Source organism: Panicum virgatum, chromosome 9N (assembly GCF_016808335.1).
Source record: "Panicum virgatum strain AP13 chromosome 9N, P.virgatum_v5, whole genome shotgun sequence".
In the NCBI taxonomy this organism is placed as follows: Eukaryota; Viridiplantae; Streptophyta; class Magnoliopsida; order Poales; family Poaceae; genus Panicum; species Panicum virgatum.
In genome coordinates, this window is record NC_053153.1 from 81254571 (window position 1) to 81324528 (window position 69958).

General features: G+C 48.6%; 4 protein-coding genes and 1 long non-coding RNA gene across 11 annotated transcripts in view; 3 read left to right on the forward strand and 2 right to left on the reverse strand.

Moving 5' to 3' along the window:
• Positions 1-3493: 3493 nt before the first annotated feature.
• Positions 3494-45059, reverse strand: LOC120688494 (callose synthase 9-like). 3 transcript variants are annotated; one of them, XM_039970835.1, is made up of 51 exons: positions 44580-45059; positions 43695-43792; positions 43022-43185; positions 42754-42877; positions 42328-42441; positions 42113-42238; positions 38587-38676; positions 37345-37442; positions 37137-37251; positions 30884-31009; positions 30726-30802; positions 30566-30644; positions 30061-30177; positions 29206-29308; positions 28979-29102; positions 28207-28384; positions 28055-28107; positions 27910-27970; positions 27755-27836; positions 27484-27533; positions 26755-26841; positions 25688-25773; positions 25588-25612; positions 25140-25234; positions 24990-25071; positions 24721-24881; positions 24434-24554; positions 24157-24257; positions 23967-24057; positions 23711-23871; positions 23474-23583; positions 21551-21685; positions 15379-15447; positions 15119-15293; positions 14781-14904; positions 14040-14159; positions 13473-13588; positions 13302-13385; positions 13093-13205; positions 12842-12894; positions 11826-12002; positions 11457-11504; positions 7742-7900; positions 6775-6888; positions 6601-6689; positions 6351-6509; positions 6158-6260; positions 5653-5772; positions 4815-4865; positions 4534-4716; positions 3494-4087 (listed from the first exon to the last, which is right to left on the reverse strand). In XM_039970835.1, exons 1-51 carry the CDS (start codon positions 44776-44778, stop codon positions 3851-3853), a joined length of 5727 nt encoding a protein of 1908 aa, XP_039826769.1. In that variant the 5' UTR covers positions 44779-45059; the 3' UTR covers positions 3494-3850. The 3 variants fall into 3 exon arrangements, with proteins under 3 accessions (XP_039826769.1, XP_039826768.1, XP_039826770.1); XM_039970834.1 differs by having other exon boundaries at positions 37137-37254; positions 44580-45054; XM_039970836.1 differs by having other exon boundaries at positions 30061-30179; positions 30571-30644; positions 37137-37254; positions 44580-45016.
• Positions 45060-58186: 13127 nt separating this feature from the next.
• On the forward strand, positions 58187-60888 carry LOC120691041 (subtilisin-like protease 4). The gene has a single exon (XM_039974000.1). It carries the CDS (start codon positions 58392-58394, stop codon positions 60642-60644), a length of 2253 nt encoding a protein of 750 aa, XP_039829934.1. The 5' UTR covers positions 58187-58391; the 3' UTR covers positions 60645-60888.
• Positions 60889-64633: 3745 nt separating this feature from the next.
• Positions 64634-68782, forward strand: LOC120690819 (phospholipase D beta 1-like). 3 transcript variants are annotated; one of them, XM_039973651.1, is made up of 10 exons: positions 64634-65625; positions 65917-66033; positions 66137-66331; positions 66446-66694; positions 66785-66853; positions 66951-67098; positions 67297-67445; positions 67571-67741; positions 67903-68157; positions 68300-68782. In XM_039973651.1, exons 1-10 carry the CDS (start codon positions 64735-64737, stop codon positions 68591-68593), a joined length of 2538 nt encoding a protein of 845 aa, XP_039829585.1. In that variant the 5' UTR covers positions 64634-64734; the 3' UTR covers positions 68594-68782. The 3 variants fall into 3 exon arrangements, with proteins under 3 accessions (XP_039829585.1, XP_039829584.1, XP_039829583.1); XM_039973650.1 differs by having other exon boundaries at positions 64635-65625; positions 67571-67764; positions 67860-68100; XM_039973649.1 differs by having other exon boundaries at positions 64636-65625; positions 67903-68100.
• On the reverse strand, positions 65819-69840 carry LOC120690822. 2 transcript variants are annotated; one of them, XR_005681960.1, is made up of 5 exons: positions 69707-69840; positions 67658-69579; positions 66932-67212; positions 66627-66857; positions 65819-66531 (listed from the first exon to the last, which is right to left on the reverse strand). It is a non-coding gene; the product is annotated as an uncharacterized LOC120690822 (long non-coding RNA). The 2 variants fall into 2 exon arrangements; XR_005681961.1 differs by having other exon boundaries at positions 67658-68550; positions 69410-69825.
• A 75-nt stretch (positions 69841-69915) lies between these two features.
• LOC120690821 overlaps positions 69916-69958 on the forward strand; it is a 1973-nt gene continuing 1930 nt past the window's right edge. The window contains exon 1 of one of the 2 annotated variants that reach the window (XM_039973654.1): positions 69916-69958. This exon is cut by the window's right edge and continues 176 nt beyond it. In XM_039973654.1, coding sequence (XP_039829588.1) covers positions 69949-69958 — 10 coding nt within the window. In that variant the 5' untranslated portion in view covers positions 69916-69948. The other variant, XM_039973655.1, reaches the window with a different exon arrangement.

The window sequence follows — 69958 nt, forward strand, 5'->3', positions numbered from 1 at the left end:
AAGCAGCGGGCGCTACCATCACCCTGGCCCCCCTCAGCGCGCGGACACGTCTTGTCCTTCAAACAAACAAACAAACAAAGAGGCGCGTGCCTCGAAGTACTCCCCCCCCCACGGGCGTACTGTCCCGACCGGCGTGTTGTCACATCCGCCGGGCTGGTGCTCAGGCGCGTCTGGCGAGTGCGCGACATTGACTGATCACGTCAAAAGGGAAATCCCCGAATTACCCTTTGGCCGAACCCACTGATTCAACCAAAGCCTCGGGGCTACTGTCGGGTATCACAATTAGGGACACCCTAATCGGGGTACTAAGACCGCTTTTAAAAACACAAACACCTGTTAAGGCAACTAAGCCCACGGCCTCCTTCCAATCTGGAAGAAAGGAAAGGACTCAATAAAGCCCAGCACGCGGCCCATTCACATCCCCCTCGAACCCGCGGAACGATCTCCGCCTCGCTCGAGGGTCCCTCTCGAGCCCGCTGGACAATCTCCGCCTCGCTCGAGGGTAGCGGATCTACCCTCGAGCGGTGACTCATTCTCCGCCTCGCTCGAGGGCTCCCTTCGGGACCCTCGATCACGCAACGCACCTCCGCCTCGCTCGGGGGTAGCGGATCTACCCTCGAGCGGTGACTCATTCTCCGCCTCGCTCGAGGCCGTCTCTCAGCACAAGGGACAAACGGCCCCGCCGCCCAACCGCTCGCCGTACGAAGGCATTGAAAGCCGGCCACTCTGCCACGGCTCAAAGGACATGCGGCGTCAGGCCACCACTCCCACAGTGGATGTGACCGGGGTCCCATCCGCTGACTTCGGTCACCGCTCCGCCATCCCAGAGGCGGTGGCAGCACTGTGGGACATGCGACGCGGGACAAGACGGGTCCGGCACTGCTCCCGTTACTATTCTGCCGACACCGACCATCCGGACTCACCTCCCACTGGGGAAGGGGTACGGCGATGTCACGTGTCCTTCCAAGAGGGGCACTCAGCACGCACGAGCGGAGTCCCGGACTCCCCTCTTGTGGAGTCCGGGACCGCTGCGCGTCCCCCGGACCTCCTAGTGTGCACGCCCGCACTCCGACCGGGGGGCCCGGGGCCGCCACGCACCCCGCTGCCGCTGGTGCATGCGGGACTCTAGTCCGCAGGGCCCACCGAACGCCACCGCGCCCTATATGGAAGACCACACATCGGCGACGCGCGCCGCCTACAGGGACACTGCAGGACGACCGGCGCGATCCTCGCAGAACCAAGGACGAAATCTAGGACGACAGCGCCGCGCGCCGCCTTCCCACAGTGTACTTCCTACAGTGTCCAACCACTGTACCCCCGCGATTCAGGGGAAAACGACGACTTCCATGCCCCCACTCATGTGCACCGCCCCTCCTTGTGACTATAAAAGGAGGAGGTGGGCTCCCTTTAGCCGGGGGTTTTTTGGTAGCAGGCTCGGCTCTGGTTTTCTGGCTTCTCTCTCCAAGAGGACGTTCAGGGACTACCGAGCACTCATCTCAACCGACTCCACTCCTAGCAGAGATTTGGGAGCTTCCCTCCCTCTCTCGCCTCGCTTGTATCCCCTACTACAAGCACTCCGGGTGCAAGATAATACAGTGCCCTCGCACACCCCCTTTGCTGGACGTACGGCCCCACGGCCGGAACCAGGATAAACCGTGCGTTACTGTGATTGCCTCTTGCATCATCATCTGGGACGAGGAAACACGCAGCATTTATTAGTTGGGATCCAGGCCCCCAGGTCGGGACACCGACAGCCGCCGCCGTCGACGCTAATCCATCGACGTCGCTGCCACCGTCCTCGACTCCGGCGCTACGCTCACGACTCCTCTGCACCGCTCATCGCCGCCCTTGAGCGGATCTCCATCAACGAACCATTGATGGCCGCTTTAAGCTCCACCGGTGGTGATGGTCTCTACTTCTCCCTTCCTGTGTACTCTTGTTCTAGATCTATGACTCCTTTTGTACTCAGATCAAGAAAAGAGAAAGAAATCCTACTCGATCCGTGACTGTGTGATCCTAGAAAGCTAACACAGTGTATACAATCTAGCCCTTAGAATCAAGCGAGGAAACGATGTGCAATCCTCCAGCACTGCTCCGGAAGGAGAAAGGAAACTTTGGTCGCATATCTGGAGCGGCCGAGTCCCCCCAAAAGTAAACCTCTTTGCTTGGAAGCTTGCCAAGAATTCCTTGCCTACTAGGAAAGCAAAATTCCACAGGCGACTGGAAACTAGTGATACGTGCCCTCTATGTGATCGTGAACCGGAGACAAGCTATCATGCCACAGTCAGCTGCCCACGGGCACAGAGGCTCCGTGCAGCCATGAGAGAACATTGGAAGTTGCCAGAGGAAGAGAAGTTCCGTTACACCGGTCCTGATTGGTTGCTGCTGCTTCTTGACCAATGTTCTGCAACTGAAAGAGATTTAACAAAGCTGCTGCTGTGGGTCCATACACAATAATATCATGCACCAATCGGGCCCTATGAGCATCACAGAAGCTGTTTTTGCCCTGTGCTCCATGCAGTCCACGCTGGATGGTATTTTCATGGAGGAGAACCTGGTGACTAGCAAAGGGAAACAACCCTGCTCCCCCTCCAATCCCAGGAAACAGGACGGTTCAGGATCTAAACAACTTGGCAAAACAGCCTGGGAACCCCCACCGGCGGGCTGGACGAAAATCGATGTGGATGGTTCTTATGTGGCACAAACCGGAGAAGCGAGTGTCGGTGTTGTAGCTCGTGACAGTGAAGGCCAAGTCGTTTTCACAGCATGGCGTGTGTTGTTCAGATGCTAGGATGCTGCAGAGGCGGAAGCTCAGGCTTGTCTAGAAGGTTTTCGACTTGCGGCTCAATGGTCCCAGGGACCGGTTGTCATCGAACAGATTGCTCCCGTGTCTGTCAAGCTATGATGACCAAGGAGGATCGCTCCACGCTTAGTTTCTGCCTTGCAGAGGCAAAAGCACAAGCACAGTTGCTGGTAGATTGTCGTATTGCCAAGGTAATAAGAGAGTGTAATCTAGTTGTACATGATTTAGCTCAGTTAGCTCGAAGGAACACCCATATAGCAGTTTTGGCGAGGCCGTGCGCCTGCGTGCGTACTCGACCTCGTCAAGAATGATGTAATCCTTTGAACTAATCAATAAAGCTCTCTTTTACCCGCAAAAAAAAAAAATCGGTACATTTAAATTGTGAGGTAATGTTGCTTAATGGTTGTTGCTGTGCCTTGAATCTGCATCGGATGCTGTAAACCGCGGCTCCGTTAGCTTGGCAATTAATAATGAGACAACTCTATGATATATAAGAAAAGTAATCTAAATATAATTGCTTACAGCATGAGTCGTTTCTTTGTCACTGGAAATTGCGCTTTTAATTCCCAAAGAAGAGTTAAGAAAGCTGCAATGAATCTTGCTAACTCCACCTGCGCTCCACAGAATCCATTGCCTAGCAGCAGGATTTTTTATTCATTTTGGACAGAGTGTACAATCTGGCGTTTTCCATTGGTCAAGTGAAATTTGGCCCATTTTCAAGCAACTGAAGAAAATCATCACCCCTAAGTTTCTTAATTTCCATCTGGTGCACCCACTTACAAGTTACAATCCCATAATAGACAGCAGTGCAGAGGGCTGGATCTGTGGAACGCCGCGCTATTTCATCACATGTAAGAGACTTATAGCTAACCTCCATGGATACTTACACATCACATTAGCTGGATAAGCAATCAGCCCACACATCATTATGTCAAAATTAAGGAATGCCACAACTAGTAACTACAGCTAAACGTTGAGATATACACCCAACAACATAGGTCAACACGGAGACATATACATCGCTACAAACTAATAAAGCTGCCACAATCACATCCCTGCATTTGGATTGTTGCCAGCAAGGATAAGTGAAATCTCCAAACCTCTGCTGAAGGCCTGGTTGAACAAAAGGCGTGTCTGGAAAGTAGATATGAATGGAAACCACGAGCAGATCGCTATGGGAACAAAAATGATCATCCCCATTCCAGCATCGTAGAGGCGGGCTAGGGAGCGTATTGTCTTCCACAAACCTAATTTCTTCACGATCGGTTTCCATGCCACGGCAATCTGTAAAAAACAAAAAAAAAATGTGAATGCCAGGTTTATAGTGTACTCCCTCCGTCCCAATTATTAGTTGTTTTGGTTTTCTAGATTCATAGGCTTTACTATTATATTTATATATATATAATACTAAAGCCTTTGAATTTAGAAAAGCCAAAAAGTCTAGTAATTTGGGACAGAGGGAGTACCTAGGACTGCAAACGAATCAATCTGAATGCAAAGAGTTGACTGGTCGGGTGGAAAGCAAATGGAGTGAACAGCAAATGAATGCTACGTACAAAAAAAAACTTTTGCATATAGGTTTACAGTGTACACTCTAGCATGTGTTATGCAATAATTCAGAGCTTCAGGCACAAGTTTGAATGTCAAGTTTTTTCAGTAAACCTATAAAGAAAAAACAAACTGAACATAAGGACTTTCATGGATATAAAAGTTGGCAACAGAAAACTCACCGAAAGAATTCCCCACCCAGTTGGCGCAAATGCTAGAATGGAAGCAAATACATCTATGACACTGAGGTTCGTAAACACAATAGCCACAATCAAACCAGCCAAAACCATCAAGAGTGCTATGCTCTTGACCAGACGCAGGAACAATTGAAAATGTACCATGGCCTTGGGGTTTAAACCAAAGACCTGCACAATGATACAATACAACATAATAAACAACTTAATCAACAGAAGCCAAGTATACTTTAGTTACTGACAAATAAGAAATTCTACATAGTACATACCAAGAGGAGGACAAGAAGGCCACCAAGCACAGCCCAAGAAATCCAATACACCTGCAGTGTCAATTAATTGACTACTATTATTCTGATCATCTAAGCGAAAAATGTCACTGGAGGCATTTAGTCACAAAACATTCAGAGAACTATATTTTTTCAGTGTTACCATACTCTAACCAAGAAAAGGGAGAAATGGTATTAGGGAAAAAAAAACTGTCCCTTATGGCCTTTCCATCAGTTGCTTATCATAGGTCCAGTTTTTTCCAATAGGTCTGATGGATGTGACGCCAAATTCAAATATTGCCTTTTTACATGCAATGTCACAACTATTAAATGGTCAAACTCTACAGTACAAGAATTCGAGATCATGAAGTGGCATGCTTTGACCTTTCATGTAACTAGTTCTCTCAGCCCTCCTAATATAATTACTCAAGGCCTCAGTCAAGGTTTGCAGGAAGTGAAAAACTGAAATGACATGCACGCAAGCTGTTCTTTGCTTGGTTCAAACTGAATGTTCGAATTTGAATCACTTTCTGGAAGTCAGATTCCAATTCGTAGGAGAAAAACTAGACTTACCACCTATTTTCTCTGCATTAGAAATATACTTTTTTTAAGCAACATGAAGAGACAAGAGAGAAGTAAAAATTATCGCCAAGGATGTATCTAATGACTAACAATTAGTAGGTCCATATACGATATGGTAGTCATGGGGCCTTGCGGACAAAACCTAGACCAGGTCAAATGGTCAAATCAAGTTATAATTTTTGTATACATGAAACCCATGCATTCGATCGTGTCACGATTTAATGTCACCCAGCAAATAGGAGCAGAAACATTAACATACCAATAACGCTGTACTGTCATTGCTTGCATCCATGTGGTAAACAACTCCATATTGGAAGATGAAAAACCTTAGGCTTAGTATAGTTTCCAGTATCCTCCCTCTGATGGTGTAAATATGTTGCTGAAAAGTATTTCAATTGAATAGTTTTAGATACATTGGCTTTAGTAAAAAGAAATCTACTATATTCCATTGGTAAATATTTGAAACTTTTAAAAACTGCATATATTTAATAGAATAGTTCTTCATGGATTATTTTCTTTTTTCAGCTATATTACTGATGGAGAATGGAAACCCAACGAAGCAGTAAACTTCAATGTTATCAGGTGCAACAGTGTTTAGCTATAGAGTTACTTTTTCCCTTCAGGCCTGTCATGCACATAATGTTCTACTCACAAAAATGATTTCAGGAATTGATAGAATGACGATGGAGAGTTCGAGACAGATATGACATACATAGATCTACTGAGCTTGAATGCTAAAGTGAATACAGGGCAAATTCAATTACCAGTTCTTCTTCCCACCAAGCTTCCCAGCTTTCTTCTCCTTTGACACCAATACCACCTCGATAAAACAGCCAATTTGTCCAGTCTCTGAAATCCTCGACGATCCTGAGAGGAGGGCGAATGGTTTGTAATCTTCATACTGACAACAGAAGTAACATAACAGTACATCGATACAGATAATGCTTAGCTGCTTACTTCTGCCATTCAAAACCAGATGGGTTAAATAAGTAGGGAGCAAAAAGCCAAGACAGCACCATAAACCAACTGCTTATAGAGAGTAAAATATAGCCAACTGCTCCAGCATTGTTGAAACCATATGCTAGAAAGATCACCAACAAAAGCGCAACCTCCATCCTACAAAAACAAAGAACAATCAACACAAATGATCTTGTACTATCAAATTTGCACAAAGTAATTTCGAAAGTAAGTTCTGGTGATAACAAACCCTTTCACAAAGTGGCTTCGTGAATAAAGGCGATAGTTCTCAGCAAACTTGATGTGACGTACCACAAAACCCCTGCCAGTTGCTCTATACTGGTAATAAATTAAAAAAGAAATCAAATCATCATTGAGAAACACAGAAACTAATGAGTTCCACCTTTTGTTAGAAGAAGCTTACCATTGCACCTCCATGTAATATTGCGCGGCCAAAGTAATGAGTCCTCGTTCCAAGTGAGAAAGTGAAAAATACAGAACATAGTTGGAACTGCATTGTGATAAATTGGACAAAAGCCTGCATCCCATGCATTGACAATAAATTCCTTATCACTCTTTGGCTAAATTTTAGAAAGTGTAATTGTGATTTGTGAAAAAACCAGACAAAGTGAAACATTCCTTATCACTGCCTTGCCAGGAAAACTACTAATTCATATAGCCAGACAACATTAATGATGCCACAAAATAGATTGGAATTCTAAGAAATATACTCCTCTGGAAACAAAAGGTATTTTGAATTATTTTACTTATCAAAGTCTATGTGTTACTTTGACCACTCCTTTCAGCTAGACTATACAACAACAACAACATAGCCTTTTTTCCCAAGCAAGTTGGGGTAGGCTAGAGATGAAACCCGAAAGAAATAAGTTCAAGGTTCAGGCACATTGATAGCTAGTCTCCAAGCGCTCCTATCCAAAGCTATCTCTTTAGAGATGTTCCAATCCTTAAGGTCTCTCTTAACCGACTCATCCCACGTCAGTTTAGGTCTACCTCTACCCCTCTTTACATTATCGACTAGCTCGAGGATCCCATTACACACCGGCGCCTCAGGAGGCCTTCGTTGGACATGTCCAAACCATCTCAGCCGATGCTGAGTAAGTTTCAACTAGACTATATTAATAAAAAATACTTTGAAATAAACTGTATGATGTTTGGCTACATCTACTAGTTATGGAAGTGTGTTTTTAAGGCAAATCTATTTACATGATTTTATGCTTCCAAAGTAATTGGTGGTCACATACTCAAATTTCAAAAGTTTGGCTGGTTAAAGCCAAAAATAAAGTATTTGTAACCTAAGGGCACACCAGAAACAGAAGTAACCAACCATAATTCACAGGCTAATCCAGAAGCCTGCAGGGAAAAGGGTATACCGTTAAGACACCTGATTCAAGGATGAAACCAAGAATCATGGGAACTGCAGTAAACACACCAATCTGGAAAAGAAATTGAGTGTTCAGAGCAGCATTCAAAGCTGTGTTCTGCAATATATCAGCTCTGTTTTGAATCGATTCTCCAACACCAGATAAGGCCTAATCAAACAAATGGCAAACAGAATATGTCAAGATCACGATGGAGGAAGTTTGGAAATATACAGAAAAAACTGTCAGAAACCAAGGCCAATAAATCAAAAGAAAAGGAGTAGAGATCTATAGGTGCAAAGTATATAACTCACATATGCTAGATTTAAAATTAATGCAATGCCTGATAGTTGAGGAAGTCCTCAATAACAGCTCTGATATGCTAATTCATGTACAAAAAAACACAGTATGGCTACAATACATGAACCAATGATGCAGTGCATATGCTGGGAAAGCTGTCAATATATTTCAAAGAAAATACTACTAATGTTCTTTTGGCGATGATGTAAGAGAGGGAGAATAGGAGAGAATAATGGCTTGTATTCCTCCAAACCCTAGAAGGGTGGGATATATAGTTCCTACACATGGACCTCTATACATGGGCTCAATATACACCAACACCCCCCCCCCCCCCCGCGGTCTGAACTACCGGCGCAGCGGTGTTCAAGACTGGACAAGAAAGTACAAAGGGCAAATACCCCCCCCAGCCACAACTAGCCACCTGCTACGTTGAGGCTTGAGCGAAACTCCGAGAAGGTCGAGGAGGGTAGTCCCTTGGTGAAGATGTCAGCAAACTGGAGAGGTGGTCGGGACATGGAGTACCCGAACATCGCCGATTGCGACCCTGTCGCGCACGAAGTGCAAGTCAATCTCCACGTGTTTCGTCCGCTGATGCTGGACGGGGTTGGTGGAGAGATACACGGCGCTAACGTTGTCGCAGTAGACGAGCGTGCTCTTGGCGAGCGGGCTGTGGAGCTCCACCAAGAGCTGTCGTAGCCAGGATGCCTCCGCCACACCGTTAGTGACAGCACGGTACTCCGCCTCGGCACTGGAGCGGGAGAGGTATACGGACAAGACATACGTAGCTGAACACCCCGAGAGAAGAAGAAAGAACGGGAGGTGGAGTTGTCGAACTCCCGCCCGTTGTCACACTGGACGGCCTTAACGGTGAAGCCGAACTAAGTGGACACCCAGGCAAAGAAGTGGAGGAGGGTAGGGAAGGTCACAGACTTGGCACGCAAAGGAAACGTCCAAGAGTAGTGCGAGAAATCATCGATCACCACCAGATAGTACTTATAACCAGAAAGGCTAAGTACAGGAGAGGTCCACAGGTCTCAGTGAACAAGATCAAATGCATGCTTCGCATGCGAAGAAGAAGAAAAAAGGAGCCGAACATGACGACCGAGCTGACAGGCATGGCAAAGGGGCTCAGCAGGAGCCCTAGTACCACGAACATCGGTACTACGACTGAGCTGAGCCAGAACGTCGCGACCAGGGTGAACAAGACGGCGGTGCCAGGTGGTGGAAGACGGCGTCGCGGCAAAAGCGGCAGACCAAGACGGCCAGGGCGAAGAAGAAGGCGAGAGTGGTGCAGCGGAAGAAGGAAGGCGAAGAGTGTAAAGGGGCCCCGTGCTGTCACACCGGAGTAGCGGACGCCGGGAGGCCGAATCCTTTACAGTGAGGCCAGAAGAATCAAACTCGATGGAACAAGAATTGTCAGCTGTAAACTGACGAATGGAACAAAGGTTATGAACCATCTGAGGAGCAACAAGGACATTGGGAAGACGAAAGGAGCCAGGAGCAGAACCCACGGCGGTGACAGGAAGGCAAGACCCGTCACCAACCAGGATGAAAGAAGGACAAGAGGGGTGTGGGGGTCGGACAGAAGAGAGGATACCGGCATGTGGGGTGGTGTGGAAGGAGGCACCCGAGTCGGCGATCCACTCGGTGCTGACCGGCGGCGTCCGCCCCATGGCGCTGAAGGACTGCGCGAACAGGGGAGCAGCAGCGGCGAGCATGGCCGCCGGTTGGGGCTGAGGACGAGGCCCCCCCCCAATGACCCTGAAACGGCCACATCAGGATGCGCCCTGGCCATGGGGCACTGAAGGATGGCCAGGACGTACCTCCAAGGCCAAGAGCAGGAGTGGGAGCCGGAGTCGGGGTCAGAGTGCCCCGACGGCCTCCACCAGTACCACCAGAGGTAGCGCCGCCAGCACCACCACCACATCCGCCCCGACAACGACGCCCGCGGCCTCCCCCTCCCGGTCTGGCCGGTGAGAGGAGCACCAAGGAGGGGGTCGGTCCGGGATCCAGATCAAGAGGGCGGAGCCTGGTGGGTCTTTGCAGCGAGGAGGGCCGCGGCGAGAGCAGCTTTGGCCGTAGCAGCGCCGGCGGCGATCGGCTGCCCGCTGAAGGCGGCGGCGGCGAACGGCACGTCTGTGGGGGGCATCCCGAACGCAGGCCACGCGGCGGCGAGAGAGGCAGCAGCCCGCGCGGGGTCCCTAGGCGCGACGGCGTGCGCGGCGGGCGCGACGGCCTGCGCGGCATGAGCGGCGGCGAGGGAGGCGGTAGCGGCGACGGCCAGGGGCGGCTGGCACGCCAGCGCCCGCAGCCCCAGCGCCGTAGGCGGCGGCGCTGGGCGCGCCCACGGCCGCGGCGCCCGCGCCCAGGGCGGCGGCAGTGGCTGCAGCCGAGTCAGCGGCGATGGCAGCGGCGCCCGCGGCGGTAGCAAGGGCGGCGGCGGCGGCGACCCAAGGGGCGGAGGCCCACGGGGCGGCGGCCCTGGCGGCAGCGGCGCGCCCCCGGCGCCCAGGACGGCAGCAGTAGGGGATCCGCCCGCGGCGGCGGCAGGTCGGGCCGGGCGAGGGGGAAGCGGCCCTGGCGGCGGCGGCCCCGCCCCCCCCCCCCTGCGGTGGATGTCGCGGCGCCCAGGGCGGCAGCAGCAGGGGATCCGCCCGTGGCCAGAGCAGAGGAGTGCACGGGGGCCGCCGGCGCTGCCGCGGCCGGCCACTGGCTCAAGAATGGCCAGGGCAGCGGCCGGGCCGCGCCAGACCGGCGCAACGCCAGGGGCTGAAGCAAGGGGGGAAGGAGGGGAGGGGAGGGAAGGAGAGGGCCGGCGCGGCGGCGGCCATGGAGCTAGTCCGATACCATGTAAGAGAGGGAGAATAGAAGAGAATAATGACTTGTATTCCTCCAAACCCTAGAAGGGTGGGATATATAGATCCTACACATAGGCTTCTAGATGGGCCTCTATACATGGGCTTAATATACAGCAACAGATGATGTAATACATCAAGTTATAAGTGTGTTCATTTGCATTGAACATTTGGCTTTTTGTTATATTGTTATGATGATAACATTATCTTCAGGCTAGAAAGTAGAAACAGACACCTGTGATGAATGTCAATGCTTAAATCCTCACTTCCTCAGTTCCAGCAAGTGGTCCACAGTATTCCCAATTTTAATTCACCAAATTTATTTGGAATTTTCGATGATTTTTAACACGTATCTGGCCAAGTACATATCAAATCATGCAAAAATTAAAGGTGGAAAAGGACATGGGCGCATGGCTCATTATTTGGACTACAGAACAGGAACAGGTGGAAACTTCCATGAACAAAATATACATGCAAAAATTAGCAAATGTCTGACTCAAATGGAGATCCTACAGTAGAAAGGTTTTCTTTTTAGAAAAATGAGTAGACACTATGCAAATATTCCATCTTACCAGATATGTTTTCCCATAGAGAAATATGTACACAGTCAGCACGGTAAGCTGCAAAAGAACAGCCAATTTAAGATCAGAAGCATTGAGGATGGAAGCAACAAATATAATAGCATGAGCTTCAGCATAATGATAAAATTTATGATAGGAAAGATCATACAGAAGAGATCAGCAAAGATTGCTGTAATCTGGCGATGTCATACTGATGATTCAGAACCGTCAACAGTAAACATAAAATACTGTTTTATGACTTTATCATCCTTGATGCAGAGATAAGATGTAACCAGTGCATTCCACAACAGTAGCAGAAGATTGACAGAAATAAAACAATTTGACTGGATAAATCTTAACATGCAAGGAAAATTGAATTACCATAGTACAGAAGTAGAATCCAACAGTTGTCACGTAGAAGGATAACATCCTGAAGAAGTCAAAAAGCTGTCCGAGTCTATATATGTCTCGGCTAAGAACTTGTTCACCGTTTCCTCCAGCAACTTTTCCTTCAAATACTGCAATCTGATTAAGTCCAACATCCCTACCTTTGCCCACCTACAAGAATAATTTTAACGTCAACAAAGTGTTTGCAGGACAGCAATGTTGCCCCTGTTTAATTAGTACAGCGGAAAGCAATGGAAGTCCATAAGTGGCAAAATAGCAAAGAGATTCACCATCAGTAAGAATGTTCACTAAATTAAAGAATTCCTGGTCAAGATAAGTTCAGTTAGAGGCAGAGTGTCATATACGCTGCATGTGTACATGTAGAATCAACAGGGCAAGTAACATATCTTATTTGGTAAGATGGACAAGATTTTCAGATAAGCCTTTTCCATCAAGTGGCAGCAGTGACTAGCCTCTAAAAGACACCATAGAGGTGCCAAACAAATGATCCAATCACAGACTAACCAGCTACAACCATAAAGCTCTGTGAGTGACAACAGCCATGCTTAAGTTTAGTAACAGGTCCAACGCTGAATAATTAGTCTTAAAAAGGTTTGAGTCATCATTTATTTGGACCAGACAAATATAAATCCATGGGCATGCAAACTGTATGATTAATGAGAATCTTAACTAACAACCATAACTGCAAGCTAGATACAAGAGTCAGTTACATTTGTCATTAGGAACCAACTTTATCTATCTTCGACAAAATGGTAAATAATCTTCCTCACACAACCGTATGGCACAACAAGAGTACAAAAGAAACTGTGATGATGTATGGGTTCGATTTTGTTATCTAACCAAGTCTCCATATAGAACCTTAATAGCTTGTCTTTATAGTCTACCAGCCAAACTAGGCTTGAGGTTTTCTTGAATGATATAGCTAGTGGAAAGCAAGGGTGTAATACCAATGAAAAAAATTCAAACAGCAATGGCAGGGGAATTTAAACCTGAATATACTCATGATGAGTTATGCTGCCTTGACGCAGAGTTGAGTTGAATCCTGCAGTTCATAGAAGCATCAGTAAGCTCTGCTCCAAAATCTTAATATTAATAGGGTTAAAACAACTACTTAAGTATCTAACAGGGACAATCCTAAGAATCACACAAATAATAGTACATCATAGTGGTGAGTACTTAATGAGACTGAACAAATAGCTCTCAGAATGAGGAAAAGCGGAAAAAAGGCTAGAAGTTTAACCTGCATATATATCCTCACTGATATTAATGCTTCGTGAGGCCTTACTGATTCCACCCCTTGTTATATGAAAAATTCTATCAAAAACATCTGGATGGCCATAATGCATTCTCACTCTGCAAAAACCCAAAAAAAAGTTTCTAGTGTTAACCGCACATAATTTTAGCTGATACTCGTGTGAAATAGAAAATATATTATGTAAAAGCACTTACTTCAGTGGGTTAGCAAGAACACGCTGTCCTAAAGTCACGAAACTAGTTTCCTGATTAGACATAAATGAGGCCAGGGAGGAAACACTATAGAAGCATAATGTTGTTAGAACTCAATTTTACTGTTTGAACTCAATTGACATAACTTATTCACTAAAAGTTAGTGAATAATACCTTCCCGTGAAGACATGCTCTCGAACACCAAGAATAGAAGGGTAATGCTTGCCACGCTTCAGAGAGAACTCCTCGAGCAGGTTTCTCATTTTAAGTGCCTCCTCGAAGTAATTGTCCTACAAAACAAAACAACTAGGCGCTGGATAAACAAACATAACATTTTCCAACTGACACACTAGTCAAACAAACAATAAAAATATCGATAACATACTTGTCTGCATTCAATCCTTTTGTCAAACTGAAAAAGATTTGGCCTTAATAGCAGAAATTCATGGACAAAATATAAATGACAAATACAAGGCAATTTTCACTTATATTTGATCTGATATTCAGTGAGAGGGTGACATTCGAGAAGGAATTCGTATGGAAGTGGGCAATCACTTGAGCAGTTTTACAAAAAATGGAAGTCAGTATATCACATGCATCACATAAAACTGGTGGCAGGTTACAAGTCAACTTATCATCAAGTGAACAAGTATTTACCTTAAAAGGTTCAAACTTCAAAGAAAAATTACAATAGGAAATTAAATCAAAATAAAAAAGGCATAATAGAGCACATTTGTATACCTGATTCATATCAATAGTTTGTACTGCATTTCCACGAGTGAATATTATGGCATGATTTTGGTTTTCGGGTTTCCCCTCCCCAAGCTTTGGGTTGCCAGGCAATTTAATGGAATAAATTTCCTGCAAGATAAAGTTTAATCTATTGAATATGAGAATGAATGTAATGTTCAAATAAATTTCCTTGCTGCACTGCACTGCACTGCAAAGTCTAGTCCGCTACAAAATCTAGAATGGCAACCAATGCACTCAAGGATTCAAAACCCTGTCACATGTAATCAACCAGGGTGTACAAACTACTTATTGAGTTGCATGCACCGACCAGTTCAACCCAAAAGCATAAGCTGATGGGGAGAGGTGGGCAATTCACATATATTCCAACACTCACCCTCACGTGGAGGCTCCCTCAGGCCTCAGACGTGGAACAGGAGCGAGCAGCAATTATTTTATTTAACTGCGCTAACCAGGATTCGAACTCGAGACCTTTGGCTTTGATATCATATTGAGTTGCATGCACCGACCAGTTCAACCCAAAAGCTTAAGCTGATGGGGAGAGGTGGGCAATTCACTTATATTCCAACACTACTGACATTCAAGAATTTAATTCATGCAATGGGAATTTAAAGCCAAGAAGGTAGTTCTAACAAGACATGGTAAGGGTGAGAAACGACTAGATAAAGGACAGAAAGTTTGCTCTTTACAAAAAAAAAGGAGATACGAAATAGAGTGTTATTAATGACTGACCTTATCCTTCCCATGAACATCAGCTTTAACAAGCTTTGAGTAATACTTAGTGCTGGGCTTTCCGTTCTTAATGCTCTCAATGCTCTCAACTTCGTCGATGTAAGCAACTCTAAGAGCTTCATTCCTAAGAAAGATGATACAAAATATTATAGGCTGTGTAACACAACAAATAACAGAACAAAAGGGCCCTCAGAGTTTGTGTGCATGCGCTTGTGTGCTTGTGGTGCTTGTGTGCTTGTGGTGAAAGAGAGACAGAACTAACTAGGCCCCATAAGTTTTTTACAAAGAGAGACAAAAGAACAAGCAAAGACATTTCTAGAACATAAAACCAAAAGCACCTTTGCATTAGTAGGGCTATATCTGCAGCTTCGGGCTTGCCTTCTCCCTTCTGTTTTCCATAAATTTGGCAGGTGACCACATAGGTAAACTTCAAATCAGCCTGCGCACGCGCCTCAGGAGACAACTCAAAATGTGTATCAGCTGAACCGGCCAAAGCAAATGTAGATTCACGATCTAGCAAACAAAAACAACAAGAAAAGGGGATATTCATTCAGACAAATAGCATTTATGCATCTTGCAAGCTAATCAGTACAGATACCTTCAGATTGTATCCTCTCCAAATAACTCTGCAGCATAAGGGCTTTTCTATAGTACATCATACCACGAACTGCAGAGCAACATAGTACAAAAGGTGTTGATGTGATTATATTCAAACTTTCGAAGAGAATGGAAAACAAGTTACAATAAGAAAATACTCATACGGTCACGGGTTAGTCTTTGTTCACTGCATAAGAAATCACCAATAAGCACACATGACTTGAAACACAGGAGTCACCAACAGATCAGTCTTTTCTCATGTCATCAGAAATCAATAACAAGCAAACATGACTTCAAACAATAGAGTAAAAGATGAGAAATACAAAGTACTGATATACTATTCAAGATTCAAACATCATTGAACCACCATAAAAAAATTTAGCTACTTGTGTAATCAGGGGCATCAACCCAAAATAAGTGTATGGTTTCTATTAGAGTATATTTGGGATATCTCTGTAATAGGTAGGTTAGGATTGTATCCGGACTCTACCATACCGTAGGAGAGGCTTGCCCTCCAAGTCATGTACCCCAATATATAACGGCCTAGCCCTCAATGCAATAAAATCATCCACGCATTATACAAAATCCTGTTCCTCTACAGTTTCTCAAACCAGAACGAAATAAAAAGCTAGCAATAAATTCTGTTGTTCATAAATTCAGATAAAAGGAAAAGGTCCTAGTTATTGGTGTATATTGAGCCCATGTGTATAGAGGCTCATCTAGAGGCCCATGTATAGGTATTATATATACCCACCCTTCTAGGGTTGGAGGAATACCAGCAATTATTCCTTCCATGGTATCATTAGCCTAGGGTTAGCCTCTCTCCACACTCCAGCCCGCCGCCGCTGTTGCCCGGCGTGCACCTGCCGCCGCCACCGCCGCCGCCACTGCTAGCGCGGGCGCAGGGGGCGCGGGCGCAGGTGGCGCGGGGGGTGCTACCGGCCCCCTGCAGCCCCTGCTGCTGCCGCCTGCCGGTGATGCGGCCACCGCTGCCGCTGCAGCCCACCGCGCCGCATCGCTGCGGACAAGCAGGCCGCCGCCGTCGCCCCGCCCGATCCCGCGTGGTCGGGCCTCGGGATGGCCCCCGCGGATGCGCCGCTCGCCGCCGCCGCCTTCCGTGGGCAGCAGGCCGACACCGCTCTCGCCGCGGCGCTCCTCGCCGCCAAGTCGGAGGCTTCGGCGGCCCAGGAGCGGGTCCGCGTGGCTGCCCTGGCCTGGCAGCGCGAGCGTGCCACGGCCGACGCCCTCACTCTCTGAGTCGCCGAGGCGGAGCGCTTCCTCCGCGTCTCCTCCAGCCAACCTGTCGACCCCGAGCACAGCGACTCTTCCTCCCACCAACCCCCCCCCGCCCCCGTGGATCTGGAGGCCGGTACGACCCGACCGACCCCATGGTCGCCCAGCTCCACCTCCAGGCCTCCGGCGTCCAGAACATCAAGGCCCTAGTCTCCGTCCTCCTCGACCCCGCGTCCTCCTCCTACGGCCGCTGGCGGGACCAGGTCCTCCTCACCCTCCGCCGCTACGCCCTCGATGACCACGTCCTCGTCGACTCGCCGATCGAGGCGTGAGACGTGGCGTGGCTGCGTCTCGACACGTCGCCATGTCCTGGATCTTCGGAACCATCTCCCTAGATCTTCAGGACCTCGCCAGGACCCACGGCGGCACCGCGCGGCAGGCCTGGGTGGCGCTCGAGGGGCAGTTCCTCGGCAACGCCGAGTACTGCGCCGTCCAGCTCGACGCCACCTTCCGCACCTTCGTGCAGGGGGGCCTCTCCGTCGGTGAGTACTGCCGGCGGATGAAGAGCATGGCCGATGCTCTTCACGACCTCGGGGATCCGGTGTACGATCGGGTCTTGGTGCTCAATGTCCTGCGGGGCCTGAGCAGCACCTACGACCACCTGAAGAGCTGGATCGCCCGACAGAGGCCCTTCCCCACCTACTTGCAGGTCCGGGACGACCTCGCCCTCGAGGAGATCGCCAGGGGCCTCGCGCCCGGATCGTCCTCGCCCACCCCCGCCGCGCTCGTTGCTGCTCCACCGGCCTCCTCCGCTGCTCCTGCCACCTCCCTCCTTGGTGCTGCTCCCGCCGGGCAGACCGGAGGAGGGGGGCGTGGACGTCGCCGGGGGGGGGTGGTGGCACTGGTGGCCCTGCGTCTGGGGGTACCGGTGGGGACCAGGCCCTGCGTCTGGGGCCTGCCGACTCCGGCTCCGGCTCCCGCCCCTGGAGGTACGCCCTGACCATCCTTCAGCAACCCATGGTCAGGGCGCATCTCGATGTGGCCATTCCAGGGTCCGGGAGGGGGGCCTCGTCCTTAGCTCCAGCCGGCGGCCATGTTCACTGGCGCTGCTCCACTCTTCGCGCCGTCCTGGACCCCGCCCGCTCAGCCCAGCCAGGCTGGGGGGTGCGACCAGGCCGCTTTGGCACAGTCCTTCAGCACCATGGGACTGACGCCGCCGGCCCGCACCGAGTGGATTGCCGACTCGGGTGCCTCGTTCCACACCACTCCTGATGCCGGTATCCTCTCTTCTGTCCGACCCCCACACCCCTCTTATCCTTCTTCTATCATGGTTGGTGATGGGTCTTGCCTTCCTGTCACCGCCGTGGGTTCTTCTCCTCGTCTTCCTAATGTTCTTGTTGCTCCTCAAATGGTTCACAACCTTCTTTCTATTCGCCAGTTTACTGCTGACAACTCTTGTTCTATCGAATTTGACTCCTCCGATCTTACTGTGAAGGATTCGGTTTCCCGGCGTCCGCTCCTCCGATGTGACAGCCCGGGACCCCTTTACACTCTTCGGCTTCCTGCTTCTGCTGCCTCGCCTTCGGTTTCTTCGTCTGCTGCTTTTGCCGTGACGCCTTCTTCCCTCACCTGGCACCGCCGGCTTGGTCACCCCGGCCGCGACGTTTTGGCTCAGCTCAGCCGCAGTACTGATGTTCCATATAATAGGGCTCATGTTGCGCACCTCTGTCATGCGTGCCAGTTAGGTCGTCATGTTAGACTTCCGTTTTCTTCTTCTTCGCATGCTGCGCATGCTTTTGATCCGATTCCCTGTGACCTGTGGACATCTCCTATACTCAGCATGTCTGGCTATAAATATTATCTGGTCATTATTGATGATTTTTCTCGTTACTCTTGGACTTTTCCTTTGCGCGCCAAGTCTGAGACATTCACCACCCTCCTCCACTTCTTTGCCTGGGTGTCCACTCAGTTCGGCCTCACCGTTAAGGCCGTCCAGTGTGACAACGGGCGGGAGTTCGATAACTCCACCTCCCGGTCCTTTTTCTGTCTCGGAGTGTTCAGCTGCGTATGTCTTGTCCGTATACCTCTCCTAAGAACGGCAAGGGTGAGCGGATGATTCGCACGACGAACGACGTCGTGCGCACCCTTCTGATACAGGCTTCTCTGCCCCCGCGCTTCTACGCTGAGAGCCTCCACACCGCCACTTACCTGCTCAACCGCCTTCCGTCCACTGCTTCTCCTGCTCCCACTCCACACCACTCTCTTCGGTACCCCTACTCGCTACGACCACCTTCGGGTCTTCGGGTGTGCGTGTTACCCTAACACCTCCGCCACCACTTCTCACAAGCTGGCGCCCCGCTCGACTCGTTGTGTGTTCCTCGGGTACTCCCCTGACCACAAGGGGTACCGATGTTTTGACCTCACCTCTCGCCGCGTTCTGATCTCCCGACACGTCGTCTTTGACGAGTCGGATTTCCCCTACTCCACCTCCTCTACACCTTCTCCTGACCCCGAGCTGGAGTCTCTGTTTCCGACTGACCCGGTGGTTCAGCCATCGTTGCCTGTCTGTCCATTTCCTGCAGGTTTTCCTAGCACGCCGGCACCGCTTCCGGTGATCCCTGCTGCGCCGAGCGCGTCCCCGGTGCCTGCGGGACCTCCGGTCATGGCGCGCGCGGACCCGGTGTCTCCCACTACGCCACGCGCGGCCCCAGTGCCTTCCCCTGCACCTGAACGATACGCTCAGCCGGTGCAGGTGTACCGGCGTCGCTCGGCGCCGACTACGGCACCGCAGCGGTACGCTGAGCCGGTGCAGGTGTACCGGCGTCGCTCGGCGTCGACACTGGCGCCGCCTCCTGCTCCGGAGGCTCCTGCGACGCTGACGCCGGAGCTGTCGCCGCCGCCGCCTCCTCCGGCTCCTTCTCGAGCCGAGCCGGAGGTGTACCACCCGCCAGTCATCCATCGGGATCCTCGGCATATCCATCTCATGGTGACTCGGCGGATGGCGTCTCAGGCCGCGACTCTCTCCGCCACCGAGGGAGAGCGGCGGGTCTCTCCAGTACCCTCCTCTGTCCGCGACGCCTTGGCGTATCCTCACTGGCGTCGCGCGATGGAAGAGGAGTACGCGGCTCTTCTTGCCAACCAGACGTGGGACCTCGTGCCGCGTCCGTCTGGTTGCAATGTGGTGACTGGCAAGTGGATCTGGACGCATAAGCGTCGGGCGGATGGCACACTGGAGCGCTACAAGGCTCGCTGGGTTCTTCGGGGGTTCACTCAGCGGCCTGGTGTGGACTATGATGAGACCTTCAGTCCAGTCGTGAAGCCCGCTACGGTGCGCACGATCCTCTCGCTTGCGCTCTCGCGCTCTTGGGCTGTGCACCAACTGGACGTGAAGAATGCGTTTCTTCACGGCACTGTCGGAGACTGTCTACTGCTCTCAGCCAGCGGGGTTTGTGGACTCGAGTCGTCCGGATATGGTCTGCCGGCTCAACAAGTCTCTCTATGGACTGAAGCAGGCTCCTCGGGCTTGGTACTCTCGGTTCGCCATGTTCTTGCTGACATTGGGGTTCACCGAGGCCAAGTCTGACATGTCTCTCTTCGTCTACCACCGTGGGGATGAGGCTGCATAACTGCTCCTCTATGTTGATGACATTGTGCTCACAGCCTCCAGTCAGCAGTTGCTTCAGAGTGCCATCTCCTCTTTGCGGCAGGAGTTCGCTATGAAGGATCTTGGTCAGCTCCACCACTTCTTGGGCGTCACTGTTGAGCCTCGTCAGTCTGGTCTTCTCCTTCACCAGCGGCAGTACGCACTGGATATCTTAGAGCGGGCTGGGATGACTGATTGCAAGCCCTGCTCCATTCCTGTCGACAATCAGGCGAAGCTGTCTGCTGATCTGGGTGATCCGGTGGCTGATCCTACGGCCTACCGGAGTCTGGCCGGCACATTGCAGTACCTCACCTTCACCAGGCCGGACCTCACATACGCTGTCCAGCAGGTCTGTCTCCATATGCATGATCCATGGGAGTCACACCTTGCTGCGCTGAAGCGTCTCCTCAGCTACATCCGTGGCACTGTGGACCTCGGTCTGGTGCTTCACCGCTCGTCCTCTGCTGAGCCGGTGGTCTACACCGACGCTGACTAGGCTGGCTGCCCGGACACTCGTCGCTCCACTTCCGGCTACGCCGTCTTCCTGGGCGGCAACCTGGTCTCCTGGTCGTCCAAGCGGCACCCGGTTGTCTCCCGCTCCAGTGCTGAGGCGGAGTACCGGGTTGTTGCTAACGACGTGGCGGAGGCGTCCTGGCTACGACAGCTTTTGGCGGAGCTCCACAGCCCGCTCGCCAAGAGCACGCTCGTCTATTGCGACAACGTTAGCGCCGTGTATCACTCCACCAACCCCGTCCAGCATCAGCGGACGAAGCATGTGGAGATCGACCTACACTTCGTGCGCGACAGAGTCGTCATCGGCGATGTTCGGGTACTCCATGTCCCGACTACCTCCCAGTTTGCTGACATCTTCACCAAGGAACTGCCCTCCTCGACCTTCTCGGAGTTTCGCTCCAGCCTCAACGTAGCCGGTGGCTAGTTGTGGCTGCGGGGGGGGGGGGGGGGGGTATTAGCCCTTTGTACTCTCTTCTTGTCCAGTCTTGAACACCGCTGCGCCGGTTGTTCAGACTGCGGGGGGTGTTGGCTTTATTGTTGTCCAGTCTTGAACACCGCTGTGCCGGTAGTTCAGACTGCGGGGGGTGTTGGTGTATATTGAGCCCATGTGTATAGAGGCCCATGTATAGGTATTATATATACCCACCCTTCTAGGGTTGGAGGAATACCAGCAAATATTCCTTCCTACACTAGTATAGAAAACAGGATCAAGTGAAAGCAAACATGAGCCTATCAAATTAATATACCATATGTGGAATATACAAAGGCTTAGAGGATAACAAACCAGTTCGTGCCAAGGTCTGCCCACGATAAGAAGCCCACAGACGTAGTTCAAGTATGTCATTTGGGTTGCCAAAAAGTTCAGAATCTGCTGCATTTTCATCCCTGTTGATACGAGTAAGGAAATTCTTCCATTCATCTGTTTATATAAGTCCATCACAATAGAAATGTTAAACCGAGGAAACGTGATTTCATACAGTAAGTGAAAGTTCCATCATTACACCAGAAAGGTTATTACACATAATACTATTCCCTCCATCCGTTTATGATGTACATATTGCGTCGGGAAAATTAGTCATTTATGATCTACGTATTACAGGCTGGCGCCGATTTTTCTCAGAAACATCGCGTGTCGCTTTGGGTTGCTGGCATGAAGAGCCCGCGTGCACAGATAGAGGGCGGCGATGGCCGATGAATCGAAGCGATGCGAGTAAATATGATTTGGCAATGGACAAGAGTACTAATGCTGGATCGCTGCCTTCCTTAGTCTCTGTGTTCGATTGAAATACGTATATCATAACCGGATGGAGGGAGTAGCTTGCAAGAGACATCAGATAGCCGGCACCAATACTGGCTTCAAGAATAAGCCAAATAGAGTAGAAAGTACCCTCTGTTCTTTTCATTTTGGGGGCAAACAGGGAGAGGGATCCATAATACTATATTAAACATTAATTACCAATTTTTTTATTAACAAGGAAAAAATCCAATGGCGTTTTAAATATTAACTTCATGTGATAATTCTATAATCATAGCATCGGAATTAATATACGAACTACTGCTGTATTCAATTATAGTGGCATTTGTTGAGTACCTAGGCAATAGATCCCAAAAATATAGATAGATCCTAAGATACAATGGGCTTATGAGCCTTATGAGTGCATTTATACATGGGCAGAATATGTCAATTAAGGGCCGTGTGGACAGGTTCATCCTTCTATTTCGAGCAAATATGGGCTACATTTTGGATAGGAAAATATACACCCTATGAGCACTTCTACCGAATAAACTTTGATCCATGGAAAGCCAGGCAATGAGATGTACATTCGTTGACATTGTTCTGGAGCAAATTGAGTGCAGGAGATTTATATAAGTCTGTTGGGAGGCTCCTAGGATGTGCCATCCTTATTCGTTTGATCACTTCAACTTCTTAGGACAGCATTAGAGTTGAGTAAAAGGGTTCCATGTTTATCACCAATTGTTGCCACTGCCTATGAAATTTGAGTGTCAGTGTTTCTTGGAGAGGCCCCAACCCCAAGTGTTGTTAAGGCAGGTGCTTGAAGGAAGGTATGGCTGAGAAATTAGTAGATTGATTATGGAGGTGCAAAGCACTCATACATATATAGGCAAGGGTCTCCTGGGGTTTGGTTTATAAAAACACCAATCAAGGAGAACCTTGCCTAAACTACCAAGGCCAGGGGCTCACCTATTTTATTTTACAGAAGAAAAGAATAACCACTAGTTGAATTGAAACAAGGCCCTTACAAGAACGCTCCAATGAGGGGTGAGCGTCAATTTTCCATCACCTTAAGATAAATTCATCTCAAAATTTGGGCTCTCTCTTTCTTAATCTTGTAGCATTTTCAGTTCCAGACAGCAAGCACCCTAAAAACTGAAAGTGTTTGTCACCGTAGCACAGCAGAACCCTAATTAGCAAGGTTAAAATACCGAACCACCTAGAAACCATAAAGCTCTATGCTTAAGGATCTCGCATGGTGGAGACATGCATGAGCAAATGGTGGACACTTGACCCGTTTTGAAAAAAATTGCATACACCTCGCAAGAGAACAGATATACTCAAAGGTGCACAGCTTGAGAAAGAAAACAAGGGGATGTCTCAAATGGTTACACCTAGACTGATACTTTTTTACATTTTCAAGGTTCATACTCCAGGACTGTTTGAACTGTTCATGTAAAGGAAAGAACAAACCTGGGTATATCTTCTGCAGATAAAACAGTGTAGTTATACCATCTTCGTTTTTCTTCTGAAGTTCATTCATGCTGTAGAGAACAATCTCGGAGTAATATGGAGTAAACACACTGCATAACAAAGTAAAAAACACCATTGGTATAACTATAACTGAAAGACAGACAAAATCGCACGTAACAAGATAATCTCCTGTTAACTAAAGTGAAAGGGGCAACAGAGGAACTGAAGGAGTCCCACCTAAAGGAAAACATTTCTGAAGCAGGCCTTGCAACAGGCATTTGCATAAACAGAGAGTTCGTAAAGAACTGAAGTCTCCGCCTGGCTTCCAAATTTTTAGGAACACTTGCAGCTGATTCTTTGATTGTCAGAAGTGAATACAATCGCTTGATCAAGTCCTTCTGGATAAATAACACCAGCATAGTTCAAACTAATGACTACTTAATAGAAAAATAAACATTCAACAAAGAAGAAGATCCAATGCTCGAGACAATACCAATACAGGATCATTTGGCCACTTAAGATTATTGAAGAGGCGGCCTTCAGCTCTTGCTCTATTTATCTGAGTCCACTCATCAAGGTGATCCCTAATATTTGTAAACGAAGGGCATTAGAAAGCAATTCTGAACATATAGATCTGAAAATAATAAGGTTGGAATAGAAGAAATTACAAACAGATTGCAGACCTCATATCAATGGAAAACACTTCATGGTGAACAACTTCATATAGGTCCTGAATAGCATTAACTGCTCCCTTTTTCATATCACTTGACTCTGTGGTACCCCTCTACAAAACAGTGTATTGACAGTTATAAATACATGAGACTTGACACATGAATAAGGTGATCCCATATCTAAATTTGAGATTTAGCCCATCATTAAGGTTATAAAGAGTTAATAAATAAGGCCCGGAAATACAAAGAGTTAATGAACCTATAAACTAATGCCAACCTTAGTACATACCAGTATTCCAAGGACAGCAACAAGCTTGGCAATAACAATATGCAATTTGGAGAAATGAAGATCACTTTGGATGTTCTTCTTTGAAATGCTTTCATGGATACCACCATAAATTCTCTCCACCCTAAATTTTCCAAAGAACAATGTACCATAAAAAAATCTGTTGAATTTACAAGGCGGAATGGAACAGCGGTAACAAAGCCTTTCAGTCCCAAGCAAGTTGGGGAAGGATACAGATGATATAAAAGTTTTAAATAATTAATAAAAACATTACAGAAAAAATTATTTACCAGAGACGTCCTTCTTTCTCTAGTATCGAAGTCAGAATATGATAAACGCTATGGAAGCACTCTACAACAGCATATTGCATGTATTCATCCTTTGATATTTTCAGCCAAAGTTCTTCTTGTGAGTCTTTACAGTCAGCTGCGATATCTTTAGCTAAGAAAACCTACATTGGAAAGGGAAGGTGCTCATTGAGATGAAACAGAAAAAGAAAAAGAACTGAAAATCATGCAGGGGGACTTTTTAGCAGTTAAAAATTCTTTAAACTTTTGACCTTGCTAGCAAGCAAGAAAAGTGGCCACTGCACATTTGGAAGAACTCCATCATTCTTGGGCATCAAAAGCAATTCTAATTCACTGCAAATAGGACAAGGGTCAACCAAAATTTACATATAGTAATCAACAATTATTGAAGCATTACTTACGCATTGCTAATATAATCTTCTTCCCTTAAATTCCTCACAATTTCATTCCAGAAGGGGGCGAATCTAGATGCATCAAACTTGTTCAACTCTGTAAGCTGGTAAATTTGGTGTTTTTAGTGTCAACTCTTTGTAAGTAACAACAAGGAATGGCACAGTTTAAAAAAAAACTAAAGGGATATACTCCCTCTGTCCCCAAATAAAAGTGCAGTCTGACTTGGCACGGTTTCCAAAACTAGCCTTTTGAATATTAATTCCTCCTATACTATCATGTTTGTAGCAACAAAATCATAACCATTGGAAAAGTACTTATAAATATCGGTCTACTGATATTATTTTTTGTTAGACAAAATTTACATTACATGGCATTAGTTACTGGTCAAAGGACAAATTTTGAAGATAGCAGAACTAGTAGAACTAGCCTTAAATAGTAATATTAACTGACTCATACCTGACTGGAAGATAGCAGTTGTTTCCTGTACAGAGGATTAAAATCAGGGCTTAGAGTATAACAACGAAGCAGATAAGCAAGAATTTATGACACCACAAACCTTTTTGGAACAGCAACATGAAGTTTGTCCATGAATGCTCCAGGGAACTTCTCAAAGAATCTGTGAACTGCTTCAACAGAACTAATCTGAAAACACAAACAAAAATAAAAGACAGCATGAATTAGCAAACAAACAAAACTGATCATCAATATATTTGATACAAACTGACGGATAACAGCAAGAAAAGAAGACTACAGCAAAGCATGTAAAAAACTAGGCCGGTGGAGGACTGCCCCCACGTTTTTTTTTATCTGAGAAGGAACATCAGTCAACACGACCCAGAAATCTCCAAACCCCAAACTTCACCCTATAGGGTCGCACCGTAACCTAGGCCAACCACGACTCCTTTGGCTGGCGATCACTGCAACTATCCCCTCGTGGGAGGGCCTAAACCAACCACAAATACTACAAGCCGGCGCCCTGCCACTATTTTTTTGGGTTGCCAGCAAGGGGGTTTTATTGATGCCACCAGGATTTGAACCCTGTATTCCTCGACTGGGGAGCTTACCACTACACTACAGGAGCGTGGCAACAGCACACCATTTTTACTATGGTTCAGAAACTGTTTTTGTGGTCAAATAGATAGTTGTACTTTCCCAAAGAACCCCTGCCAAAGGCTATCAGGACTCGGCATTTTGATTCGAATAAGTAAGGTAGAGTGCGGGATTGCAGGAGAAAAACGATGAAGAGGGTAAATAGATCGTACAAAGAGGAAGCGACTACTGCCTTGTTCAAGTGTTGGGAGTCTAAAACATCTAGAAACATTATAATGCGCTGGTGGAATGGCTAAACTGATTGGACAAAATTATGCGAGTTATTTTTCATCTGTGTTAGACTACAAAAGAGTTTGTTCGCATAACCAAGTGCACTTGCAATTGACTTACATCTTGCAGGCATACTGTGCTAGCATGAAAATGATAGAAAAAAATAGTCAAGATGATACAAAAGGATGGACAAGAAATGGCATTGCACAATAATAAGAATACAAAATTACAAGATTGACAGATCAGCGAGAAATAACATCAAAAGCATGACAGTAGTTCAAATCCAAAGTTTAAGTTGGTAACCTCTCCCAAGCGATCGCGCGCACCAAGGAGAAATCCATAAATAGCAGACATAACAGTGTAAAATACATGGATGTCCAAAAGGTAAATCTGCATAAATGGATATTTAGATTAAAAAAGTATAATATTCAAATGTTCACTGCACATTTGACCTAAGCTCAAAATAGGGACATATATGATACAAATGATAACTAAGCAATACCAAAATAACAAAGGAATACTTTCCATCAATACATTCAGTACATCAAAACATGCAGTAATGGAACATCACAAGCACAATTTGGTCGATGTTTGACCCAATGGTGCATGAAGAAATGTTAACAAGGGTGCTGACTGAGGAAGATTATTATAATAAGAGTCCTGTTTTGGCACATATTACTCTAGTAAAGGCTGAGCATTCCCACGACATTACAGATCAATTTATAAATAACTAGAAACATAAACTACCATTATGCCAGAAGAATTGACTTCAAGGCCTACTTGGAATGCATGATTGTTTTTATTCTATTTTAATTTATGGAGCTGGGAATGCAACAAGCAGTCAAGGTGAGAAACCAGATAGATAATCAATTCATTTTTTCTTACAAGTTTATAGCAGTGTCATCTAGAATTAGATATGTTATTGTTTAATTTTCAATGGTAATTGCTCAAAAGTTAATATAGCTGCCTGTGATTCCTATGACATAATAAAAGTTTAGAGAGCTAGAACTAGAAGTAAACAATAGTACTTACTGACACCACTGGAGCCCATAAAGAAAGGATTGTAATAGCATTATGGTTATCTGCAAGCAAAGTAAGAACCAATCGATTACAAGTGGTGCACATCTTTAACCATCTCATGACGATACGAAGTAGTGAAAGTATTAATATTTACAAAGAGATAGGCACTTCTCACAGGAAATTTTTTCCATATACACAATAATGAAATATTATAGGATCCGAGGTTGCTGAAAAGAAAAAAAAAGGCATTGTGATATTTGTAGGAAAAGTAATATTGACATACTTTTTGAAACAAAGTCATGCCAGGCATACTGCAAGCCTTTGAAATTGATTACAGCTCTTGTTGGTTTCACAAGAGGTTTTATCTGCATAATAAAGCCACACTTTAGAGCAAGATCAATGCTTACAGATAGTAGAAACTGATAAACTAAATCTTTCCTGAAGAAAATAGGTGAATGAAAATTTTGCACCAAGAATTGCAATCCAGAAAGCAACGTATCTGCACAGTAAATATAATAAGTAACGATGGCTTCCACTTTGTTAGCAGAATCACAGTATTAGCTTGAAAGTTCTAAAGGATTACTTGATATAGTCAAGGGGGCTCTCATGCATGCCTCTTCCAACATAATTGTTCTCCTTCAACAAAAATAAAATGTCAGATATCCTAAGCAGAAGATATAGTATACAAAGAATTCAAAAGAACAGGTACCCAAAAAGTGCTAAAAAGGACAAGACCTGATGCATCCATTTAACAAGGCGTACAGCAGACCAACGGTAGCAAGCCTCAGTCAAACCATGGCAACAAGGGACGCTCATAAGGAGGCTCATAATAATCTTAACACCCGCATATGCACTGATTACAAAAACATATATCTTGAATGTTGCTGACTGTGTCCCATCTTGAAGTGCCTTGCTGGGAAATGATAGAACTATTAGAAGTTTCATCACAATTTCACTTCATGATTAGGTTGAGGGGCCAGCAGACCAAATGTAATTTAATTCACTTCATGATCTGGTTGATGGGCCTATTAAAAATTGAACCTATCATCAAATTTTAATAACTTTTTAACACTTAGAAAATTTGGTAGAAAATCGGAAACAGCATAGAGCATGCTTCAAGCATGAAAACAGACCATATTTCAACCAGGCCAGCAGAGATAATATCAGATAAGAAAGACCAGTTCTCACTTCTCAGTTTCTAAGTCTTGATTGGCGCAACAACATCAGACCTATCTGGCCAACAGAGCATGTACATGGCTACAAGTCTATAACGTCTTATCTCTTTACAAAGAGTTGCTTATTTAGTACATGGATTGAAATATTTTATGGCTTTCATCATTCACCCTGAATCATATAAAACAGCTAATACAGCATTTGCTGTTCCTTTGTGTTTCAAGACATTCAAGTATGTCAATGCCAGATCACACAATCTTTCGTTCTAGAAATTTCTTTATAAAAAAGGGTCGAAATAAAATTATCAGAGCTCATAAGTGGAAGAAAAACATACACATATAGGTAACAGATCGTCAATGAAGCTACAGTAAACCAGCAGAATCGCCAAAGCACTCTGGTGATTGCAGATCCACGAGAAGTTGAATACGCACCATACATCATTAGAATGTCCAATAGACCTTCCTCAAAAAACAACAAGGTAACAAAGCAAAATTAGTAATCAACAAGATAGTTTTACATAGGTCATCATATTACAGTAACAAAAAAAACTTATGTACTAACTCTCAATAAATTTCATTGCGACATAAGTTGGGCCCAGACTAAGAAGTCGCAATACAGTCTTCATGTCAAAACTACCATTGTTAAAAGCAATGATAGTTAGTCCCTGCATCGACATAAATAGAACCACACTTAGGTTACACTGCAAGCACATAAAGCTCACTGAAGATTGGCAATACAAAGCATCTAATGATACATCAAAAGAAATAAGCAAACAAATCAATCCTCATGGCCATAAGAACAAAAGAAGTAAGCATATCTCTTGCTAAACATCAATGTCAAGATACCATTACTGTTAAGTTTTCACCGTGGGCGTACAAAACTGTACATGCAAACGAAGTCAAACTCATACATAACTGAATATATGCTGATTCTATCCAAGTAATATGCAATCTTGGAACGTAAATAGATCAGTACTGGAGACCAGGAAAAAACACTGAACACAGTTCAGCTAAATTCTCCCTCGTTTTCTTCCACTCACAAGGTCATGGTTACTGCAGTTATGGTTAGAGAACCTGTAGTCGGAGAAAAATTGTGTGTGATTGTTTGTTGCATATTCGTGGTGTTCATGATGTTGCTACCATTTATCCATGCTTGAGGCCATGAGTTTAACCTAGGGACCACCATCAGGATAAACTTCTTTTTTTTTTGAAAACACCATCAGGATAAACTTGCCATGGTAAAGAAAGGAACGCCAAAAAAAACTTAATTGTGTTCTTGCACATCTAGCAACTCAACGCTTGGAATAAAACTAATATAAGAATTCAATGAAGTAATTACGAAAGAATAGATGTCAGCTGAATCCCAAACAAAATTGTGGAGACCAGTAATGATTGAATGGTAAGAATTTACATTCACCTGAAACATCATAATTAGGAACATCCAAAGGCGATGAAAGCTGTGATAAAGATGAAGAAAAGTCCTATGTTCCACAAAAGATGTCTTTCCATAGTGATGGCCCCTACCAAACATGCCCTGCAAAATCAAATGTGCATTTTGTAATGATGACAACATGGTGATCGGTAGCTTATGTCACTAGGATATCAATTTATCAAAATGGGATGTGTGGCAGTCGGGGAAGACTGATATGCATCAGCCCTCACTGACGAGCTGCAGCTTAAATGTCCAGGTAAAGTTAAGCCAACTCAGGAAGATAGGAATTATGTTTGGTGTGGTCTCAGCTTTTGTAAAAGGGCAAGCCCACACTAAAGCTTGGTTAAAGGGGGGCCATATCTCATATGTTGGCATGATGGTCAAGAACAAAACATATCAGCAATCACCAAAATTGAACACACGCACACAAATACTGATCTGGTTACATCTGAAAGACTCATATAATTGCGAAGGACTAACAAAAACAAACCTTCTCCTTTTTACTGGGCTTTGAGAAAAACGGGTTGTCCAGCCTCCACGGCCACCCTAGGTGAAAGCACTTAAGAGACCTAGAACGAACCATCAAAAGGTTATGAAAAACAGAAACACAATTGATCTGCTTACACCTTCCAAAACAAATTATTGCTTACCAGAAAAACTCATTGAAATCATCATAATTTCTCCATGCAGAATGTGGTGCACGCCCATTCTTATTATTGGCCGCTTCCTGCAGCAGAATCAACATTAAGAAAACCATACAGGACCAATCATAAGAAGTGATATTACCTCACGCAGTAGCCATGCTTACCGCTGCAATGATATCATACAAAGGAGAAATGACATTTTCAAGAAATGACAAGCTGCCATTAGAATTGCAGCTTTCAGCAAGCTCTGCAGTTTGTTTTTGCAGAATCTCCTCTAGTTCTCTTGCTAGCTGTAAAATTCAAACAGTTCGCGTCATGTATAACTCAAGATAACATCAAACATAATCGAGTTTTCAGTAACTTGCTCGGACCACTACTCGAACAGATAAGTGTTAAAATCGAACCCAGACATTGGAATCCAACATGGCAAACTTCAAAATTGGGATTTGAGTATATATAGTATTAAAAAAATCTATATTTTCAAAGTGAGTTGTTATATTATTTTACTGAAATTTATATAAACAATTATTTAATAGCACATAAACCACCAGGTAAGAAACAGTCAGTAGGTAAAGGTATAAATAAATCTCAGAAATTTTGCTCTCAACCTACAAAGGCTTCACATCAACAGGTTCATCCACATTTGTGAACTCCAACTAGCATAAGGGCAGCAGCAGTGTGCTCCCAAAGCAAACAGAGGAAAAGCACGGTTCGCCTAAACCGAACTGAGCATGCTGTAGCAGTTGACTGCTCCATGTCAGAACCAAAATCGAAGCCTGCAGACAATTCAAACCATGTGCAGCTACCCCCAATTAAAATATTCTACATACAGGGTTGGGTGGGCATCATAGCACAGGGTGCTCAACCATCACCCAGTTCTGATTTTTTTTTATTGTTTCATTTGCAGCAGCAGCAGAGCTAGTGAACCATACTTTTGTTCGGCTTCAGTGGATTTGAAAGTGTAAGAGAGAGGATGGGAGAGAATAATGGCTTCTATTCCTCCAAACCCTAGAAGGGTGGGATATATAGTTCTTATACATGGGCCTCTAGATGAGCCTCTATACATAGGCTCAATATACTCCAACACCCCCCCCCGCCAGTCTGAACTACCGGCGCAGGATGCCTCCGCCACGCCGTTAGAGACAACCCGGTACTCCACCTCAGCACCGGAGCGGGAGACAACCGGCTGCCGCTTGGACGACCAGGAGACCAGGTTGCCGCGGAAGACGGCGTAGCCGAAAGTGGAGCGGCGAGTGTCCGGGCAGCCAGCCCAGTCAGCGTCGGTGTAGACCACCAGCTCAGAGGTGGGAGAGCGGTGAAGAACCAAGCCGAAGCCAACAGTGCCACGGACGTACCGGAGGAGACGCTTCAGCGCAGCAAGGTGAGACTCCCTGGGATCATGCATGTGAAGACAGACTTGCTGAACGGCATAGGTGAGATCCGGCCGGGTGAAGATCAGGTACTGCAAGGCACCGGCAAGGCTCCGGTAGGCAGTAGGATCACCCAGATCAGCAGACAGCTTCGCCTGAGTATCGACAGGAGTGGAGCATGGCTTGCAATCAGTCATCCCAGCCCGCTCCAGAATGTCGAGTGCATACTGCCGCTGATGAAGGAACAGGCCAGACGGGCGAGTCTCAACAGTAACGCCCAAGAAGTGGTGGAGCTGACCAAAATCCTTCATAGCAAACTCCTGCTGCATAGAGGAGATGACGCGCTCAAACAACTACTGACTGGAGGCGGTGAGCACAATGTCATCAACATAGAGCAGCAGGTAGGCAGTCTCATCCCCACGGCGGTAGATGAACAGAGAAGTGTCAGCCTTGGCCTCGGTGAATCCCAAAGTCAGCAAGAACGTGGCTAACCGAGAGTACCAAGCCCGAGGAGCCTGCTTCAGACCATAGAGGGACTTGTTGAGCCGGCAGACCATATCCGTACGACTCGAGTCCACAAATCCCGCCGGCTGAGAGCAATATACTGTCTCCGACAGAGTGCCGTGAAGAAACGCATTCTTCACATCCAGCTGGTGCACAGGCCAGGAGCGAGAGAGCGCGAGCGAGAGGACCGTGCGCACAGTAGCAGGCTTCACCACTGGGCTGAAGGTCTCATCGTAGTCCACACCAGGCCGCTGGGTGAAACCCCGGAGAACCCAACGAGCCTTGTAGCGCTCTAGTGTGCCATCAGCCCGACGCTTATGCGTCCAGATCCACTTGCCGGTGACCACATTGCAACCAGACGGACGCGGCGCGAGGTCCCACGTCTGGTTGGCAAGGAGAGCCGCGTACTCCTCTTCCATCGCGCGACGCCAGTGAGGATCCGCCAGGGCGTCGCGGACAGAGGAGGGTACCGGAGAGACACGCGGCTCGCCCTCGGTGGCAGAGAGAGACGCGGCCTGAGACGCCATCCGCCGAGTCACCATGGGATGGATATGCCGAGGATCCCGATGGATGACTGGCGGGTGGAACACCTCCAGCTCGACTCGAGAGCGAGTCGGCGGAGGCGGCAGCGGCTCCGGTGTAGATGGCGGGGGCGACGACTCCAGTGTAGGCGTCGCAGAAGCCTCCGGAGCTAGAGTCGGCGCTAGTGCCGGCACCGAACGACGCCGGTACACCTGCACCGGCTGAGCGTACCGCGGCGGCGCCTGAGTCGGCGTCGGACGACGCTGGTACACCCGCACGGCCGCACCGGCTGAGCGTACCGCGCAGGTGCAGGGGGGACACCGGGGCCGCGCGTGGCGCAGCAGGAGACACAGGGTCCACGCGCGGCACGATCGGAGGTCCGGGTGCCGTGCGTGGCGCGACTGCGGGCACCGGGGCCGCACTTGGCGCAGCAGGGATCACCGGGAACAGTGTCGGTGTACCGGAAAAACCTGCAGGGAAAGGAGAGACAGGAAAAGGTGGCTGAACCACCGGGTCAGTCGGAAACAGAGACTCCAGCTCGGGGTCGGGAGAAAGTATGGAGGAGGTGGAGTAGGAAAAATCCGACTCGTCAAAGACGACGTGTCGGGAGATCAGGACGCGGCAAGAGGTGAGGTCAAAGCATCGGTACCCCTTGTGGTCAGGGGAGTAACCAAGGAACACACAACGAGTCGAGCGGGCGCCAGCTTGTGAGGAGCAGTGGCGGAGGTGTTAGGGTAACACACACACCCGAAGACCCGAAGGTGGTCGTAGCGAGGAGGGGTACCAAAAAGACCGTGGTGTGGAGTGGGAGCAAGAGAAACAGTGGACGGAAGACGGTTGAGCAAGTAGGTGGCGGTGTGGAGGCACTCAGCCCAGAAGCGCGGGGGCAGAGAGGCCTGGATCAGAAGGGTGCGCACGACGTCGTTCGTCGTGCGAATCATCCGCTCAGCCTTGCCGTTCTGAGGAGAGGTATACGGACAAGACATACGCAGCTGAAGACCCCGAGAGAGGAAGAAAGAACGGGAGGTGGAGTTGTCGAACTCCCGCCCGTTGTCACTGGACGGCCTTAACGGTGAGGCCAAACTGAGTGGACACCCAGGCAAAGAAGTGGAGGAGGGTGGGGAAGGCCTCAGACTTGGCGCGCAAAGGAAACGTCCAAGAGTAGTGCGAGAAGTCATCGACCACCACCAGATAGTACTTATAACCAGAAAGGCTAAGTACAGGAGAGGTCCACAGGTCACAGTGAACAAAATCAAATGCATGCGTCGCATGCGAAGAAGAAAAAGGGAGCCGAACATGACGACGAGCTGGCACGCATGGCAGAGGGGCTCAGCAGGAGCCCTAGTACTAGGAACATCGGCACTACGACTGAGCTGAGCCAGAACGTCACGGCCAGGGTGACCAAGGCGGCGGTGCCAGTTGGTGGAAGACGGCGTCGCGGCAAAAGCGGCAGACCAAGAAGAAGGCGAAAGTGGTGCAGCGGAAGAAGGAAGGTGAAGGGTGTAAAGGGGCCCCGTGCTGATACACCAGAGTAGCGGACGCCGAGAGGCCGAATACTTTACAGTGAGGCCAGAAGAATCAAACTCGATGGAACAAGAATTGTCAGCTGTAAACTGACGAATGGAAAGAAGGTTATGAACCATCTGAGGAGCAACAAGGACATTGGGAAGAAGAAAAGAACCAGGAGCAGAACCCACTGCGGTGACAAGAAGGGAAGACCCGTCACCAACCATGATGGAAGAAGGACAAGAGGAGTGTGGGGGTCGGACAGAAGAGAGGATACCGACATCTGGGGTGGTGTGGAAGGAGGCACCCGAGTCGGCGATCCACTCGGTGCTGACCGGCGGCGTCCGCCCCATGGCGCTGAAGGACTGCGCCAGTGCGGCCTGGTCCCACCCCCCAGGCCAGGTCGGCTGCTGGCTGGGTGGAGCGGGCAGGGTCCAGGACGGCGCGCACAGGGGAGCAGCAGCGGCGAGCATGGCCGCCGGCTGGGGCTGAGGACGAGGGCCCCCCTCCTGACCCTGAAACGGCCACATCGGGATGCGCCCTGGCTGCCAGTGCGTACCTCCAGGGCCAGGAGCAGGAGTGGGAGCCGGAGTCGGGTCCGGAGTGCCCCGAGCACCAGCATCACATCCCCTCTGCCGACGACACCCTCGGCCTCCCCCACCCCCGGTCTGGCCGGTGAGAGGAGCACCAAGGAGGCGGTCGGGCGGGTCGATCCCGAGTCCAGATCCAGAGGCCGGAGCCTGGTGGGAGGACGAAGCGCCGTGCTCCATGAAGGGGACGACGGTCGGGACGGCGACCCGACAGGTGAGAGCGTCGGCCGCGGAGCGCTCGCGCTCCCAAGCGAGGGCAGCGGCGAGAGCGTCGTCGTCCGTAGCAGCTCCGGCGGCGATCGGCTGCCCGCGGAAGGCGGCGGCGGCGAACGGCGCGTCCGCGCGGGGCATATCGAACGCAAGCACGGGCGCCGCGGTTGCGACGGCGGCCTGCGCGGCGGGCGCGACGGCGGCCTGCGTGGTGTGCTCCCCGCGCGAGCTTGTCCTCGACGAGCTTGGCCTCAAGGTCCCACAGGGCGGCCGCGAGGCGGGCGGCGGACGGCGCGGGCGCCGCGGGCGGCGGACGGCGCGGGCGCCGCGGGCGGCGCGGGCGCGGCGGCTTGGGCGGCGGCGGCTGGCACGCCGGTGGCGGCGGCCCAGGGGGCGGCGGCGGTTGGGGCACGCCAGGGCGGCGCGGCCGTGCCGGGAGCAGATCCGCGCCAGGCCGGGGCAGGGGCGGCAGGGGCACGCCAGGCCGGGCCGGCGGCGGCAGCTGGGTCGAGCCGGGGCCTGCAGGAGAGGCGGTCGTGCCTGCAGGGGCGGCTCGGGCCCCAGAGGCGGAGGGGGCGCGGGATCGGGCCCGCCCCCGCCTGCCACGGCTCCCGCGGCCCCTGGGCCCGCGGGCAGAGGTCTGGCCGCGACCCCCGCGCCAACCACGCCCGCGCGCGCTAAGCGGCCTGGGCAGCCGTGGCTAGGTCGGATCGGCCGGCCCCTGCCCCGGCGCCCTCGGCCGCACCCACCACGGCGTCGTAGGGTGGCCGGGCGGCGGCGCCCTGGGCGGGGAGGGAGGTGGCGGCCCCCAGGACAGGGGATGGGAGGGAGTTGGTGGCGCCCAGGTCAGGGAGAGAGGTGGCGGCGCCCAGAGCAGAGGAGGGGAGGGGAGGGAAGGAGGAGAGAAACCCCGGCGGCGGCGGCCTCCGGCCGGCCATGGTGCCGGCGGCGGCGGCGGCTAGATGAGGCTAGCTGATACCATGTAAGAGAGAGAATAGGAGAGAATAATGGCTTCTATTCCTCCAAACCCTAGAAGGGTGGGATATATAGTTCCTATACATGGGCCTCTAGATGGGCCTCTATACATGGGCTCAATATACTCCAACAGAAAGATCGAACCAGAACTGGAGGTGCCCTAATGTGTACATGGAGTGGCCATAAAGGAATAGCTCCTTCCTACATCATCTCCTTTGGATCTAAAGGATAGCATTAGCATCCTCCTCTACCTATTTGCTCCCTATCAAGCACATTCCTCCGTCTCGCACACATATCCCTCAATCCTCCCATAGAACGTGCCTCTCCATATCACACAGCTCATTATTGCTTAAAGTAAGACAAATACCTTAGAAAGTAATGAACGACATGTCAACACGGTAAAAAAAAGGAGGGAAGGACTCCTACAAGTTCGTGCTCCCACTAGCATATACCTGTTGGCAGTAATTCTCTTCTTTCTTCTAGTCTCTCAGTACTGTTCCAACAAACTACGAATTTTAAAGTCTGATTCACCCAAGCCTCATACGAGGGAGAATGTTCAATGCTAGCACAGTAGCACCCAAATAACAGTTTCCACAAGATACTTCCACAGAAACACAAGAAAAAGGAGAAAAAGGGATATGGCATACTGATGTGTGGATCATGCAAAAATAGGAAAATAAAGGAAAAGCATGCAACACAAAAAACTATAATAGATAAGTTCGCAAGAATTACAGACTTACATGATGAAATATGTAGCATAAGCCCTCTGGAAGAAATCGTACATTGGCAGCTTCACCCCACATCAAGTAGTATAAACACACATATAGCAACTTCTTTTCTTTCGTCAAAGATTCACTGCTACGAGAAAAACAATACAATACCTTAAAACCAAAATAAGGGGAAAATAAGGAGTTAAATAGATTGGTAAAGAATATAAAGAAAATGTACTTATTCCAGACAGGACGAAGAGGCAGATAGCTGCACCATTTGATATAGTTATCTAGGGCTTTGGAGAACACAGCATGCACAGCACCCTCATCAATTTTCTAGCAGGAAACAGAAACAATGTTAACAATAAAGGCATGAAAAGTTAAAGCAATAAAGAGAATGTTATCTTGGGGGGCAGAACTTGATAAATGTTCTCATTAAACTATTACCAATCAGCGCATCTTTTAAAAATAAAAGGATAGATCTTTGAATTTAAATGGAAAAATTGTGTAGCAACTTCAATGGTCAAGCAAGAAACTAGTCGGTACTGAGTACTATGCCATGACAGGGTAAACACTGTACAGAAGCGATCAGGATGGCATGGCTAGGAAGGTAAACAGAATGAGAAAGAAGATACCACAAATGAGACATTGAACAGCAAGATATACATCTGAATATCAGCGTGCTCTCTATATCTATAGAATCACTAATTCTGATCGTGGAAAAATCATTGTATCATTAAAACTAACACAGCTGACAAGTAGACGCAGATCTAATAAAACTTTTTGATTCGAAACCATGGCCAAACAAAAATTCAATTCTTGTCAGGATGTAAACATAGCCGATGCCCTCACTACAGTTCAGTATGTTATATTGTCCGTGTTCGCAGGTGCAGATTGCAGAATCAATTTCACTGACACAAAAATCTGAAAATTTTCCACTTATGATAATGGTGTTACTGGTTCAATCATTTACGTCCATTCACATAAAAATTACCAAACAGCACAAAAGGATCAACAATATGTCAATATCCAGTGTGTCCATCACATAGACTAATGGCCAGCACAGAACTAGAAATTTATATTGTTCAAAAAAAAATGAGGATATAAATGAATAACAGATACATTAGTTGTGCACAATATCATTCTTTCTTCTTTGAAAGTGAGCAAAGCATCATTAAATGAGAACAATTGACACACATGGTATCTCAAGAGTGAAGAAAGGACTATAGGGAAAATTCCCAACTTGATCATGAACAAGCTTTTCATGAATAAAAAGAAGTACTTCAGAAAAGAGCTACTTGCTAAATACAAAGGATATTATAAATGTTAAAGAAAAGGACTGAACTCAAGAAAAGAATCAGAAAAAAAATGCTAAATTATTACTAAGATGACAAGTTGAATTTCAAAAGAAATCTGGCATTAATCAGATCTAAAATCATGATGAACAGAAACAGTAAAATGGTGTCGAACAATCACATACCGGTTCATTCCCAGATGGTTTGCCCACACGAGACTGTTCATTTGCCAATAGGTGAACGATATGCTCCCTTTGGTTTTTCACATTACCTTCCTGCAAACATGAGGGATTACAGTGTATTTCCACAAAGGCAATAACACCAAAATATTGCTATAGAATGCATTAAGATTTAAGACTCCATCGAAAGTTATAAATATACTAGAATATATATTTTTAAATCATATCAAAACATAGTATGAACAATGATATATGTGAATGACATGTCATGACATTCTTTTCCTAGCATCTACTTTTCATCCAATGATCAATGACCACAGATGCTCCTAGTTAAAGGGTTCACAAGCATAGTAAAAAGTACATGTCAACTTAGAACCTAGCATTACCATATTTACAAGATGGCTTTCATTTGTCAACAAAATAATGGTGCATTTAGGATTACCATCTGTATTCATGTTAACATATTAGGGCCCTGTTTGATTCCGCTTATTTGAACCTCGCTTATTTATGAAGTAAGATTCTCTGGTAAGCAAGTTGTCTGGAGAATCGGCTGCCTGGATAAGCTGAGTGTTTGGCAATCCTGATTATTTTCAATCAATTCTCTGAACTAAGTAGTAAAATATCTGAAGTGCCCCTGAGGCTAATGATATCTTTTTTTTTTACTGAATACTAGAAGTCAATAGTTTTTATGTGTCTCTGTGTATCTTGAATAGATAATTATATTACAATTACAAGAAATTAAAAATGACAACTTGCAGGCAATCCATACATCAACTTTGCACTAATAGTCCATTAACATATCTAAAATCTAATGAATCTTTACAACACCAATAAAATGCAATAATCGCACCACAACATTTCCTGTATTTATATTATCTGTTCAGGGGAAGAACAGCCAAAGCGTGTCGCTGTGTCGGTGTCGATACCTCTGGACTAGGGTACCCCCTCTTGCTATGTCAAGACTCGTGTAGTTATCCGTAACTACGCCCTAACGAGTTGAGCAGCGAGACCCCTGGGGTCCGACTCCATCTCACCGGACCAACAGTCCCGGACCCGCTTCCCGCTTGGGGACGGGTCCGGTGTCACCACGTGTCCCGGAGAAGGGAGCGCTCAGCCAAACGGCCGGGGGCCCCGGACCTCCCACGGGGTCCCGGACCCCCATATACTATCCGGACCCCTCAGCGGGGAGGGAACAGACACCCCGCCTGGGGGGGTCCGGAGCCACCACGTGTCCGCAGGCGCAGGCACGCGCGTGGCCACCAAGCTTCCTCGGGAAGACTCGCCCACCTGCCGCATTCAATGCGGTAGACGTAAGTGCGCTCTGCCACAGCAGAGCCCGAGGTGACTTTTGCCAGGCTGTACCATTGACCGCACGTTACCAAGGCGCATAGTGCAGACTCTGGCGCCACCCACGCCACGCGCGTCAGTCTGCAACGCCAGTTAGACGCGACAGCTCGGCGACGGAGTATCATAACGCCTACGCGGTAGACCCAACAGCCTACGCCGCAACCTACACTACCTCAACGGGCGCCTCACCGATGGGACAGGTGAAGGCTCCCTTCGGTCAGAGAGTCTACAGTGCGATGAAGCGTATCCGGGAAGAGATTCTCAACCACTGAAGCATTGTTAATGTCTTTTTGGTAGTATACTATACATCCTTGTTGGGCCCACATGTCGGGGTCCAACGCCTGTGTACGCGTCCTCCTTGCGCTATAAAAGGGGAGACGCCCGCTAGAGGACTCGAGTCTAAGGAGGGACTTAGAGGCAGAGGATAGACTCATCCACGGACACAAGAGCAATAGAACTCTCAGTGGACGTAGGGCATTACGCTCCGGCGCCCCGAACCACTCTAAATCCCCGTGTGTTCTTGTGTTCTTGCTTCATAAGTAGATCTGTCGAATCGCTTGCACTTCCCCGAGTAACCACCCTCTGGGATTAGGCGGGTGCACTAAGCCACCCGGCTGTGGCCCTCCTTCTAGAGCCACGACAGTCGGTGTTCAGGGGATGAGCGGGCACAGCAGGGCTGGGCACATGGTTTTTATGGCGTCGCCTTGGCGTCCGGGCGATTTCTGAATCGCAGCGTCCAGCCCGCCACGACTTTCTGGCGTATGGCGTTGCCTTGAGAAGAAAGGCGTCGCCATGGCGTCCGACGGACGCCACACCGAGCGGGAAGTCGTGCGCTCGCGGGGAAAGACGCACGGGAAGGGGCAGGCGCGAGGCGCGCACGCGGGAAGGGGCACGGGCGAGGCGCGCGCGGGAAATCGCAGGGGTATAGCCCGCGCAGGCACGCCGCAGGCCCCTGCCGCGCCAATTGAGAGAGAAGGGAAGAGAGGAGGACGTTGGCGGGACCTGAAATCCGGCGGGGGGAGCTGCAATCCGGCGGCGCGGCTCCTCCACCAGCCACTCACGCTTCCACGACTGCTACTCCACGCCTCCACAGCCTCCAATCTGAGCTCTGCCCGGCCGTCGATTGGAGCAAATCGTGGCTGCCTGGCGGGTTCCTCTGCTCCTCCTCACGTGGCTCTGCCCCTTTGCTTCCTCTGCTTCCTCCGCCTGCAGATCTGCACTTCCACGACTCACCTCTACAGCTCTGCCCCCCAAGGATTCGTGGCTGCTATTCCACGACTCACCGGCCCCCTCCCCAATTCATGTATGTGTGTTCTCCCCTCTCCTTCCTCTGTTCTCCCCCCAATCCTCCCCTACTCTTTCCTCTGCTGCTCTTCTTTTCCTCCCCCTCTTCCTCTGCTCTGCTTCTTTGTACTCATGCTCTGCTCCTCTCTACTATTTGTAGTGCTATCTAGGAATAGATAGCTCATAGTTGTGCTCCTTTCTGCTAGTACATGCCCTTGTAGTTGCCTAATTGGTTTGATTATGTGCTTGTTTGTCTGAACCTTGCTGCATAAGAGATGGACTTTGCAGCAAAAAAAGTATGCATCAGTGTATATTTGTGCTGTCCTATGGAAGGTTAGGGTATGCGTATGGCGTCGCCTCGCCGCACGCCATACTCGCCTAGGCGTCTGGAAGGGGGTGGGTCGCCACGCCTCGCCTTACCGCCGTAAAAACCATGGCTGGCACAGTAGTGGCGCACAGCAGATCGCATCGGGAGGCGGCACCGTTCCGGGGGCAGGCGATGGGAAGCACTGCTCCTCGTCTGCGGTGGCCGGCGGCGGGGGGTGGCTGCGGCGGGTGCGGACGGAGGAGGGAGCGGCAGCGGGGGAAGCCTCGACAGCATCGCGGAGCCTTGGCGTCGGGGGGTGTCGGGCAGGGAGGGTAGCAGTGGGAAAAGGGCTAAGATTATTTGGTATGCGGGGAGGAGGACGCGGTGGAGATAAGCAGGCTCTCCTTGGGTCACCTTGTTGCCTTTAAAACACTGCTGATCAGACTTTTTATAGGTTGTAACTACCATTTGTCATCTGTTAGCAGTATTACAAAATGAGCCTGTTCTGCTGTGATATCATTACAGTAGTTATCAACTTACATTTTGGAAAATGCACATGATAATGATTGATAGGTTGCACATTAAAACACTAACCTGGAAACCAAATATACATTGCAATAGATCCAGCATATCTGAATTCCTAGCATCAGGTACTGAAAATGTATCAGGGAGCCTGGGAAGATCCCTATGATACTGAAGAGTTGATATTGCCGCCCTCACCTGAAATTCAAATAATGCAAACGGTATAACAAACAACCTCAAGATCTAGAAAATTGCCAATAACAGAAGGCCTTATTCTGAACAATTACCTCCGGGAAAGTCACAATTGCATTAGTGGTAGAAGACAATGCATCTAGAGGAATAATATTATATGGAACAACATCCTCTGTCCTTGCTGCATCCTTTTGCATGACCTTTTTCATCTGAACAAAATAAGATAAAACTTGATCACAAAAGGTGAAACTCTTACATGTTTTGATTATATTCAACGGTGCAAATTTGAAGGAGCACAAGTTCGTAAACAGCAGATAACAAACTTTTTGGACACTTAGATTCAAATTTACCCAGCCATGCTATTTGTATAAAAACAGAAAATGAAAAGGATTTCCCATGTTACTTTAACAAAATTAGATAATTAAAGAGCTTGGCAACATGATGGACATCGAACATCCTTTACACTCAAAATTCCCAACACCAAGAACGAAAACAGACAATCAAATATCAAGAATACAAACCTCTTCAGATATCAAATTTTGTGCATCTTCTGGTGAAATATCCTTTGTCATATCCTCTATTACTGACCATAAGACCTTCAACGTCGCAAGTACTTTTTTCCGCTTCAGAGTTTTCCTTTCCAACCTGCTCAAAAAATGAGTAGTAAATTGCAGACCGTGAACATTGTCAAGTGCCACAAATTTAGTTCACTTACGCTTGACAACATGTCACAAAAAGGTAAAGAAATAGCATTTTATTAAGTCGATTAAGTTGCAGAGAAATACTTACTCTCCAAGGTTACCGCTGAATACAGCTGATTCCCTCAACTTCATTTCATCTTCAATCAACTCGTCAACTTTATGCTTTTCTCTGTAAAGCTTGTAAAATTCTTGCAGTTTAGCAATATCCTGACTCCGGTCTATAGCACCACCTTCCCTCTTCGCTAATTTTTGCTAAAAGAGTAAACCAAAAGAACTGTTAAAATAAGATACTTGAAGTTACAACTTCTGGAAAATATATTGTAGAACATTTTGTCAATTTACAGTCCAAGAGATATGTGTGTGGTACTGTGGTGCAACAGGGAATGAGTCCCAAGGCATCATTGCATGCTACAGTATCATGGACTTCAAGGCACACGTGAAATAGCAGTAACCACAGTGAAATGTGAATAATCTACTAATTGCAAAATACTCCCTAAGTTCGAAGCATCTGTCATTCTAGACAACTGCAGCCAAAGTGCCAAACATTTCTAATTGTGAGCATTAACATCAATAAAAGAATCTAGAAGGGTCTTACAAGAATAATATTTGTAGAGTCCTCATCAACCAAATAAAAACAAAGCCACAGACTCATGGTAACATATTTCTATAACATTTATAAACATTCAACAAAATAGGACTGAAACCAAAAGTGAAAGAATTGGTATGAAATCACAGTATATATCAAGCTGAAATGGACATACCCTGATTACCGACATCAAACCTGTTTTGAACTGCAATACTCCCCGTCCTTCACTATTAGGATCCAAATTCTGGGCAAGTGAGTAAGCATGCTCACAAACTGCACAAGGTAAAAACATTAGACGTTACCAGATCAACCAAAATCGCATATAAATATTAAAGAAATATTGGGTGGTGACTATTATAATTGTAAATATTCCTTTTCCCAACCAAACTATATTGCACCGCTGCCTTGTTTTTGTGTCTTCGTCGATTAACATAAAAGCACAGACCCCACCAGCTAGTTCAAAAAACAAGTGACAGAAACAGAGTTTGATATTCTGTAGCTGAGTGCCGCAGAACTGCAGAACCATGCTTAAAACAATGAACTAAGCAGAGTATGGAAAGTGGAAAGATGTCTAGAAGTATAATCATCAATAAAGTGCGCTACTGATGGGATTGCCAGATACATTATGTCAGCAATGTCCAATTTAGCTAGATGCATAGAACTAAAACTAACCTAGTAATGCAGAATGGAGTCCAAAACACTGACAGTTTATCGTAGAGAGGGTATCGAAGTGGAATACGTGGGTCATAATGCTCAGCCTAATCTAGGTTAACAAAAGGCAGCGATGTCACAGGCACCATACGCATGAAGAACAAGCTAGCCCGGCAGACACGTACAAATTAAGCATAACCATAAAATCCTGCAGTCTCTACTCGCTAGTACACAACTGTCAGCTTAATCAAACTATCCAATGATGATGGCATACAAGTGTAACAGGCTTGGAGCGCAGGAAAATTGTAAGAATTATGCCAAAAACGAGATGGTGAGCGTAATAAAGTATTGCAGCCACTAGTAAATAGGGGGCGAGCTCCGATGAACAGGAATGGTTTGCAAAACTTACGAATCCTCGCGACGGTGGGGTCCTCATCCTGGATCTCGTCGGCGGCGCGGAGCACCTCCTCGATGTGCACGTTGTTGCCGAGCGACGACGGCACGTTCCCGGCGATGCCGGTGACCGGCTGCCCGTAGACGCCAGCGAACCGCTCCCCGCGCAGCGCCGCCCGCACCAGCCGCTCCCAGTTGGCCTCCGCCCTCGACATCGCGGAAGCCCTTGGGATCCCAACACCCGCTCGTTCGCACGCTCAGAGGCCGCCAGCCATAGCCCCGCCGCCTCCAATCTGCTGCGATCGACTGGCGAGGGACACGGGAAGCTAGGGTTTCGAAATCCGCGGGCGCGCGGAGCAGGAGGCGGACGCGGACGCGGTGGCGTTGGAGCTGTGAGCGGGGAAAGGGAGTAGAGGTGTGGTCTCCCTCTTGGGATGAGCAGAAATTTGGGCTCGGTGAGATCTAGGTGCGGTGCGGGGTGTCATGTGCAGACTGCAGACTGCGCGTCCCAGGAGCCACAGCCACTAGCCGTCGGAACCGGACCGGGCCGTCATCTGCCGTGGATGCGTATGCCCACAAGTCCTCCCGGAGAAAAAACTGTAAACACTGACCACTCCTGAATTTGCCACTCCTAGTGAATGACACGGTAGGATCATCTGTGCCTATGAAATGTGGGGGCCAATGGCAAAACTGCAAATGTCAATGTTTGCAGTCCCAGGACCGGAGGAGAGGGGAGGGTGAGGGTTTGAGCAAGGAAGTGGTGCCATTAGTGCGTTCCTAGTGGGTACGATTAGTGCATTCCTACTAGGCAAAGTCCTTACTTAACATGCAAGGTTCCGTCAAGAACTGCACGGAATCTTTCTATTTTATGTTTTGGTTTTGGTAAAGGAAGCTTAGGCCTCGTTGAGTTGCCCGTGTAAAGTTGTAAAAATGAAATTTTTGTACATTTGAAGTATTAAATATAGATTAATCATAAAACTAATTACAGAACTCGTCTGTAAATTACGAGACGAATCTAATGAGCCTAATTAATCTATCATTAAAGCATGTGTACTGTAGCAATTTAGTGTCTAATCATAGCCTAATTAGTCTTATTAGATTCATCTCGCAATTTACAAGCAAACTATGCAATTCATTTTGTCTAGATTTAATACTCCATGCATGTAAGATTCTCTTTCGATGTGATAGATTTGGAATCTTGAATTTCGCAGCTAAACCAGGCCTTAGGCCAATCCCAACGGATCGTTCGGTTTTGTTGCGTTCCATGACGGGATGGAATTTGGAAGATGAATATCCAAAATATCCGTTTCCATGCGAATTCGATCTACTTCCATCCTAGAAATGTAAAAGGAAGATATTCGAATTATGGAAATTCATTTTCATGCGAATGAGATCCGATCCGCTTCCATCCATCCATACTTCCAAAAGTGCCACATCAACGAATCATAATGGTCTGATTGGTTGCCTACGTGATCCTAGCCTAACACGCAAATGTGAGACAAGCTCCCATGAGCCAGGCTGAGTGCATACAAATTCTCATGTTTGGTTCTGTACGTGTCCAATCTAATAGAGATGATGTTTAGTTACATGTATATGTCATATCGCATGAAATAAGATTAGAAAAAATAAGTAATTTTACAATGTTTAGCTTATGGAGTCGTGCTTTAATAGTTTTTTTATTTTCTCAACAATCTTAATCTAACTTAAGGTTTATCAATATTGCTTAATATATACTAAATATTTTACTAATGACGTCATTAGTGAATCATATACTAACATCATCATATACTCCCTCACCACGTGATCTAAAACGCATTTCGTCTAGATAAAACGCATTTCGTCTCTCTTTTCATTAATCCATCACCACGTGATCTAAAATGGTGATATGGTAATTTATTAATGTGCATGAATGTTTATGAAACCTCCAGCGGGAACAGCGTGCGCGTGACAGTATGAGGGTAGTATATGACGTTTATGGTGTGAGCCTGACCGTTTGAGATCAAACACGTAGGTGATCGGTGGTTTCGTGAATAGCAGTGACTGTAGGGAGCACGCGACGGCGATTGGCGACGCGGAGAAAGTAACGCGTTCTGCGCGAGGAAATTGCCGTGGAAAACTGGAATTGCGAGTTGCGACTTGCGAGAGGAGAAGGAACAAACAAAAACGACGGCAGGGGGAGGGACGACTTTCTCCGTTTCTCGTCAACCGAGAAACGCGGGAAGGAGGAAGAGTTTTTTTTTCCTTTACTTTTTTTTAGGAGGAACGAGGAACTGAGGAAGAGTTTTGTCGTCGGAAAGACGTCGGGGAAACGTTCGTGGGCCGAAATTTTGGGAATGGAAGATTGTGCCCAAGTATTTTTATGATTTCCCATAAACCCGGGGCTGCCTGATATTTTAAGTTCAGGGCCCAAGTACATGTGCAATTTGGCCCACTTGAGCATGGGCGGCAACCTCCATTCTTGACTCGTGCCGTGGCCCATAGTTTTGGTCAGCAACTCAGCATGCAATTGCCTGTCATTCAGGTCGAGGTCAAGACATTCATGGAGTGGTGTGTGTGTGTGTGTTCGAAGCGACGATCAGGTAGTCAACCGATTGATGCGGCCATGCAATTCCAATACTCACTTCGCCATCGATGAGCAGCAAACTAACTTTTCCACAGTGCAAGAGGAATCCAAATCCAATCCACCCTGCCAAGCCAGCGCGATCCCTTTCTCGCTCCAGCTCAAGATCCGGTACCAGTAGCGCGGAGAAACAACGAAAAGCATATGCACACCGCGCGGACGTAGACAGAACAGAAGGTCGCACTGAATGGTGATTACACCAGTCGCCCTTCAGATCAGCTACCACATCCTGCACTTTCCAGGCTACAAAACGCAAGCTCCGGTACTAGCTCTCTCTCTCTCCAAAGCAGGCAGCACAAACGTAACGAGCAGAATTTGAACGACGGCGTGGCTGCTCCCAACTTTTTTTACTTTTTGTTATCGCGACGTCGAGACGTAGAGAACGTGTGGCATGCAGTGTTCTAAATAGCCAGCTATAGCTTCCGCTAAAGACGGCTATAGCCTCTAGGAAGGACAACCGTTATGGCATTTAGTCCGCTAAAACCAGCTAAAACTCGCTAAATGCCGGCTATAGCCCGCTAAACACCGTAACGATGACCTTGTCGCTAAATGCCTTAGCCGGCGATTTAAAACCATGGTGGCATGGCATCAATCGAGGCGTGGTATCCCCCCCGGTACGAGACGAGCAAGGCAGTATCTTCCTGCCAAGCGGTGCTCCATACGCGCCGCCGCCGAAGAACGGGCCCGAAGCGGAGGTTTCCTGCTCGGGCAGACAGCGGCGGCTTCCTCGACGACAATGGCGTCTTTCGGACAGAAAGTACTGCTGCTGCTTGTCATTATAGGGGGGGGGTTGCGCTTTATTGGCCCTCAAAAAGCTGAAAATTCTCACAGCTTTTCAGGCGACGAAAGCTACGACAGCTGCGTTGAGAACCGCATCGCATATATCGCTCCTCATCATCGGCCTGCGCCTTCCCTTTTTGTTTTCACTTTTCACCGCGAGCTGATTACTAGTAGTACTCCAAGCTTATTACGGCTGCTTTCCAAAGTCTCTTCTTCTACACCTCTGTTCTGCTTCTGCAGTAGTAGTATCTTAGGCTGTGTTTAGTTTGTGAAAAAGTTTGTACAGTAACTGTCACATCGAATTTTCGGACACATGCATGAAGTATTAAATATAGTTGAAAAAATAACTAATTACCAACTAATCTTTTAAACCTAATTAATTTATTATTAGACATTAATTGTTAAATAACAACGAAATATACTACAATACTCAAACCCAAACTTTTTCACCAACTAAACACCCCCTTGCTACTACAAATCACTGCGAGCTGCATGCTGGAGAAGTAAGAGTGTACTAGTAGTGTATTGGGACAGCGGCACTCCATCAGCAACTACGCTATGGTACGTCGGTAGATACCTAGTAGTCGCTAGTACATGCCGTGCACGGTAACAAGATTCTGCACAATTATTGACCCGCGCAGGCGCAGGCGCAAGGCGCCCCCTTCCCTTCTCTTCCGCGAGACGGAGAGCATGGCATATTGGCATGGGCGGTGCATCGCGTGGTCATCATCCAGTCGTCGTTCTTGGCAATTGGCAGGCTCGCTGGGACGACTTGTAGTCGTTCTTTATCGCGCGGGGCGTGGGGTCTCCATCTGACGGCTGTTCCAGGACACAGGAAAGGATGGGGCAAGTTGGGCAGGCCACCGGGCCACGGCCGGCGTCGCATGGTTAGCAGGCTTGGCTACCCTACTCCGGCGCGCGCTGCCGCGCTCGTGCAAGCGACAAGTGCACAGGAGATGGCGTTGGAAACGAATGGGTGGCCGACCCAACCCTGCCGCCGAGCGCCCCTGGCCGTGCACGCTTTCTGGCCCTGGGGCGGGGAATGCCAGGCAGCCGCGCCGCGCGCGCTGGGGGCTGCTGAGGGAACCGGGCAAGGCCGGCGTCCGGGCCATTCGCTCCGTCCCACATTATTGAACGTACTTACTCTACCCTTCAAGTCCGCGTCAGCGCAATGATATCTTCTACTACTACTAGCTCAAGCTCCCCGTCCGTGCCGGGGCACGCCCGAGCCCGACAGCCCGACGCAGTAACGCCGGGCGATCAGGACGGCCTCTGGTCGCCCAGCACAGCGCTGCACTGCACGTCCAGGCCACGCGAGCTCACGGCCGGAAGAAAACTCCGCGGCGGCTGGCAGCAATGCATGGTCTCGCCCTCGCCACGTACTACGAGACCCGTCCGTGGGACGGTGCCGTGTGACGCTTCTTCAGGCCGCCAAGTTTTACCACCGCGTGAGCGCTGGTCATCAGGCGCGGGCGGCCACAGGCGCCGCGCCGTTCGGGTTCGGCCGATGATTGATGTGATGTGGCCAGTTTGTTGCGATGCTCCGGCGAGCTTGTTCCCTCCCAAATGATTTGGTGCGAAAAATGGCAGCGGATACTGGGTGGGTGCGCGGTCGTCGTCCCGGCAATCGGCGCGCGTCCATGCATTGGCATTTGCCTTCCACGATCATTATGCCATGGAAGCAACGCCGAGGCGACAGCAGTCTGCAAGCTGTTGCGAGAGAGAGAGCGGGTGCCTACGTGGGCTGGGTTTCGTTTTCATCTCAAGCTAGCCTGGTCGCCTCGCGAACGACCACTACCTAGTTGGACTTATCCTCTCTCTCCCGATCCGCCCCCTGCATGCACCGGCGTGCCTGTATCTTGGACGCTTGCACGTGCGTTCGAGCGTGTTGGCGGTTTTTGACCATCGAGCAGGGCTCAAGGCATGGAGGCTGGAACGCACGCACGGCCCCACGAAAGAGGCATAACACGGAACTTATTGTAGTAGCAAGGTCGGGATCGGAAATGCTGTACAGTTGTAGTACAGCCAGCCCTGACAATGGGTCACGATCCGGCCCTAGCCCCACTCCAATCCTATTTTGTTATTAGCTAGATCCAATCCCACTCCAGCCCCAACTAATTTGGGTCAACTCGATCCAATCCTATCCTTAATATCATAGAATCCTAATCCACTTAGGATCTTATTGGAGCCCAAGGATCCATGCCCACCAGCAATCCAAGGGCCCTCACAGTCATATGCTGCTACTAGCAATTTGTGCTACCACTAGCGATTCAATGGTCTTCACTGAGCCTTCACTAGTAATTTAGCTGAGTAGCTAATAAATGTTGTGGCAGAACCACCTGAATTATCCCGGCTCAAGTGCGTTGGTCATCACTATAAAGGCAACTCCGACACAAACGCACTTCAAACGGAACAATTCTTGGTCTGTCGGGTAACGTCCCGATACAACCACCGGTTCTCGGATCGAACAAGCATACACCGCGCGAAGGCGAGTCCAGAGATATTACAACCACATATTTTACAACACAAGCATAGTAGTTATTATAAACCAGTTCAAAATATTATTACAGATCCCAACTCAGTAAAACAGTTATACAAGCCATAAGTTTAACGTTCAGAGTTTAAGCAGCGGAAACAAAACACGAAGGCTACAACACGTCGCAAAAGGGTACCAAGCTAGCCCAAGCATGGTATCACTCGTCAAGGTCATTGCCGGTCGAAGACGGATCCCATTCTACGGACCAGCCAGGAGGCAAAGAGCAGGGCCAAGACAGACTAGCGATCTGGTCCTCAAAACTCATACCTGAAAAAGGTTTCAACAGCAAGGCTGAGTATTAGGTATTCTAATACTCAGCAAGACTTAACCGTCATCGGGTATACTTAGCCCGCCTAACTAGACTATGCAGGGGTCTGTGTGGCTCTGGTTTTCCTTTTGCTGAAAAGCAATAAAGAGTAGGTCCTTACTTCACATTTTAGCTTTCCATATTCTAGTTAATTAACCATTCTATGTAAGCAATTAATCCTATTCAACCATGGTAGAACTTTAAGCAAACATCAAGATTGATCATAATAATGTTGCTTTTATTACTCTGTGTGGCAAAGGGATCAAGCAGTCCCAAAGCGTGAGAAGCGGACGATTCGAATCGAAATTTGTTAACCTGGCCAGGCAGACCTAATCCACACGTTTGGAACACCGTCGGGTCGTTCCCAAACAACCGTTTACCTTTCATTCCGATATGTGGATAGTGTCACTCTCCCCGACTACAGGGCACCATCTTCCTCCCTGTAGCCGCGGTGTTGCGCAACATAAACATAAATAAAAACCTATCTCTAAGAGAGAGTGAAAGGTATATCCACTCACCGGTCTGATAGGCTACTAGGCTTACCGCGTACCATATTTACGGCATGTGGCTAGTACGTTCAAAAACTTAACCACCGCTACCACACACCGCGACCTTAGCAGAATTCATCAACACAGACGAGGTCTCACACAAGGTCATGATATCGAACACGACCTCGTCCGTTGTCCTTATATTGATAGCAGAAAGTAAACAAGCAATTCCTATAGAGCTCGCTAGTGACAGGCAATCACTCGACTTTTACCGGTCTTATAAGCATATCAATTATTCGAACTCAGGTCTAGTGTTCAGTACGTAGGTTCCTAGGATCATGCATCTAGGGTTTCAATTCAAATCCTAAGAACTGTAAATGCACAAGTAAGTAATAACGATAAATTGGAATAATTTGAAATATGGGTTATGTCCGGGGCTTGCCTTCGCGGTAGCCGCTAACTAGATTAGCCTTGGGCTCTTCCGAACTTTGGTCCAGGTCTTCAGTCAGTACAGCAGTGTTCTGCTAGGTTTCTTGATCACCTTCTTCGGACTCCGGGATCAGCTCGTACGTCCCGTCCGCTAGAGCAGTCGTATCTATATGTGATGCAAGAACAGTATTACACAAACACACTTCACGATAAAGTTGCAATTTAAAAGATAACAAACATAACTAAGCATATGGGCAATCGTTTATAGAGTAGTTATTTAACATCTATGACTACACAAAATAACATGGTTAACATCACAAGACAATTTGATTAAACTTACAAAGTAAGTTTCAAATAGTTTATATAGCATATAAATCATGGTTTGTAAAGAATTGAGTAACTCAGTATAAAAATAGTATCTATCTTCAGTAAAATTACTTCAAACAGTAAATACAGAGAGCACTCTACCCTAAAAAATTCATTCCATTTCATGCCACCAATTAATCATAATAAAACAGTTATTCAGACTAAACCTAGAGCAAGATCAATTTCTACATAACAAAATACAGAACTTTTGAAGCTCAAAATTTTTCATAACAGGATCCACATTATTATGAACACCTAATAAATTTTTCAGAATTTATATAGGCATAAAACGGAAGTAATAAATTAGACCAAAATAAACTACATATGGTAAAACTAATTAATACAGAAAGTTATATAGAGATTATGGATCCTAAATTTTACAGACATGAACACAATACCAAAATATAGTTCTAAGAAAATTCTCAGAGTTTTCTAGTAAAGGAAACTATTTATCACAATTAAAGTCTAGTTAATAAGCATTAAATAAAAGAAATAGTTAAATAGATAAAAAATTTCTCAAACTTGGGCAACAACAAAGTATTAGTAACATGTGATCATGAAAAAAGTTTCACACACAGAACTTGATTATTTCTACCAGTACAAATAAATTAGCTAAACTAGTAGATTTAAGAATCTGGAAACTTTGACCACACAGAACTTGATTATTTCTACCAGTACAAATAAATTAGCTAAACTAGTAGATTTAAGAATCTGGAGACTTTGACCTAGCTAATGATGTTAAAAAGGTTTCAATTTTTTACCAGATGCTAACGACACTGCAAGACATAATCTAGCCAAAAATCACATGAAGTTACTAGCTAGAACTCCTAGAATAACCAAAGCCTACTATTTCTATTCTATTTCTTGGATTAAAATACAGACCAAAAATGAAGATTTGCATGTAACAAAACTTGTATTTATTGTAACAAGGATTCCAAAACATTTGGGTTTTTATTTTTCTGATTTTTCTACGAATTTCTATGTATTTTCAAAGTTCAGCCTAGAAACAAATGAGAAAGGATTGAAAACCTGCAGACAGGCCCCTAAAAGAATTCGATTTCTAGCAGATATGCCCCTGGCCGGAGTTAGAGCAGGGGATGGGCGTTGACCGACCGAATCCGGCGAGGTCTGTCGCCGGCGGCGAGGGTGAAGGGGCTGGAGAGGTTCAGGGCGCCAAGCGCTACCCGTTGGTGGGGTTGGGTCGCGGAGGAGGCAGCTGGAAGGGGGTCGTCGACGATGAGCAGCGGTGGTCGGTGCACGGAATCGACGGCGAGGTTGCTCCGGTGGGGATTGGGCGAAATAAACACATGATGCATAAAATCAATACAATTGTACTGTGCAGACACCTAGGGTGTCACAAATGTGTCATTAGAAAAAATAAATTACATGTAAAAAAGAAATAATAAATTACATTCACCAAATTTGACTTAAACTAAATTGCACTTGCATCTTTGAACACCCTCAGTATTGAACAAGTATATAAATTAAGTCACGATCACAAATTCTTGGCTGTAGCATAGTTTCTTCATCAGTACTGAGTAATGGATAATATCAAGTGAAGAAGCATTAGAACACAAGACTATTACAAAGAGTGGCCATGTCTGCACCCTACAGAACAAAGCAATCACTTCATCAATCACTTTGGACGATTCAGAAACAAATCACTTTGCTGATCCCTTTCTCCAAGCAAGGCAATCACTTCACCAATCTTTTGTGCTATTTCCTGCATAGGCAAGTGATGGTATCGGCATCTGGGCAAGCGGCCGGCCGAGCAGAGCAAAGCCAGCAACGGACGAACCTTCCACGAATCTCAGACATTGGAAAGAATCCAAGAAGCGCCATTACTGGTAGGGTTGCCGCTGGGGGACAGTAGATCCGGACGAGAAGACAAACGGGGAGACCGCGACAGGCTTGGCAAGGCTGCCGGCGCTGCGATGACTCCTCCAATCGCTGCCGCCTCCGCCGCCGATGACACCTCCAATCGCCGCCTCCGCCGTGACGGCTCAGGAGGCCGAGGACGACTCTGCGAGGGAGACACAAAGGGCAGAATCCATTTCAGGATCGTCGGGCCGACTCGCTTCCTAGAATCCTTGAACCAACTCGGGCCGCGTGTATAGCCCAATCTTTTTATGGGCCAATCCAATCCAACTCGACCCTTTTGTATATATAGCCCACAGACGATCCGTAAAGCTAGGCTTTCCAGTTTGGAGGCCCTTTCGGCCCTTGGGCACGATCCACTGTCAGGGATAAGTACAGGCGGTTTAGCTAGCTAAGCATAAGCATTCTTATCCACGATCGATTCGGTACCTATATTATTCCAACTCGGGGCATGGATCGATGTGCATCATGGACTAAAGAAACGCAACTCATAAATGGAGAGGATATTTTTCGGCCAACTTTAAATTTGTGCCATCATAAGCAGAAGGAGGAAAAGCCTTGGGATGTGATCGATGAGAGTGTAGTATATACATACTTACTCATTGGCCATCATGGATCGGAGACGATACAAATAATAAATACTCGTACCAAATATTCCTACTAGAAGTGGTAGCTAATTATCTTTGCTCTCATAGCGGCTAGTGGCTGGCTTTAGGTTAGGCAGACGTACGTACCAGTCGATGCCTTGGGCGATCAATCATCAAACCTGCAGGCTGCAGCAGCGCGACGCAACGCAACCATTTCTTTTAGATACCTGTCGGGCAGAGGAGAGGAATTCGGCGCGGGGCTTATCCCAGGCAGCGTCCGGCATGGCCCGGGGGCCACCAGTTCCCAACCGTGTGCAGGGGCCACGAAAGCGAACGCGAGGCATGGGGAGCAAAGTGGCGAGCCGATCATTAGTTCCCTAACGCTGACGGCAAGTTCACTTGTAATTACTAGCAACTATGCTCCAGATAGATTACTACCTGCCAAGATAAGATTTGTTAGCTAGATGTACTCCAGCGAGAAGCCGAAAACGATGTGCGTTACGATCCGAGAGCATGGTGCCTGATCAGGCATCAACAGCTGGGAGCCGTGAGCCCGTGAGATATGAACAGGTCCTTGAAATCAGGCTTGAGCACAAGTCAGAGGGAGGAGGCGGCATGCAGGCAGGTTGGCAGCCGGAAGGGGCCAGCCGCCTGCTGGCTGCAGAACTCTGCATCGGGCATGGGAATTGAATTATTGAAGCACGGCAGGCGGGCCATGGCCGCAGCAGGCAGCAGGCAGCAGGGAGCAAGCTGCAAGCGTGCGCGCTCGCCCAGCAGCAGCCAGCCTGCCACCAAGCGCAAGGCGCCGCCGAGGCCGGTGAAAGGCAGGCAGGCAGCGGGTCGCCACGCCGGTATCGGCGCACGTGTTGCCTTGGCGTGCTGGTGGTTGGTTCAATCGCGATAAGACTGCCACGGCTAGCCGATCCGCGTCCGGTCCGGTCGCCGGAAGTCGCAAGCTTTGGCTGCTGGCTCGCGCATTTGCGGTCGACGTTGTTTGCGCCCAACCCAAACCACTGAACCAGCAGCGCGGGGGGGGGGGACGAGCCCAGGGAGTGCGCGCCCGAGGCAGTTGGTGCGGCTGGGGAACCGGGCTAGTGGGGCGGCCGGCCGCGCGCGCGACTACCGGGAAAAAGGAGGCGCCGCCGAGGGGAGCGGCGAGCCGCGTATGAGAACTGGTGGAGGGTGATCGTGCTCTGATCGGCGGGCACAGCATCATGCCTGGGTTTGGTGGATCCGCGAAAGGGCTTCCCCTGCATCATTGCTGAAACACTGGGAGCTTGTTAGTCTGGCGCTGCTGATGCCTCATCATCCGCCGCGATTAGTAAAGTACTCAGAATCCATGCCTCCATTCCATGGGATTGTAGTGCTCGCCTGTGAGAAAGAAACGCATAGTAGTATATCGTCTATCTGTCCGGTTCCTGCTTCTCGAGAACGCCTGTTTCATCGTTGCTTGCTGCAAAGCATGATGCAGTGCGGGGGCATTGGAATTCCCGTCTCCACGTCAAGATGTTGGAGCATCTTCCGAACAATCGCGGGGTACGAAAGCGAAGCCGAACTCGATGGGCGGTACTCTAGTAATACTCCATCATCCTTGACAAAAGAGGGCTCCTCTTGCCATTTTATAATCCAAAGCACCACTCTCGATCTCCAGCATTCTCCCGGCGCAAAGCGACGAGCGATTCCGGCGAAATCCCTGTTCAGAGTTGAGACGGACACCTGTCTAGTCTGCGGACGGGAAAGCCGCCGCGGGGTCAAAGAATGATTGACCACCCCTCCGCCACAGAAAAGAATGCTGCCAGGATTTGGCCCACCAGCGCATCATTAGCACTGTCGCCGACAGGTGGGCCCCAGCCCGAAAGCAACCGCACCGATCGCGCCATCAGCTTCGAGCCTCCACCGAGGCAAAGGCAAATGCATCATCCTGCATGCAAAGGCCAGAGAGGAGCATGAAATACAAAACCGCTATTATCGGTGAAATTTATTGTTACCGATGCTAGCTGAAAACGTAAACCGACTAGAATTTCGGTGGATTTCAATGGAAAATTCAAAAATTTAAAAAAATTCATAAAAAGTAGAGAACTTATTTTTATAAAAAACTAGACCTTCTTTTGATTCCAGAGTGTTGTCACATATTGAAAGCAACAATTGTTTGCTTAGGGAAAAAATATTTTTCGTGTGATTAAGGCCAATAATCGATATATATGCGGCGATTATCGATGATGCTGCAGCTGGGACCGAGGGAGCTGTGATCGTGGCGTCGATAATCGAGGTAAATCGTTGATTATCGATTTGTATCGGATGATTTTCAGTTCAGGTCAGTTTCTTTTGTATTTCTACTCATCGATTTGGCCAAATATACTACATTGGTATACAATATTCCTTGGATGGTTGGTTGTATCACAGATCTAAAATCTAGGCTACAGTTTTAGATATTAGTCCCGGAGAAAAATTTATTGTTGTACAATATGCTATGTTAAATAGGAAAACAAGGTGCATGCATTTACTTTATATTGTATGCCTAAATGGTACAAATTAAGAGTGAATATCATTTATTCGTAGCATAATTTTGACATAGACATGGTTCGATTTCCCTCTTGCAGGTAAATGTCTGATAATCAGGACTTAGTTTGGAAACATGGAGAAAAGATTGGCATTGGCTTCAAGTGCAAAATTGTGCATATATGTGTAATTTATCTAATATAATACAATACACAACCTAAAAAATTAAATGCTATCAAACCTTTATATTTTTTCCACTACCAAAACATATTTTCAGTAGGCGACGCGATAAATCGTTCGGTTTGCATCGATTATCGACGATAAATTGTCGATTTTCGTTTTTTTAAATTTGGGTCCCTTTACCGATCGGTTTTGGCGATTTTTCACCGATTATTATTACCGGAGCTCACTGATAAATGTTGTATCGCCGGTAATGTAATCCTTGGAGAGGAGAGGGGATGGATGCACAGTGCTCCTGGAGAGCTCGAATACGAAACGAGACGACACGAGAGTCGCTGCCGTCCGGGCCGTCCAGCTCACGCGTGGGCGTGGCGAGCAGCGGTCAGCCATCCACGGCCCACGGGTAGGGACTAGGGAGGGGTGGATGTCGCTGCGGCTGCGGTGGTGCCGGCGCCCGGCCGTGCCTCTCATCTCACTGGTGGCCCGTGCTGTTCCGAGCACAACACAACACTACCCTTGTCTATGGCTGGCAGTGGGCACCCCAACACCGCGGGGGGGATTCAAATGCGGGATGATTTCTCGCACGACCGAAGCGGTACCACAAAACTATTCCGGAAATCTGTTGCGTACTCTTGTACTGCTACAAGGATCCATCATCTCCCATCCTAAAAGTTACCCTACCTTAAAACTGACGGGGTCAGTTACTAGTACACGTCATTACGTTTGTTTTAAGGAATGCGTCAAGCAACAGCACAAAATCCATGGACCTCGCCGGAAAGTAAACTCCAGCCCCAGACTTCTAGAGGGGCGAGGGCGAGCAGGCCGATTGACACGTCGTTTTCTGATCCAACGGTCGCCATGGCATCATCAAATTCAAAATCAATCCCCAGTCCTTCTCCCTCCTGCTTCGTTTCTTTTCTGCTCTCCAGCTCACCGCCAGTGCCCTGCGCGGCCCATCACTCACTCACTCCTCCCCCACCCACTGCCGCCTACATAAACCCCGGCACCCCCTCGTCGTTGCCACGCCACTCCCCTCCCCTGCCCCCTCACTTCAAATTGATTCGGCGCTAGGGAGCAGTAAGGCCAAGGCAGCATCCAGCAATAGCAGCAGCAGCAGCAGCGACATCCCCTTGTCTTCCTCCTCCAGTCCTGGGCCTCATGAGGACCCAAAGAAGCCACCTTGGCCTCCTCTTCCTCCTGTCCTCTGCGCTGCTCGCCGTCTCCTTCGCGCAGGAGCGCAAGAACTATGTGGTTCATCTCGAGCCGAGAGAGGACGGCAGCACCGATTCGGTCGAGGAGTGGCACCGGTCCTTCCTGCCGGAGTCCACGCTGGACTCGGCGAGCGACGATGGCCCCAGAATCATACACTCGTACAGCCACGTGCTGAACGGGTTCGCCGCCCGCCTCACCGACGCGGAGGCGGAGAGTCTCAGGAACAGGGAGGGGTGCCTGCGCCTGTACCCCGAGGAGTTCTTGCCGCTCGCGACCACCCACTCGCCGGGGTTCCTCGGCCTCCACCTCGGCAAGGACGGCTTCTGGAGCCGCTCCGGGTTCGGCCGGGGCGTGGTGATTGGGCTCTTGGACACCGGGATCCTGCCCAGCCACCCGTCCTTCGGCGACGCCGGCCTGCCGCCGCCGCCCAAGAAGTGGAAGGGCACCTGCGAGTTCAGGTCGATCGCCGCCGCCGGCTGCAACAACAAGGTCATTGGCGCGCGCGCCTTCGGGAGCGCCGCCATCAACAACACCGCCCCGCCCGTCGACGACGCGGGCCACGGCACGCACACGGCGAGCACGGCGGCGGGCAACTTCGTCCAGAACGCCGCCGTGCGCGGGAACGCGCACGGCACGGCGTCCGGGATGGCGCCGCACGCGCACCTCGCCATATACAAGGTGTGCGCCCGGAGCCGCTGCTCCATCATGGACATCATCGCCGGTCTGGACGCCGCCGTCAAGGACGGCGTGGACGTGCTCTCCTTCTCCATCAGCGCCACCGATGGCGCGCAGTTCAACTACGACCTCATCGCCGTCGCCACGTTCAAGGCCATGGAGCACGGCATCTTCGTCAGCGCCGCCGCCGGCAATGACGGCCCCGTCGCCGGCACCATCCGGAACGGCGCGCCGTGGATGCTGACGGTGGCGGCCGGCACCATGGACCGCGCGATCCGCACCAGCGTGAGGCTCGGCAACGGGCAGGAGTTGGACGGCGAGTCCCTGTTCCAGCCCCGGAACAACACCGCCGGGCGCCAGCTCCCGCTCGTGTTCCCGGGCCGCAACGGCGACCCGGACGCCCGCGACTGCAGCACGCTGGTCGAGGCGGAGGTGCGCGGCAAGGTGGTCCTCTGCGAGAGCCGGTCGATCAGCGAGCACGTCGAGCAGGGGCAGATGGTGTCGGCGTACGGCGGCGCCGGCATGATCCTGATGAACAAGGCGGCGGAGGGGTACACCACTTTCGCCGACGCCCACGTGCTGCCCGCGTCGCACGTGAGCTACGCCGCCGGGTCAAAGATCGCGGCCTACATCAGGTCGACGGCCAAGCCGACGGCGAGCATCAGCTTCCGGGGCACGGTGATGGGGTCGTCCCCGGCGCCGTCCGTGGCCTTCTTCTCGTCGCGCGGGCCGAACAAGGCGAGCCCGGGCATCCTGAAGCCGGACATCACGGGGCCCGGCATGAACATCCTGGCGGCGTGGGCGCCGAGCGAGATGCACCCCGAGTTCGCGGACGACGTAAGGCTGAGCTTCTTCATGGAGTCGGGCACCTCGATGTCGACGCCGCACCTGAGCGGCATCGCCGCCATCATCAAGAGCCTGCACCCGAGCTGGTCCCCCGCGGCGATCAAGTCGGCGATCATGACGTCCTCGGACGTGGCGGACCACGCCGGCGTGCCCATCAAGGACGAGCAGTACCGGCGGGCGAGCTCCTACGCCATGGGCGCCGGGTACGTGAACCCGTCCCGCGCCGTGGACCCCGGGCTGGTGTACGACCTGGGCCCCAGCGAGTACATCGCCTACCTCTGCGGGCTGGGGCTCGGGGACGACGGCGTGAAGGAGATAGTCGGGCGGCGCATCGCGTGCGGCAAGCTCAAGGCCATCACCGAGGCGGAGCTCAACTACCCGTCGCTGGTGGTGAAGCTGCTGTCCCAGCCGATCACGGTCCGGCGCACGGTGACGAACGTGGGGAAGGCGGACTCGGTGTACACGGCGGCGGTGGACATGCCCAGGGGCGTGTCCGTGGTGGTGCGGCCCCCGATGCTGCGCTTCTCGCGGGCGAACGAGAAGCAGAGCTTCAGCGTGACGGTGCGGTGGAACGGGCAGCCGGCCGTGGGCGGGGCCGAGGGGAACCTCAAGTGGGTGTCCAAGGAGCACGTCGTGAGGAGCCCGATCGTGATCCCGCCGGCCAAGGCCGTCGCGTAGTAGTAGTATGTTGTTGATGGCGGCGCAATCGTGTCAGTCAGAACAAGGTTACTTATCAGTGGCAGTGAGTGGTAGGTTATCATAAGATTGAGTGTGCCCGGTGGTGTACGTATGGCGAAGGGAGTAGGTGATTTGTTGTTGTTGTTGTTGTTGTATAGGCAGCAAGGTACCGAGGGAGATCATCTGCGAGTGTTGTCAAGCGATAGGCTTTTGATTTCGTTCGTTGGGTACCACGGCAAACGCCTACCCTTGTCTGTCGTTTGGTTTCACCCAACAAGTCGAGCCCCGTGTTGGCTTGGCTTGCTGGGGGGAGCGGTGCGTTGCGTTGCGTTGCTGCTGCAGTGCTGCTGTTGCCGCCAGGGTGTCCGTAAATAAAATGCCAGCCAGGAAGCGTCACAGGAGTAATAGCGAGCGAGAGGCCGGGTGCCATTTACTGAAGACGCGTCCGCGTCGTCATATACGCGTGCAAAAGCAAGGCGGCCATTACTCCCCCGTTTTCAAGTCGTGCCTGCTCCATTTCATTTCGTCAACTTTAAAGACGCCTTCCCTCTCCTTTCCAGCCTGTAAAAATTCATTTCCTGCGCCACCGTACTAGCACTACGTGATGCGAGTGAAAACGGAGCAATGAATTCCTGCCGCCGCTGCTCTGCTGTGCGCAGTACGCGCCGGCAATTGTTGCATTGCATGATTGCATCCTCATCAAAGCCGCAGCAAGCCTACGTACTGGTCCTGACAGTAGACACGCCAAAATCCTCGAATTGGAGTGGGGAAAAAAACAAGGGTAATTCAGCTCACACGATCAGAAGCAAGGCGGAGCTGCGTAGGCTTTGGGGTGCCAGTACTCAATGCTAATCATCAAATTTTCACTTTATAAATTAGAGAGCTAGCAATAGAATCATGGACAATACATCCCCTCGATTTATCTCTAGCTTGGCCTCATTGACAAGGCGGCGGTTACGCTCTTCAATCGCAGTGTAGTAGGAGTACTACGATCAGCATGGTGGCCACGACTTGACGAGCAACATGACCTGGGTTGGGCGTGTAATGTAACAGCACACCGGCAGTTAGCAACTCCACTGTTGAGATTTAATCGCGGGTGGCGCTGGAAATATCTACTAACTCTGCACTGCACCATGTGACGCTCGCTGTATTAAGTGGGTAACAGACAGCGGCAGCGAAATGAGTAGGGACGCTTTGCTGGGTACTTGGTACTACCGAGATCTAGCTTTTCGTTCGTTACCATCTTGATGACCGTAAAGTTGGTTAAGCTAAGTGCATGCACTGCACGCCGGCCCAAACAAGCATTCAGCTTCTTGAGTCTTGCAGCAACAAGTTTCATCAGACTTTCAGCAAGACTCGAGTCTTTTAGCTCAAGCCGAGGATCCTCACACCGATGTATCAGTAGTAGGGGTCTATGGGATCAAGGAGCTGTTACTTACCCGGACATTGGGGAGTTACCTTCGGCAAGGCGACGGGATCAGGTAAGCAAATAAAGATCGCCGTCGCCGGCCGGGTCCAAAACAGTCGATGGCCCTTGACCGCAAGCAGAGGAAGAAGGTCCCCCGTAACGGCGATCCAGCAGCAGGAGTTCTCTCCACTGCTTGCCCTAAAGTAAAATCCAGGAGAGAGCTGCCGCTCTAGTCACTGTACGTCACTGTGCGCTACATGACTCTTCCATGAGCCAAAGAGGAAAAGGAACAACAAGGGAATGCATGGGCAGATGAAAACATACATGCCAGTCGCTTTGGTCGCCGTCCCGGGCTGATCCATCCATGCCAGTCGCTTTGATCTGCCAAAAGCGCTTCATTTTTTTTTCTCACGGGACGGGGAAATGTTTGCATCCATCCCTATCCCCGATCTTTTTGCTGACGGCATCTGCCAAAAGTTACACGTTGCGGGGTCCCGCTTGCGTCAGCTGCCTGCCGTTCCCGTGCTCGGACATCTCGCTTTGAGCCTGCACGTTCATGTCGGGGATTATACTAGTGCTGGGCTTTTTTTTTTGAAATAACTAGTGCTGGGCTTTTGGACCCCGGATGGATCGACGATGCGATGCGATAATGTTCCGGGCACACGAACAACTGCTGGGCTTTGGTCGGCCAGGTCAACCAACCGGTCAGCGGCATCACGAGGCGCACGCCGCACAGTCACGCTGACAGTACAGCAGCTGACCGCTAGAGAGCCGGAACAGGGGAGCTGGGGAGGTGTGTGTGTGTGTGTTGGCGTGTGCAATCGAGTGCCGAGTACACACACGCCTGTTGTGTGGGTGCACAGAATCTCTCGGTCTCCACACGCTCGGGACACGCATGAGCTGCTGCCGAGGGTTCAGGAGGTAGGACGCCGGAACAGCTAGCGGCGATGCGTATCAGGGTTCAACTTTTTCGGTCGAATTTCGCCGAAATTTCGGTGTTTTTTTTGTTTTCGCTAGTTACCGGGAAGAGAAATTTTGGTATTTTTCGCTATTTTTCGTTTTCAAATTTAAAAATTCAAAAATATTTATAAAAAATTCGAAAAAAATATGATAAAAAACTAGGTGTTCTTCTGAGCAAATAGGACTAGAACACACTCAAATCTAAGATCATTTTCTAGGCTAAAATTAACATTTGAAACCGTAATTTGAATGACTCGTCATTTCATGTGCAAAAATTTGTTTTCTCCCCTCGACTTCGACTAGACTTTGGTTTATCATGATGTTGGTGAGGTACCTATTCAATTTCATACGCACATAAACGTTTCTTCTTTATTTGTCAGGAATTTGCTTGTGGTTTGGACATGACATGGGCAGGTGTGCAATACACACGCACGTTTACTCTTTAATTATGTCGCTTCTGCAAGGATGGTAAACTACCGAGACAGACTAGATTCGTTTTCTTATTTTACAATGTATGCGCAGTCAACAGAATAATTTCTAACATTGTTACACAAATTAAGCTTTCTTGTCAGATGATGAATATATATAACAATTGGTGTACTCTGATGTATTTAAATGCAGAGAATATGTTACATGGACTTAGTATGTACTATGCCTTTGCCTCTGTTGTATCTTTGGATTGTAATAATTCTAATATACTTTGGATGTATTATGTTGTAATAATTTATAGGCATATCCGCAATAACAAGAATAATAAAAGTCCAGTTGAGGCCTAAGAGAGAAAATGGAAGTTGTCACATGAAATGAAAGACTTTTAATTGGTAGTTTTTGAAATAATTAAATAACTTTCAAACCATTGCTCAAATGAAAAAGTTTGTAAAACAAAAGTTGTAGATCTCGAAAAACTGAACAAAGTTGGTATTCAAAAGTTTTTCATTTGACCTCGGGAACAGTAGTAAAAATACAAATTACATAATTTTCCGGTCGAAAATCACCGAATTTCGGTCGAAATCACCGAAATTTCGGTCGGAATTCATCGAAATTTCGTTTTTTGAATTTGAGGTCCTTTTCCGTTCGGAATTAGCGAATTTCGGCCGAAATTTCGTTTCCGGCAAACGGCGGGATTCGGAAAAAAAAACGAAAAGGTAAACCCGATGCGTATGCGTCCGTCCCGGACCCTGACCGCCAGGAGCGGATGAGCCTGCCAAAGGGCGCCGTGCCGTCAGGAAATGAGCAAGGGGTCAAGAACCAAATCCAAATCCAATGCAGACGCAGGGGTGCGAGACGTTGCCAGGAGGAGCAGGACACAACAGCTGTACAGCACTGTACCTGTGTTCTCCTTCCTTCCTTGGATTCAAATTCTGAATTCCTGATGGAAAAAATTCGGACTCAAACAGATTTTTTTTTGAGGGTATCAAACAGATATCGTTGGCAGCCTGTTGTGCTTTGAGCCCATAGATATGGTGTGGGCTGCATGTTTAAATCAGCCCATCCAAGTGAACGAAACGAAGCGTCGTTGCCACGCGGCCACTCCTCCCCTCCAATTCAGGGGGGGATCGGAAACAGCGAGCGATCCAGCAGCACGCTCGCGCGCGAGGGTAACGAGATCACCACACGGCGGCAGCAAGGGAAGGGGGGAGGGGAGGGGAAGCGAAGGAAACCATCGGATCAGGTCGCGCGTGGATCGGAGCAGCTAGAGACGAGACGAGACGAGGCGAGCCGATGCCTCACGACGACGACGAGAGCATCGCATGGGTGGTGGCGGACGGCACCGGCGACGCGCCGCCGGTGCTGCTCCACGGCAGCCTGGACATCTGGATCCACGACGCGCACAACCTCCCCAACAAGGACATCCTCTCCAAGACCGTGCGCGACTTCATCTGCAAGTCCAAGTCCTCCGAGGCCATGACCAGCGACCCCTACGTCACCGTGCAGGTGGCCTCCGCCGTGGTGGCCCGCACCTTCGTCATCCCCGACGACGAGAACCCCGTCTGGGACCAGCACTTCGTCGTCAACGTCGCGCACGAGGCCGCGGCCGTCAGCTTCGTCGTCAAGGACAGCGACGTCGTCGGCGCGGAGCTCATCGGCGTCGTCTCCATCCGCGCCGGCTGCCTCAAGACCGGCGACAGGGTCGAGGGCACGTACCCGGTCCTCGAGCTCAACGGCAAGGAGTGCGCGCCCGGCGCCGTGCTGCGCCTCTCGGTGCAGTACCTCCCCGTCGCCAGGCTCACCATGTACCACCACGGCGTCACCCCGGGCCCGGACTTCGCCGGCGTGCCCAGGACATACTTCCCGCTGCGCCGCGGCGGGAGGGTCACGCTGTACCAGGACGCGCACGTGCCCGACGGGACCCTGCCGGAGATCAGGCTGGGGAACGGCGCCTGCTACCGCCAGGGGCAGTGCTGGCGCGACGTCCACGACGCCATATCCCACGCCAGGAGGCTCATCTACATCACCGGCTGGTCCGTGTTCCACACCATCCACCTGGTGCGCGACGGCACCGGCGGCATGCCGCTCGGCGATCTGCTCAGGAGGAAGTCGCAGGAGGGGGTGCGGGTCCTGCTGCTCGTCTGGGACGATCCAACGTCCCGGAGCGTCCTTGGCATCAAGATGGTACGCCGTAGCATATGCTTCAACTCTTTTTGTTGTGTCATGCCTGACAGCATTTTCAGCTCTCCTGCTTTATTTGCAAGGGGTTCATTTTCCAAAAATCAAGGTGCTGCATTTCCTTCTCATATAAAATTTGTTTTCTGTTATGAATTTCATTGCCGCAGCCGTAATTGGGATCTCAAAAAAGAGAGGGAAATTCATGAATATGTCCATGTATGAAACAATGGTACTATATGCCAAGTTCTAGAATCTGAACAAAACTTGTTTGCTGCTCATTGCCATTCCTATATGTAGGAAGGCTACATGGGCACGCGGGATGAAGAGACACGTAGATTTTTCAAGCATTCTTCAGTTCAGATACTGCTTTGCCCACGATCTGCTGGGAAAAGGCACAGCTGGGTGAAGCAACAGGTCTTATCCGGCCTCACTATTCTGACGATCATATAAGATTATGCATGCATACAACCTCCATCCTTCCTTTGCAATGTGCACTGATGGTAACTATTGGTTTCAGGAAACAGGGACTATATTCACTCATCATCAGAAAACGGTAATCGTGGATGCTGATGCCGACAACCATAGAAGGAAGATCGTTGCTTTTGTAGGAGGCCTTGATTTATGCGGAGGGCGATATGACACACCAAGACATACTCTATTTCGGACTCTCCACACATTTCACAAGGAGGACTATTACAACCCAAACTTTGCGGTGGATATTCTTTCTCACATATATCGTCTTCAACTGACCTAGCTGTTGACTTTATGCAATGGTCTTGGAGCTTTGTTGCAATTTGTTAGATCCTCATAAAACACTTCCTTGCAGGTAGAAGATGCCCGTGGCCCAAGAGAGCCATGGCATGACCTGCATTCCAAGATCGACGGTCCGGCAGCATATGATGTCCTGAAAAACTTTGAGGAGCGCTGGTTAAAGGCATCGAAGCGCAGTGGGACTAAAAAATTGACGAAATCAAGCAATGATACATTGCTATGGATTGAAAAGATACCTGATATTGCAACTATTGACGATGAAGTCTATTCAAATGACAATGATCCAGAGAGATGGGATGTTCAGGTAAGTCTTGCAAAGTATTCCATTGTTAATTGCAAAGCAAATTTTCCAGTCATCTGGTAGAGCCCTGAGCAAATTTTACTTGGAAAGCAGATTTTCCGATCAATTGATTCGAACTCTGTCAAGGGTTTTCCGAAAGACCCACGAGAAGCCACCAGTAAGGTAACTGAAATGCACTACATCACAGTCAAATTAACCACATATGTAGTGCCTCCATTTATTTTTACTAAATAATATAACCTTTTGCTTTGGTCAACAGAATCTTGTTTGTGGGAAAAATGTACTGATTGATATGAGCGTGCATACAGCTTACGTGAATGCAATCCGAGGTGCCCAACATTTCATCTACATTGAGAACCAGTATTTTCTTGGTTCTTCATTCAACTGGGATTCGAATAAAGATATCGGTGAGCATAAAATTTCTTTTCCCTTTTGATCTGGAGTCCTGAACACATACTTGGATCTCACACACTCCCATGTCACTCCCGTATTGTGTCCACCACTCCAAATTATGTTAATCCCTTCATTTTTCCCAAATAATGAGAGAAAAGAAATAATCAGAAGTACTCCAGAATTTGGGACACTGAATTACAGTACTATTGCAGGTGCTAATAATTTGATACCCATTGAGATAGCACTTAAAATTGCAAACAAGATTTATGCTAATGAGAGATTCTCAGCATATATAATAATCCCAATGTGGCCTGAGGGTAACCCTACCGGTACTCCTACACAAAGAATTCTTTACTGGCAGGTTAGATTCTACAACCCTTCTATTGTCCTGAATCTGTTTTACTGTACTCCCCTATAAGCTCCTTTTGAAACAATATAGTAACTTATCTAGTGCAATTCATTTCTCTTTCCTTTTGTCATTCATAGAACAAGACGATGCAAATGATGTATGAGATAATCTATAAGGCATTGAAGGAAGTAGGACTAGATGGTAAATATGAACCACAGGATTACCTGAACTTCTTCTGCCTTGGTAATCGTGAAGCTGAGGACACTTCTTGCTCTTCCAGCGGAACATTCTCAGCCAGCAACCCACAGGTGAGACTGCAGGTTGGAGTTCTGTTTTCTACTGCTGATTGTGGCGCACTTGCAAGTGGCCAAGCTGCAGGCTGCATTTTTCTAAAGAAAAAAAATAAAGAAAGAATACAATATGCAGAATTCATGTTTCTCGCTCTCTCTCAACTTGTACAATCAATCAGGACCAATCTCGGAAGAACGGGAGATTCATGGTTTATGTGCACTCGAAAGGAATGATTGTGGATGATGAGTATGTGATCATTGGATCAGCTAACATCAACCAGAGGTCCATGGAAGGAACCAGAGATACAGAGATTGCAATGGGTGCATACCAACCACAACACACATGGGCAAATACGCTTTCTGCCCCTCGTGGACAGGTAATGAGCTTCAGTTCTGATAAGTTGGTAACTTGGTATGCCGTGGTGTCATCTACAGTATCATATTTACTGTGGCAAAGTGAGAGAAAGAAGGTTGCACTGTATTTTGGATGTTATTTTCCTTTCAAGAATACACTGGAGACATACATATTTTCACATATAGAGGAATTAACTGTGCTCACTGTGTTTTTACCTGCAGATTTTCGGGTACAGGATGTCTCTATGGGCGGAGCACATCGGAGCCATTGAGGAGAGCTTCACCAGGCCGGAAAGCCTGGAGTGCATGAGGCAAGTGCGGCACATTGGGCAGAAGAACTGGGATCAATTTTTCTCCAGCCATGTGACTAAGATGAAGGGCCATCTGCTCAAGTACCCCGTTAGTGTCGATCCCGATGGCAAGGTGAACCCTCTGCCCGGGTGCGCCACGTTTCCAGACCTCGGCGGGAACATCTGCGGCTCGTTTATGAATATCCAAGAAAACCTTACAATATGAGCATAAACTTATATAGGGAAGTCATTACAGGTGCCATTGATGCCATTAGTTGTCAGGAGAAAAGAAAATTCCATGTTTCCTTTTCGATTGATTCAAGAGATCACATAGTTTCTGTACAAAGGTTATTATTATCAGATATTAATGTTTTAATACTCGTAACCAACAGCAATGTCACCAAACGGTTCGTCAGTTCAGGTCCATAAACTGTGATATGAACAGATTAGTGGATTTGGTTCTGTACTTTTCCCTGTATCTTAGCCTTATTACTCAAAACTTAGATCCTGACAGAGGAAAATCATTCAGAGATAAGGTAGTTTCTGCAGCAGCTCAAAAGGAATTGTAGCTGAACTTTTAGCGGTAGCGCACTCCAAAGTTGTCTGACATACACATACAGATACAGATAATAGAGCATTTTCAGAATGGCCTGAGTGGCTAAGTGCATTTCAATGTTACTATTTAGTACTTACTACTTACTAGTTGCCAACATGAAAGTTCGTGAAAAATTTGGCACTTCATCTAAAATTCAAACATCACCAAGCTTGGTATACCAAAAAAAGAAGGAAAAAACTAAACAAACAAAATTCATTGACCGGCAGTAATTTGCAGTCCAAGTTCTACTACTGCAATGTGTCAAATTCACGCACAACAGAGGCCCTAATGCAGACTACGATGCTATTGCCGTTTCTTCTTCTTTTTTTTTTCCTTAAAGAAAAATCTCAGCCGAACTTAAATAAGAAATCAGCCGAATTCTGCAAGTACTACAGCAGCCGGCAGAATTCCTCCTAATAGGGCGAAGCTGGAGAGCGAAATGCTCACCTCTGCTGTTCGTTGTCACCGAAGCAGACGGGCACTCATCGTCATCCTTGAGGTCCCCGCATATCCCCTACCGGCCGCAGCGTAACGACATGGCGGTCTCCGGGGTCGAGCTTCTCTTGTCTCCGGTAGCGCAATCGGCCATCTCCGCCCGCGTTCAGTGGGTGTAGCACCTACTAGTTCGCAAATAACGGAAACACCCGCCGGTCTCCCTCTGCTTCAGTCATCCGGTGAGGGGAAACACCGCACAAAAAACACTGATCGCCCAACCCACCCCTTCCCACCGGGGGGTATGCACACCTGAGATTAGACAACGAAGCCGCCGCGTCGGGCCGTCGGCGCAGTGAGTGTGCGAGGGGGCGAGGGAGGTTCGGAGTAAGAGTGGGAGCGACAGGTGGTTGGTGTCCGGTGGGAATGGGCGGGGAAGGAGCAGAAGCCCATTGACGCGACGGTCGGCGGAGAAGAGGTATTTTGCATATTTTGAGGGGCTATTTTGCAAGAAATATTAACAGCAGACCCCAGTAGTCTCCATCTCTTCCCTGATGCCACCGA

Excerpts from the sequence above, each read along its gene's own strand:
- LOC120691041 (XM_039974000.1), top strand. The coding sequence starts at position 58,392 with ATGAGGACCCAAAGAAGCCACCTTGGCCTCCTCTTCCTCCTGTCCTCT.
- LOC120690819 (XM_039973650.1), top strand. The coding sequence starts at position 64,735 with ATGCCTCACGACGACGACGAGAGCATCGCATGGGTGGTGGCGGACGGC. Across the intron at positions 65,626-65,916 it reads GCGTCCTTGGCATCAAGATG|GAAGGCTACATGGGCACGCG; the intron begins GTACGCCGTAGC and ends TCCTATATGTAG. Across the intron at positions 66,695-66,784 it reads CAGAGAGATGGGATGTTCAG|ATTTTCCGATCAATTGATTC; the intron begins GTAAGTCTTGCA and ends CTTGGAAAGCAG.
- LOC120688494 (XM_039970834.1), bottom strand. The coding sequence starts at position 44,778 with ATGTCGAGGGCGGAGGCCAACTGGGAGCGGCTGGTGCGGGCGGCGCTG. Across the intron at positions 37,255-37,344 it reads CTTCGTCCTGTCTGGAATAA|CAGTGAATCTTTGACGAAAG; the intron begins GTACATTTTCTT and ends TTTTTCTCGTAG. Across the intron at positions 4,088-4,533 it reads CTGGGTGGGGAATTCTTTCG|ATTGCCGTGGCATGGAAACC; the intron begins GTGAGTTTTCTG and ends TGTTTTTTACAG.